Genomic DNA, 60,641 nt, shown 5'->3' on the forward strand with positions numbered 1-60,641 from the left:
CACACAGTTATTGTGCCAAAAATGAAGCACTTGGCACTTTGTCCTTGCTGAAACATCAGAGGTTTTCTAAAAAAGATCATAAAGAAAGGTTGGCGCTAAAAACAGTCAAGTAATATAACCATAGACTTGAAAGGATACTTTTCACTTTGATCTGTCCAATAAAGTCAGATCAGTTCTGCAACTCCAATTCCAAAAACATTGGGTTGCTGTGTAAATTGTAAGTAACAATTCAATCTTTTAAAGTCATTTTATTCACAGTAGAATATATAAAACATCACTTTTTTCACTTGGTGAAACATCTGGACACAGGCCATTTCAGCACCTACAAACACCTAGAAATATGTAAGGCTTTCTCTAAAAACCAGTGTCTGGATGGGAACGTATGTTGCTTTAAAACCCGTCTATACCTTTTACTCCGCTACCATCAAAACTGTATCCTTTTGGACTGAGCGCTGATAAAAAACTAGATGATCCTTCTCCTCAAGTATATGACGTTCTTTTCCAAAAACAATTCCAGATTTTGATTTATCTGACCACAGAGCAATTTTCCACTTTGTCTCAGTCTATTTTAAATTAGACTTCGTCCCAAAAAGATGGATGTTGTGGTGAACTGTGTTCACAGACAATGATTTCTGGACTTATTCCAGTGATTACAACACAGAATTTTGTCTGTTTTTATTGCAGTACTGCCTGAGGGCCTGAAGATCAGAGGGATCCAAAACTGAATCTGGTATGCAAATTTATCCAGATTCTTGCAATCTTATGAAGATATTAAAAGTATTCACAATTTCACATCCAGGGAAATTATTCTGAAATTGACAATTTCAAAAATTGTTTGACGCTCTTTTCTGCAGATTTGTACACCTCTTCCCGTCTTTGCTTCTGAGGCATTCTGCCTTTCTATGATGCTCTTTTCAAAGCTTACTTATCTGTTGCTAAATAACCTAATATATACCGGCGCCTCAAGACAGGCTGTGTAAAGATGCTCCTGAGACAGTCCAGCACATAAAAGCAGGGTGCAAGATGCTAGCAGGCGGGGCATACATGGAACCCCAAAACAATGTGGCTGTCATAGTATACAAAAATATCTGTGCCGAGTATGGCCTGGAAGTCCCAAAGTCGAAATGGGAGACGCCCCCGAGGGTGCATAAGCGAGTTATTTATATTTATATTTATATATATATATATATATATATATATATATATATATATATATATATATATATATATATATATATATATATATGTAGATAGATATGGAGACACACAGCAACGTGAGCAACACGACAACAAGCAGAGCAAGGCGGAGGACATAATTACGCAGAGGATAAGGAAAGAATGGAAAACAGGAGGGGACACAGCTGGAAGTAATCAGACACAATGAGCGAGGGAGGAAGCGAAACTGAACTCACTGAACACAGGATGAGAGACTGTCAAAATAAAACAGGAAACACACTGAATTACAGAGTAAGAGACAAGGGCTTGACACTGGGACCGAGGGAGAAACAGGCATGGGTACAAGACAGACTGAAGAGACAGAAAGGGCAAGAGACATGACGGGCTGGGGAGAACACAGACGGGACAACCAGAGCACAAAAGGGAACAGACTCAATGAGCAAGAACCTAAAAACTAGAAATGCAAATGACTAAACTAGGAAGAGCGAGGAAACAGAACCACGAATAACACTAAATCAAAGAATATGAATTAAACCAAAAAACACATAAACACTGGGTCACAGACCCATGACCATGACAGATTCAGAAATACTGATAGTTTAGTGTTTTGTAAAGGTTTGTTCTGTAATTAAACTTTAGGTTTTTTAATCATGAACTAAACTGCTTGTAATAAGTTTACTGGGGCACTTACAAAGACGTATATGCTGCATCAACTGGGTAAGCTATAAAAGCAATCTTGAAGGACTGAAGGAATGTGGAGTACACACAGATGTGTGTAATAAAAAAGCAGGCGTTAGTAACTGCTGACTTCCACTGAATTGTGTGTGTTTCACTGTACTACTATTGTGTGTATTGGTTGTAGGTCAGAGTTTTCTAACTTGGGATATTTCAAGAGAACAGAGTTCAATCTTATTATAATTACTAACAAATATGATTTCTCTCTACCTTGGTAAGCATATTTCTGCTGTGAAAATGAAAGAGACCCTTCATTATAGAATTGTGTATTGTTTTTAGTTTTCTTATTGCTGTACACACTCACTGGCCACCTTGTTATGTACACCTGTTCAGCTGCTCGTTAATGCAAGTATCTAATCAGCTCATCAGATGGTAGCAACTTAGTCTATTTAGGCAGATATACATGATCAAGATGACCTACTAAAGTTAAGTTAGTTAATCAAGCGTAAGATTGGGGAAGGAAGTAAATTTGAATGTTTCTTGGTTGCTGCTGCAGGAGATGCTGATGTGAGTATTTCAGAAACTGCTGATCTACTGGGATTTTTCACACACACTCATCTCGAGAGTTTAGACAGAGCGGTCTGAAAAAGAGAAAATATCCACTGAGCAGCAGTTCTGTGGGCAAAAATATCTTGTTGATACCAGACGTCACGGGAGAATACCCTCAATACATTGAGCTAATAGGAAGGCGATGGCAACTCAAGTGATCACCAAATCAAGCGATGCATAACACATAACACATCAAACTTGGAGGCAGATGGGCCACAACAGTAGAAGACTAGACTGAGTGCCACTCCTGCCCATGAAAAACAGGGAAGCATGGCTACAATTCGGGCAACAGAAGATTGGCCTGATGAGTCTTGTTTACTGCTGAAACTTTCACATGGTAGGGACAGACTCTGATATAAACATTATTTATCAATGGTTTAGATTAATGGTGTTCAACTCAACTCAAACAGTCACAAGCCAAAGTTGATGAGTCCAGCTACTACAGATAAAGAGAGAAAACTCACCCAACACAGTGGAAACGTGTAAAACATGTTTACGAGTCAATTTCAATGTCCAATAAGTTTGGCTTTAAAATTCCAGGAACTGCTTCAGGCCCACAAACAAGTGAGACGTCATTGCAGAAAATATACTCAAAGTGTACCAGTATTAAAGGAAAACCAAGAATAACATAGGAAACAAAGACAAACTCCAGATAAAAAAAGACAATAAATAAGTGTTTTAAATTTCCACGAAACAGCTGAACCCTCTTCTGATGAAGAAAAAAAACACAACGAAGTGCATTTGATGAACTCTTTTATTGAGTGTAAGTAGGTTAGTGTACATGAATAAATCCGAAACAACCATTAGGCTGTACAAAATATTTAAACTTATGTTTCTTTCCTTCTTTTAGATGTATTTATTTGCTTGGCACTATGAATAAATAAGACAAACTTAGGCAACCATTCTAAAAAGGGCTGAACATATTTTAATGAAACTGTGCCAAGGTAGGTTTTAACAGTTGTGACAAACAGCAACCTATTGTACATTTATACAGCCATAAAAAAAGACTTCTGTGAATTCATGAGAGATGAGCTGTTATTTTACTTCCCATTTTCAATATGAGAGTTTTTCACTCTGTCTTTGATGAACGATCTCTCGGCACATGATTGCTGGATTTCCCTGCCTGGAAACCCCACATTGTTTTGTTTGCATCTTCAAGTGTAACAATACCAATGTGAACAACAGCTCTGCCGCCGCCTGGATTCCCAAGGGCCCAATTGCAAATACATGACAACAGAGAGAGACGGCAAAACAAACAAAGGAAGGAGGTATATTCTAGATCACTAAGTCTCTGCCATGCTGTCACACTCGGTTACTTTCTGTCTTGTGTATATTTGGTTAGCCTTGAGGATAGGAAATGAACACAGGCTGGTTTGAGGAGATGAGGGGGTGTTACGATGTAGAGCTATTACCGACAGCAGCTGCTGACTCAGCTGTCTCAGGAAGCAACTGTCACCCTTCAATTCTGGACCGCAGCCAGTCAATCTGGAGAATCAATGAAGCTGTATGTGTGGTGGCTGCTGTGTGTGTCTGAGAGAGAGAGAGTGCTAAAAATGATGACACTCTGACAAGCAGGTGAAAAAATGAAGCCATTAATTTCTACAGCATCACAGGGGATTTCTCAGATTATATTCAGCTACAACTGAAAAGCAAACTCTGGAATTTTTCAAATTAAGTCATAGGTAAAGAATACATCTTTACAATTAATGTACTGGATTTAAAAAAAAAATCATGTTTAAGAAGGAAGTATTCATCAATGTATAGCTGATAGACTATCTGATAGTTCCTCCTTCTTCTTCTTTTATTTTTTTTGTTTGAATTAAAAACACGGAAAGAACTGAATTACTTAAATGTTAAAGGTTTTTCTACATTATTTTCACAGCATTTTCAGACCAGTAGTTGAAAGACAGTATTTCACATGCAGTAACCTATGAATATATGGATTTTGGTACTTCTTATTTATCTATGAGATAAATAAAGTAGCTATGATACAATTAAAATGAAGAAGTGTTTGTTCTTCAGTGATGAGCAACTGTTCACTTGATGTTACCGTATTCTTTATTTAGTGTCACACAATAATGTGTGGCTCTCTGTTAGATGGCTCCCCGAGGCCACACTGTCCTCTAATTATTTGTGGCAGGTTTATCTTTGGTCTCTGCCACCTCCTGTTTGTCTCAGCCTCTCAGACCACAGCCTGTTAAATTGATAATAAAGAAACATTTAGTCAAGTACGGGGCAGTTTAGTTTCAGAAAAGTACATTTAAATATTCATTTAAGCCCTTATACTAAAAATACAGACAGCTATGAATGATGCAAACAATATATACGGGTTTTTTTTTTTAAGTTTCTTTCGCTTTGTTGTTGCTGTTTTTAGAACGTTATGCTAAATTCTCACCAGCAGGTGTCGCCATTCTTCAATTTGTGGGAGACTTATTATCGTGTGGGAGATTAAGCAAAATCTAACCAACGGATCTGCACGTATAATGTGCAGCAGAGAAGAGCTCTGATTATTATTGTTATTTCCTTTTGTATTTTTGGTTCTTAGGCAGGCGATCTTTACATCCAATATGTACCGTGACCCAAAGCATTGTTCCAAAGTTGAAATTAAACGCCGTGTTGAGTACCCTAGCTATAAAATCGGACTCGATGAAACATGCACATAAAATAACAAATCTGAAGTTTCAACATGGAGAACACAGCTGTAACTGATTTATTTTATGTGTGTATTTACTAAATGTCAAAACGCTTTCAGAACCTCCCGAAATCCGTCATCAGGGCAGAAATCAGTAGAAACTGTTACTCTTGACAGACGTGCAAGAACCGCCGGAAGTGGGTGGTTTGTCAGCGAGCGAGAAATACGCACACACACACACACACACACACACACACACACAGAGGGAGAGATAGAAAGAGAGAGCGCGCAGTGAACTGTGAAGCGAACTGTTGGGAACTGACTGACGGAGAGGTCCATGTTGTAGGTTGCACACGTCTCTGCAGCCTCACCCCACATTTTATGAAAAAGGACAGCAACTTCAGTCGATCCACAGAGGTGAGTGTGACAGTTTAATTCGCTTGAATGTGCTTCTTTTTCTCCCCCCGAAGAGGTGAATGTCCTCGCCTTGTCCCACTGAAGGTGCCCGTTGCGAAAGAATATTGTGACAGCGCTTTGTAAACAAACTGCGAGTGCGGCAGCGCTTCTCCGTCTGCAGACGTTGTGAATCAATTTGGATGGCAGTGATATGAATTGTGCTGGAGTAGGCTACTTTTCCACATTTTATTTTATTTTTTAATTTTTGGGGCTTTATTAACGCGGATGAATCAACAGGCAGGTCCCCCTGCGCGCGCGAACATTCCCAGTAATATTTCTAAATTCGGGCTGACAGCGTCTCTGTCGAGCCAGTGAGTTTGCTGTCATCTTGACCTACTACTCAGCATATTATCTCTGCCCCCCCCCCCCCCTTTCTTTTTGATGCCTGTATATTGTTAAAGGTGTAAAGCTCTATTTATGGCAAGCAACCATTTCATCTTCGCTGCTGTAATGGCAGGCTTTGACGCGCGGTCATGGTTAGCTTTAAGTTTTGTCTATGGTCAACTATCCCTTCCAGCCTCGCATATATTACTGAGCAAAAAAAAAAAGTCTTGAGCTACCCCTCATTTCTTTAAGCTGTTGTTTTTTTTTTTGTTTTTTTTTTTAAGGAAATGGGTGAAGCAATTTCCTGAAACGTGCAAACATAAATGGAATCACAGTGCATAAGACATAAGGCAAAAAGAAAACAAAACCCCCCCAGCAAAAACAGTTCTGAGTTTGAAAGTCAATATTTGGTATGATCATCTTTATTCGTCAACACAGCCTGAACTCTCTTAAGCAGCTTTCTTTTTATTTCTTTACATAGTATTGAGGAGTAATTCTCCAAGCTTCTCGAAGACTATTCCAAAGCTTTTCTTTGAATGTTGGCTGCCTTTTTGTTCCATTCTCTTAGAAGATGATCCCACACTGCGTAAATAATGTTGATGTCCACGATCTCGGGATTCCAATCCATGACTGATAGTGTTCCACTGTGTGTGTGTGTGTGTGTGTGTGTGTTTTCTATTCAGGTATGCTTTTACTGCATTGGCAGTGTATTTGGGATCATTGTCATGTTCAAAAATGAAGCATTTTCCAGTCAGATGCAATCCAGATGGTATTGCATAGTGGATCAAAATCTGATGATGACATAATTCCCATTAATTTTGACAAGATCCCCAGCACCACTGGTTTAAATGCAGTGCCAAACCATGACTTATCCTCCACCGTGCTTTCCTGATGTCTGTGGACACTTCACACATCATCTGCTTTCAGTAATTTTTTTTACGCCTGTCATGCCTTTTATCTTGCACTTATCTGTTTTCCTCAAATTTTTTTAAGACACACTGCACACCACATAGAGATATACCAAGTTTATAGCTAATAGCTCTTTGGGAATCAACTTGTTGGTGTTGAAGAAAGAAAAAAGTGGGATTAAACTTTAGGCACTTTGCTAGTAACAAAGTACCCAAAGGTATAATTTAACTAAGTTGTTTGTTATGTGTAGATGCAACACTGGTTCATCCCTTGAGTTAGGTGCCTTTTTATGCTTGAATGATTAATAGGTCAGTGTTAAGTGGCTTAAAAAACAAAAAAAACAACAACACATTACTTTGAAAATGGTCAGATGCAAGGACTAGATTGAAAATAGGTGAAAGAGCTGCTCCGTAACATAAGTGCTCTATGCCAGCTTTGTACTAACTGCCATATTCACATAAAAATTGAGTTACAAATTTAAAAGGTGCAAGGACATTTTGAGCGTGCCTCCATAATTCATTTCAGCTCTCCCAATTGTTGCTGTCAAACAGAACATTTTGTCACTGTTTGCTTTTCCTGTTGATATTTAATTTCCCAAAAGCATGAAAGGATAGTGCTTAAAGGTCAAAACAAAGCTGCCAAAGGAATGCCTTCTGTACCAAGTCTACAGTTTGTGCGTCTTACAAACAACATTAAAATATCACTGTTTCTTTGTTGTATTTGTGTCATTTTCAAGAACTGCAGATGAGCTTAGCTGCAAAGATTATACCATCCCCTTATCTTTTGTCACTTTGTTGCTCCAGTAAGACCTCATAATATTTGCCTTCGATAAACCTGTAACATTTTTTTTCTTGACAACTGGGATGACATTGCCTTTGCTTCTTGTGGCTCGGAGTAATTGAGCCTTGTGATAATGCCACCATCCTTCTGTGATAATGTCTTCTGGAAGACGCTATGACTTCTCTTTGACTTCTCTCATCTCAATACAGCAGCAGGAGTTGGTAGCTTGTGCCTCATTTTAATTTAGAAATTGGCTCGAGGTGATTTTTTTAGAATCAGTTGGTGAAAGAGCAGCTGTTGTCATAATTGTTTAGCTCGTTTTAGCTCCTTTGCATTTGGGAAAGAACAATTTCAAAACATAACCCTAAAGGCAGGGAAGTGGAGATATGAATTGTTTATGTTTATAATTTGTGGGTGTTTTGGTATTTCATATGTTGTTGATGTTTACACCTCTCAGTGTATGACTCAAGACTATTTTCCTTGTCATTTTTAGTTTTATTATTATTATTATTATTATTATTTCTATTAATTGTAATATTTTTAGCCATTTTTCCATTTCTGCTCTTTCAGTCATGGAAAAAAATTCAATCAGTCTGCAGGAAATAGTGGTCAGTATTTTTAGCCTTTAACCCTGTTGGCAAGAACTGTGCTATGCTGCCTGCTCCCTACATTGCTCCTGTGCATTGTGCATAGGAATGGAAGTTTTTCCTAAGTTTCTTTGGACCCCTCTGTTGGTCTTCCTTGGTCTCTTGTGTTCTGGGGGCCTCTGGATGTCTGGAGTTTTGATCTCCTCCACACCTGCTTCACGCCCTGGAGGACGGGGCTGTGGCCCCCCCACACCCTCTAGCAGATTATTACATGAAGGAACCTTAAAAAAACAAAAAACAAGCGCGTCCATGCTCACAGGTGTACACACGGGTGATCACACCCACAAACTACACCCTTTTTGGCTCCTACCTCAAAGCACACTGTGTTCTGTTGATCTTATGTGCTGCACAATAATGTTTAACATTTAGTATTTACTGTCATATTCCCATATATCATTGTGATGTTGTTTATTCTATTACTCTTGTTCTCTTCTGCTTGCTTTCTTTTTTCTTTCTCAGCAGGTGATTGATATATGCATTTTTTTTTTCTCTGCCCGTTCTGTTGGTTTTTGTCTTTTGCCCTTCTCCCCCGTCCCTCTTCTCAGCTGTTTCTCTTTCCCTCTTTCTTTCTCCCCTTCTTTCCCCCAGTCAAGTCTGTCCCGTATTCAGTAAGTGAAAATAAAATAAACAATAAAAGGTGAATCAAATGGACCATTACGGCAAGGCTGGGATGGTCAGTTTGGTAAAGTAAATCCGTTGGGCATCTTTCTTTGCCTTTAGACAACAATTCTGATGGCAAAAGAGCCAAACGGGACAGGCCAAAAAAAAAAAAAAAGTTTCTTTGGAAAGGAAGACATTCAGTTGACATGGAAATATGGCATGTTGGCCAGGCATGAGTTGGCTGGTACACGCCGTCCCTGACAGGAACCCCTGATGCAAGAGGGATGGCAGCAGGGGAGACAGGAAAACTCAGTGTTTTGTCCTGTAAGCCAACTGTGCTGTGTGGTCAAAGCATCATTAAGCTTGTCTTTGCCTCTCCCTTTTTCCATCCCCACTTTCATACAAGTATAGAAAAAACATTAACGTAAGTAGTGAGGTTAGTTAGGAAGGATATCACAAAGGATTTGTTCTAAGCATTGACCTCATGAGTGGCTGGAAATGAGAATAATAGGGCAGTGGTTTTGATTTGAGTTGGTGAGTCAGAGCTGAGGTGTCAAAGATGTCAATTATACACTAATGATTGTGATAAGCGTGGAGCTTCTTGTCACTATGAACAGAGGAAGAAAGTGCGCCGAAGAATTACGTGAATGGAAAGAGGGTAAGAAGTTCATTTGCTTGTGATCCAACTGTGTGTCAATGAACGTGACCCCAGCCATTTAGTAATGTAGTAATAACAGTTACAGACAAACAGGGATGAGGGGAGATTTAGTGTGAAAGAGAAAGGGGAAACACATTCAAAGGGAAGTGATCAGGAAGCATGTGGTGACATGCTTGCTAACCACCTCCTCCTTCAGCTGGGCTAACACTAATCCATTAGTCACGTGACCATGAGCTTTTAGCCCAGTTTAGGTCAGGAGTGCTCTGATCCATCTGTCGAATGGCATTGCTGTTTGTTGGCATCCACAGCATGTACGCTATGATCCCTGCCTGCCTCACACAAGACTCATTTGATTTCCATCAGCTAATTACTTCTGCAGGATTTTATCAGCAGTTTCACAACAATTGCCCTCCCATTATCAGTTATTCTTTTGTCTTTCATTTTGCCTAACTTAAAATGACTTGTCTTTTCTTCAGTCCTTTGAATAGGTGGGGGGGGAAGAGATGATGGTCAAACCTTGTATGCACGAAGAAACACGATAAGGCTCTGGGTTATTATCTCAGTGACACATCAAGAATAGAATGACTACTCGTAAGTTTGCACTGTGCCAAAAAAGGCACTGACAAGTCGTAATAGCAAGGTACATGCATTGTTTGAATTCCAGTGAATGCAAGCATGCAGTGTAATCTGAGCATACTTCCAATTTTTTGTTTTTATTTTACATTACGTAAGACGATTTCGAACAGAATTCAATCCAGAATACACCTAACAGATTAATGGTCTGGATTAATCATTTTCTCATGTTTACACAATACTCATTTGGAGGCTAAACACACAGGAGCAAAAGGCACGTCTGGCACATAAGATTCTAAGTATCCAATTAGTTTTATGTCTCGTGATAGTATATGTTACAAGTGCTGACAAATATATTCCAACTCCCCCCAAAGTAAATTTATTAGAGTTAGCAAATGTTGCAAGTGTTCAGCAGACATATCCAGACTGTTACTTTTTCAGTAGGGAGACATACACAGCTGAGGGTTGGCAGCTTAGGAATCCGAGTGAGTAAAAAAGACTTTGACATCAGTGAGCTCTTGTAAATGGATTCTTAACTTGGAGAAAATTGTGTTTGTGGCAAAAACCGCAGGAATAACATATAGAAAAATGCAAACCCTTCTCATTGTGCTGCTGCCGTGTTAGTGTAGTTGTTTAAACATGTGAAAGCTTATTGCAATGTTGTCACTTGGTATTGATCTCCCACACTGCACAGCTTCTTTTTATGTTTTATGTATGCCTTAGGCTCTGAGTCATGCTTCATTTCTCATGCATGAATTATGTGGATGAATAACTTTAGTTGTGCCCTAAAGGACATTGTATCATATGAAGTCTTGAACGCGGAGAGAGGAATAGATGCTTTGTTTAATTATCAAAAATGTGCACTAAAAATTGTCAATATTTGTGATAAGTAGTGCAATCTTCTGTCGTTTGAATTGGTAAGAAGTGCAAAGGTATGAACATAACCAATATGAGCAAACGAGCAAATTAACAAGCGCACATAATAAAACTGATCAAGTTTTCAGTATACTTTGTCCTGACAAATGATGTACAACAGACACAGAATTATACACCAGACCTTTTCATATTCTAAAAAGTTTTTATTAAATCTCCGTTTGCAGTCTTAACTGTTTATTTTTGGCAGCAATGCTATTTCTGTTGTGGGTCGTGACCTGATACAGGTGACCTGCTGGCCTACTTCTAAGAGGAGTATAGATCATCACCCAGAGGACCACTGAAAACATATTTGTATGTATCAGCTGGTTGAATGTCTACATCAGTACTGGTGCAAAGGAAAAAGACGGTAACTGTATTGGAAATCTCTATTGGGACCAGATAATGCATTTTAATGCAGCAAAGTCTCAGGTAATGTAAAAAAAAAAAAAACCCAAACCAACAAAGAAAAGAAACTTCCTCTGTGTCAATATAAAGTCTTGCAGTAAGAATTCAATTGTTTATATCAGTATTACGTAGCATAACATTATTGTAGACTCCTTTCTCTGGTGTGATCTGTTATTAAAACTATTATTATTAGATCTGTTATTGTTCTAGTATTAAACTTGGCAAAGACACAATCCTCCTCAGCTCATGCTAGGGCTGCCCTTTTTAACATCCCAGCACATATCACTTTAATTAGGTGTCTACCCTGAAATGCATTGTAACCTGAGGCCAGGTGACCGCATCTCTTACCACAGAGGAAGCAGACAGCAGACAGGAAAGAAAGTGCCAGGTCTCGGCATGCTGTTAAACATCATTTTTCATGCCTTTTTTTGCCTCTTACAGTCACGTTTTTGTTGTTGTTGTTGTTGTGTTTTTTTTTGTTTTTTACAACGTTTACAACATCTTGAGAGCTGCTGTTAAGCATGTCATTGCCCGAATTCTGTAGCAGTTCAAGACCTAAAAGTAAACTCCACTCCACTCGCAGCTACAGTTAAGACAGATCACATAGATCAGCGTTGAAGTGACAATGGCAAGGATAATTAGGCAAACTAGGTACACTGCAGCAATCAATTATATTGAATGGCTTATATTGGCATACAGTTAGATAGCACTGGATGATACCTAACTGCTGCTGCCATCACTGCTGTGTTCAAGCCTATTACAGGCTTGCAGCAAACGAGACATATTGGAAACCCAACTGGTAGCTCACAGATAAAGTTTGTTGGGAAGGAAGAAAATGTTGGAGACAAACAGGACAATATACTCGAAGCAGAAAAAAAATTTCTGCTAGTAGATGAAATTATCTTAGCAATTGATTCTACAGTGGCAACACACAGATAGCTTGTGTATGCACATGGGAGACACAACATAAGCAATTAAATCAGTTATCATTATTCATGAGCCCCGTTTGAATGCTTTTCTGTGTCTAAGTGTGCATGTGTGTGTGCTTTGTCCAACTAGATTGAGGTCATGGATGCTTTCTAGTGTCTGGGGAAAGGGCTAACATCTGCACAAGATTACTGTAAGGAGCATTTGATTAAAAAGTGATTACAATGATAAAAAAAGAAAAAAAAATTCTCAATTATTGAGGCTTATGTTTCATTTATATTTGATTATATAGTGGATTAAAGTGCGTTGGATTAGAGTAAAACTAGGTTGAATGTTACATACCGATTTTTACAAAGACCAGATCTCTCTATTATTTAACAGTGTATATGAATTTCGCTGCCTTCTCTGATGTTTTAGCATGTTTAAACTATGTAATGTAACATGCATACACCAACAAGAGGGAGAAGTAAATGTTCTCTGTCTCTTTTCTTGCTTGTTGAGTCACTGGCACAGTATAATGCAAAGTCGGTCTAGATTTGTAGAGCTGTTATCCTGTATTGATCCTGTGGATTCATCCATGACCACAGCAGAATATCCCTAACAAGCCTTATGGATGAGCCCTGCATGACATCTCCAGCTAACTCCACCACTCCTACAGCAAAACAAATCATCATTACATAGGTACTTTCGGCGTTTTATTCAAAGAAAGGTTGTGATGTAGCACATTGCATTCTCGTAATTGCTGGATGTTAGCACAACAAAGATTCACTTCCTCTTTTCTTTTATTTTTGGGCGCTCGTGCCTGTAATATCTGTGACTTAAAGCAAATGTTTAGCGTGTTAGTTTAGTTTCCACAAAACAAACTGTTGGTATTTAGGTCAAAGAGTGTAACTACATCTATTTAAGATTACATTCATACCTTTTCCCAGGCTTGTGTAATGTTTCAATTGAATATTTGGCGAGTATTAACAGAAAAACATACGAGCTTGTAGTCTGTTCGATATAGTTGATAATTAATCAATGTTTCTGTCCGCTTTTGACCACCTGAGTTAGTCACATGGGTTAGGGGAAGATATTGCACTATGGCTAATGATGTGTGGCAATACCATCAAATCACATTTAACACTTTTTTTTTTCGTCATTCTCACATGATCTGTTATCCTTTTTCTTTGCTTTACACAAAGAAAAGCATGAGGCAGTATGTGTATAAACTTTAAAGCTATGAATTATATATTGACAAATATTCCCTTAGTTACAGGGAATGTAACTGCTGATATTCTCTTCAAAATTTGAAAGGCAACCTACCTATAGAAATGTCCTCTACATTCACTGAACGGGCATGCAGGACTATGCTGAATTTGTAATGCAGGACACCTTTGTCATTCTACATGTTTTTATTCGGTGTTTCATTTAGTGATCACAGATTGCAGATCACATTTTTCTATACTGTTCTTTTCAGTGTAGCTTATACTGAAAACTATCTTCATTCAACAAAGTTGACTAAAGTCTGATGGTCAAGTGCAATAATGGGGAATGAAGGAATTATTTTGCCCAGCGTAACAGGATTAATCATCTAGCATTTACTGCTGTGATGCTTCTGCAGGCTGGACACTACAGTTGTATTCTCGTTAGTATTAGGTGACCATGAATATAATCAGGAAGGATGCCATAGAAGGAACCAAAGACGTGCAATGAAACTTAATATGAGATTAGTTGTTGTATAGATGAGGTATGTCAAGGAGTATTTTAATTATGCATTATCAAACACAATGCAAATGTATAGAATTCACACTGAATTCAGAAAAGTGTGACCGAGTGGGAGGATATAGTTGTGGTACTCTGTATAACCTCTGTGTCCATGTTTAGCTTATCCAGATAATCCATCTGCCACTACCGTAATCACTCAGACAGCTACCATGTATACAGGATCGTAAGGTTGATGCCTTTGTTTTTCTTTTTTAATATGGGAGAGGTGAGAGCTCCATCCTGTTTTTCTGTTTCTAAAGGATGGTATTTCTATCAAGAGCAGCTCTGCCACATATAGCAGCAGGCCATTGTGATGGTAAATCCCCATATGTCCAAAAAATACTATCAAAATATAGTTATATATTCACAAGAAAAGGATGGATTTCCTCTGGGAAAACATTATGGCTCATACACTCTTTTCTCTTGCTGACAACAAACAAACACTCCCTCTATTGAGTGTGTCGTGCTTTTTGATAAGCTTAATCAAGAAGCAACATTTTATACTACTTATACAAAAATACTTATGTATTTGTGATTTTTGGTTATGTTTGAATTTAAGATTCAAGAACATTTAATTATCATTGTCCATCCATCCATCCTTCCTCTTATCCAGGAAGTACCTGGAGAGGACTCATGCAAATTCCAGGAGAACACACTAACTCCGCACAGAAAGGTCCTGGCAAGATAGTGGAGTTGAAATCAGGATCTTCTTGCTGTGCTAGCCACAGTGCCAACGTGCTGCCTAATTGCTTGCAGTGTCACTGGCGCAATATAATTTAGTAAATTGTGTAATGCATTGCACAACAAACCTGCAGGAGTTCCCAAACTAGAGATGGCACGATACCACTTTTTTATGTCCGATACCGATACCGATATCATAAATTTGGATACCGATATGAATCCGATATAGTGTTTTTTAATCAACAAAACTGTTTTTTTAAATATCTTGCTGCATTTTGTATAAGTTCATACTCAAGTTTAAAACAACAACTACACTAAAGCTATTCTGTTATACCTGTATGCAAAAAAAAAAAATTTCATAGTTCAGCAATACTGATCAATCTAATAAACTTAAACCTACACCATCCTCCCTATTCTGGTATTTTAAAGAGTACTTAGCATAAATATTAAGCAACCTAACTAATAGGGTTCCAACTCCCAGCAACAACAAAAATAAATAAATAAAAAATAGGGAACCACCCCTCACGCTCCACCTCATGATGCTTAATCGACGTAATCAACCTTAATTTGATGCAGTGTGAAAAAAAAATGCACAGAAATCAATTATTTTTCAAGAAATATTAAATAGATTCAACATCTTTCTTCAACAAAATTGCAGACTGCACAGATGGTACCTTCCCAAAGGAAAAAGTACTATAGCTTACTAGGGTATATATATTAGACTTAATAGTTACTATATACAGTAATGGACTTCTATTCATTTTGCATCAAATTAAAACTTTGGCTGTCAGATAATTATTTATTAAAAGCTAGACATTTTAAATGAGAATAAGAAAGAAAAGTATGTCTTTGTGCCCCCTTTTCCCTGTTAATGCCCTATCGGCCCCCCTGGCTAAACTTTGCTAGATCCGCCCCTGCACAGTTACCAGCGTCAACTACGTAGAAAAAGATCCTGATGTAGAAAGTAATAAATTCTAACAACAGCTGATCAAGCTTAAACGTGCTGCTGTTGTTCAGCCGCTGGTTTCCTCTTTCTGGTGCAAAGTGGGCCAAAAGCAAACTAGAGACACGGACTCGCGACAGAAAAGCCGATCAGCTGATCATTATAAGCAGTTTCATGATTGAAGTAGCAGCAGGAGAGGCAGTCGCTCCATATATCGCTTGTTAAGCTTAACGCAGGAATGCTTTACAAACATTCAGAGATGGACTTACACACTTGCTTTACTTCTCTCGGGGATAACTTTGTCGGAGATGAAATGCCGGGTTGCTAGCGAAGCTCCAAATGCTATCCAGACCACCGACAGGTCCCGCATGCCACAGCCGCTCTATCACGTGATGCATACTGCTCCCACGTGCTAACGTTCTGAGGTGAGTTACGGCGTGTTGCAAGTTTTGTGAGGTGCTTTCGTGATATTTAATGGATCGGATTACATTTTTTATTTTTCTCCGATATCCGATCCAGTAATTTAGGTCAGTATCAGACCGATACCGATACGTAATATCGGATCGGTCCATCTCTATCCCAAACACAAGGTTGCACTGGGACCAATACTTCTCATGCTATTCATACTTTCCTTAGGCAGTATTATTAAAACAAACTTCATGCACTACATTTGCTATACAGATGATCTCTGGCTATATCTACCTGAGACCAGATGTCACCAATCACTTTATTAAAGTACAGGTATGTCTCTAAGATATAAAAATCTGGATTAGCTGTAATTTTCTACGTCTAAATATGGGTAAACAGAGCTTAGTGTGCTTGACTGTCTAAATCTGAGAAATGTGGTTTCTAAACTGAATTTAAAGCCTTTCTTTAAGGGAAGGCAGTTTTCAAAAGTAGAATGGGAAGTGGAGTTTTTAAATCCCTCATGTGTAGAACTCTTACCAGTTTAAGAAAAACTAGTTCTTAAATTTCCATTTTACCTTACAGTTAGTACTAGAGCACGTGACCCTGAACCATTCCTTGTATAAGACCAGGCTGTTTGGTGACTTTCCAACCAGTCCTGGTGGATGGCTGCCTCTCCCTTATCTTAGTTCTGTCTTTTCACACTAAAAGTGTCTTTTTGTTTTTGTTTTTTTTACCCTTCCCACAGCTGTCAAGTGCTTGCTCTTAGGAAATCATTTGAATGTTGGGGTTTTCTCTGTAATACTGTAGGGTCTTGACCTCACGGCACAAAGTGCCTTGAGACCGCTATTTTTGCACCATATAAATTAAATGAAACTGAACTCAATAGAAATGATCTTCCCACTTTTTTGTTGTTTATTTTGTGGTTGGCTTACAGCCAGATTATCACCATCTTCTGGCAGCAGTATTGTAACAAGGATGGGTAAAAAGAATGCTATTTGAAGATAAAAATAGCTGCTGACCATTGTCTTCAATGAGTACTCCCTGACAAACCGTGGTCTCCCAGTAAGATAGTCCATTATCCAGGATATTAAGTCATCTCAGTCAGTTTACCTCTGAATGAAGGGTTGGATAGTTGGACAGTATAAGAGAAATCAGAGAATGTGATTCTGACAGTACCACTATCCTAAACCAGATGAGAGTAGTCCCTACAGCAGATAAAGAATAGCATCTTCTACACACACCTTCATTTGGTAAGCAAATTGATGTGGGTCTACTGAATGATGGACCTGAGGGTTTTGAAAATGTGGCTGTAGCCTTTACAGGGTTCATGATGTCAAATGTTAGTATAATCACCCAGGACCTGAAGTGGGAGCTCACCATCACCTCCGTCATAAAGAAAGCCCAGCAGAAGATGTACTTCCTGAGGCAGCTGAAGAAATTCAACCTGCCAACACGGACGATGATGCAATTCTACACTGCAATCATCGAGTCCATCCTCACCTCCTCCATCACCGTGTGGTACGCTGGAGCCACTATCAGGGACAAACAGAGACTGCAGCGTGTTGTGCGCTCTGCTGAGAAGGTGATTGGCTGCAGACTCCCATCTCTGGAGGACCTGTACACCTCCAGGACACTGGGGCGTGCAGCTCGGATCTCAGCTGACCCTTCTCACCCTGGACACAGTCTGTTTGACCTGCTCCCCTCAGGCAGGAGACTCCGGTCCACTCGCACCAGAACCTCTCGCCATAAGAACAGTTTCTTCCCCTCTGCTGTTGGACACATGAACAATAAACGTACGACTGTTCCCACCACTAACACATGACCCACGCTGTGTTCACTGCATCATTCCATGTTTGGCACTGATCACCACCTGCACTCATGTATATATCTATCTACTTAGCACTTTTAATTCTTATTCTTATTTTTTTTTTCTCATGTCTATTTAAGCGTTGTTTATGACAGTATGTTTGCACTAAGCACCGCAGCAATTTCCTAATGTTGTAAACCTGCTCAACATTTGGCAATAAAACCCTTTCTGATTCTGATTCTGAATCAGCCTGAAATCATTCATATCACTGGCATGTGACTTCTTCTGGGCTTGTATAAAGCATGGAGTCTTTGCATAGGTCAGGACTTTACCCGGTCTCAGGTTTGTGTTGAATGTATGTTGAAATCTCCCCCAGTTTGACTGCATGTGCCCTAAGCGTTCTTGAACACGCTCTGTCTGGGCTAGTAGACTTCTTGATGCAGTCTTCTCATTCCTCTTTTGTCCTGATCTGAGGTAATAATAGAAGAAAGAAGAATTTTGAGGTCCTGGGTGTGCTTCTATGTCTGGTGGGGGAGGTTAGTTGGTGAGAACTGGTGTTTCTCCAGATGGTTGGCGGAGTTGTGGGGGTGATAACAGGCCAGGTGGCATGGACAGGGCAAGCCTGTTTAAAAAACAAAACAAAACAAAAGTGGCTAAACTGGTTTGCAGCACCGTGGCTGTTCTGTGATGATTTTCATCTTTTCCAGACCTCCTTCACATTGTTCTCCTTCAAATTCTGTTTCATTTTTCTTCTGTATGATTCCTTTGTCTCTCTCAGCCTTAGGTCCACCTGTCCGTGTATCGGCTTTGTGTGGTCTCTTTTTACTAACGAGGAGCTCCTTGACACGGGAAACAAGCCTTGTTATTTAAAAAGCAGCAGTTTTATTGAAAACTAAAACATCCATACAGAAGTGGATGTAATCACTGGTATAATTTGAAACCTCCTTTGTCCTCAGTACTTTAGCATACGCTAATCAGTAGATTCAAAGCAGTTCCCTAGAGCCTTCTTTGCTCGGAAGACTGTTTTCTAAGGTGTGGTAGTGGGTTGCCTCTGCACTGGTGGCTTTAACCTGAGGTGTAGAAAGACCAGGTTTTGAACTGATTTTCCTAGTGGGGCCAGGGAGTGATTCTGTTTTCATTCATCACATTAGCATACAAGAGATGTCTTGTTCTGTTGTTCCTGGTGGGGCTATTCACAGGTGGGTAAAAGGCAAACCAGGCTGAGTATTGTCTCACACAGTCTCTGCAAACGCCCATGAAGGAATGTAAACGCCAACACCAATAACAATAGCGTGCAAGATCTCCATCAACATGACATATGGTCAGAGACTTACAAGCAACAGTTTGATATCGCAACGGCAGATCTTGTTTACAGTCACATACCCTGGGTTGCACCACCTGTTGTTGATAAAAAAACGTGCGAGAACCCTGCCTTTGCACTTTTCACTTAGCTTTGGGTTTCTGTTTTCTCTCCCAACAGATCAGCATTAGCTGAATTTTGGTGAAGCCCATTAAGCTACACTGTAGCTCTTTGGATTCCTCACTTGGGCTGCCAGCTTGTCAGGTTTATTAACTAATGAGTTTACATTCCTCATGACATCTGAATGAATGGAAGCTGCTATCTCCACTGCTCAGCAGTATCATAGCCTTGAGCTCTGCTGCCTTAAAAGAGTCTCTTAATTCCTGTGGTATGGATTAAAGAGCTTGTGGTATGTCCTATTTTCAGCGAGCAGCTCGTCTTTGGTATAAACAGTAATATTGCTACTGATTCAAAGTTGTTATATCGATAGCAAGAAATGTATATCAAAGTTGTAGCTAGAGAGTATCAAATAAAAGCTTTTTTTTAAAAAGTAAGAAAATATATGAAACATTCAGAGCTACTGGAAAAGCTGCTACTTGTGTGGGCACCACAGAGCAAAAGTTGCACCATTGAAATGTATTGACTGAAGCACTGAATCACAACTTCACTTTGATGGGAAATGTTCTCCGTTTCTGGTTTGCGTCACAATTTTGAAAGTTTCCATTTTTAAATTTTCACGACCATTCAGAGAGCAGTTTGCCAGTGTTTGCCAATCAGAGAGTTTAAACGTTTTAAATTCAAAATCCTGCACTGTAGATTGCACCTTTTTAGGTTTCAAAATCTGTTCTCTTTCATAAAATGGTGCTAGTGCTGTTGTTTCTGTGGGGGCAGAGCTCTCTGTGGGGTAAAGGTGGAGTTGACCTTTACTGAAAGCAATGAGCTTGCCATCAAGGGAGGGGAGACACGGTAAGGGAAGCAACTGTGTGTGGGGGTGTGTGTGGGGTCAGGGCCGGGCAGAGGTCTGGTGAGTGAGTTAAGATACTGTGTGTGAGAAAGTGCAGCTATCTGACCTCTGACACATGAGGAGCTGGAAAGATCAAAGGTAGAGCTCTTTAAAGTTACGTGCATTGGTGTTTACAGATGCACTGATATAGAGGAAAACGAGAGTGAAAGAGAGGAGGATTTACCTTCGAGCACCAGTAAAGCTGTTCTGGATATAGAGCAACAGTGAAATCTAAATAAGGAATTCAGTAAAAACCCTATTCTGAGAAATGAATTCTCAAGGATGTTTTCATAGATGCTGGCTGGATTGTCGTTGGACTAGTTCGAAGATGTTGCAACAATACATAACCCATATTTGCCTACCACCCTCCCCCTGCCACACACAAATACAGCGTGTATGCACACAAACCCTCTGCTTGAGTCTTGCAACATGATGTGCCTCTGAGATTGCGTAGAGGTCACAAAGTCCCTTATCATACCTGTTTTTTCCTAGTGTATCTTGAGTGATTCTTGAGTGATTTGATTTCATTTGAATTACTTCATAAACGTGGATGAAGCAGGAAATGAACAAGAACAGAAACTCTTGTGTTTAAAAATAAAAGACAAATGCTGTAGCGTTAGGATGTTTAAATACAGATGAATTTGGTGTGATTTGAATTTCTCAGGTAATTTTGTTATAGTTATAGAGGCTAACTAATGTGATTACTTCCCCGTGATAGACTGTATTAAACCAATTTAGCTGCCTATTTTTTATTTGTTTTTTTCTTGCTGATGAAAAGCATTGATTGAACAACCTTAATCTGATCATTTTCCTCATGGATGCAAACTCATGCAGTGCATAGTCGACTCCTAACAGCTCCCCACACAACAGGAAGCCTATGTTCATGCCAATGAGGGTTATGAAGCAAGGCCCCCCACCATACGTCTTTCTACAGGGAAATTACTTGGTTACTCATAGTCAGTCAGGTTGGGCTAGAGAGAAGTGTTATTTATTCAATTAGACGGAACAGAAATAGCCTGCATGATAAACTGCATGAATGAAATTAGGAAGGAGCTGCCTTATCAACATAGGAAAGAATGGACAGGCAAACAATGGAAACATCAGTGTCATTGGAAATGCAGTGTTGTGTTTGGTCAAATGTCAGATCAATAAGGTTCTATATTTCATCTTTACAGATAGCAATGGCAGAGTGCATAGCTTATGTTTGCAGTTTCTTTTGAGCTGTGATGTGTTTTGTTTTGTTTTTTTAATTTTCTTTTTTTTTTTTTGGTTGTGTTTTATCCTGTTAATTCACTTAGAAAACTGTCACCACAAGGATGCGAATGAGAGCATCGTTCTTAACTCAAACTGAGAAACGGGAATGTCAGTTTCACAACAAACAAGCTAAGAAGTAAACAAGATGAATGTATGTATGTTCATGTATGTATGCATATGTAAGTATATAAGTGGGTATTTACATTAGAAATCCTCAGTTCAGCCATTTGAGATGAATACTGTCAGTTTATCCAATAACGATAAAATAGAGTTTTCTATTTTGTGAGATTTAACTCACTAGGTTTCATTTCCTTTGCTCTCTTACAATCAAATAGCTTCTGAACATCTATTCTCATCCTCTGGTAAGTCTGGGGGGTTTACAGATACAGTCATCTGAGGTCTTATTGCAGCTATTCAGGGGCCAAACAGCCCTTTTTGTGGGGAATCTGCACCACCCGGTCCCATTTAGAGACATAGTAGGCCTTTACGATGTTTGTCCACTTGTCAGTTTTATTTAACATGCTATGTGGGAAGACAATAAGAATGGTGCCAGAGGGGGTCAGTTGGCTGATGGGTGCACAGGGGAAGCCTGATAAGCAGGATCAAAGTGTGGGAGATATTTGTACCCTGTTATGTAGGAAAGCAAAAGAAGCACCAGAAGTTTTTCTGCATTTTTTTTAAGCATGTTTTCTATATGGCATCTATATCTGTGCTGCTGATGACAAACATGATTTTAAATGATGAGTATATTACCGTTTTACGACAAATGGAAGCTTTTTGTAAAAAACTCATTTGGACTACCCTGCGTGACTAACCAGTGTAACTATAATGTTATCCTTTGTCAATGACATTTTTTTAACCTATCATTATTTTTTATTGATATATTCTTTATTTGCCTTTCAAATTCATTTATTTTTACTGTATTTTTGTAGACGTCAGCTGAACTGAATTTTAAGCATTTCTCTATGTATGGCCAGGTACCAATTTGGCTTAGGTTTCTCTCCAGTGTCCCTGTTAGCAGATCTGGAAAATGAGTCGTGACAAGGCCTCCCCTGACAGGTCCTCCATACGAAGAATAGTTTCAGTGCCAATGTGCCGCTCTGCTACACTAGCTGAAATAAATAATTGGAGTCTAATTAGAGATTTACAGTTGAACAGTATTAATTTTCAGGAATTCTGTTTTGTCTTGGGCAAATAACTATCTGGAACAACTGTCAGAAGTAAAAAACAAAGATAAAATCTTTAATAAAAGTGTTATCTTGGAAAATGTATAGACCGCAAGATTAATTGCGACATGTCTATGAGACAGAATGCACTTTATTGTCAATTCATGCAATGGCAATGACACAGCAGCTGAGATTTAAAAACCACCATGTTGCCAAAAGCAGATTAAAGTTCCCACTGAATGTGCTTGATAAAGAACTCGAAGGGATGGGACATTATGACAAATACCCTAAATGCCCTCAGCTAACATACGGACCAGTAGGGCTGCACGATTTTGCATAAAATGAGAATCACGATTTTTTTTTTGCTTAGAATTGAGATCACGATTCTCTCACGATTTTCTTTTCCAGTATAAATATTTATTGCACTTATTAACTGCACATCAACTTCGTAACAGTTGAGACTGAACATAAAAACAATAAATAAACATAAAAATAACAAATGTCTCACATTTTGCACAGTGTTGATGGGAGCCATATCTTTGGTCAGGTGATAAGTAATAGCCTCCGTAATTTCTTTGTGCCTGCGGGAGTTCGACGGGTATAGGGAAGCGCTGTATAAGGTTGCCGTTATTGATGTTTGGGTGGTTGACCGCGACGGATTTTATCCAGTCACTTTCTCGTCATCCTCGACGTGCTCTCCGTTGTTTTTTACCTGCCAATTTTAGCAGCCAGCTTCTGTATCACGTGGTATAAGGCTCCGCCCTTGTCATTTGTTGAGCAGGAAGAGTGAGCGCTTGTTTTCATGCAGATTACGTCCCGGATCAAAATGCGGTACAATCGTCGTCGTCTTTTTTTAAAAAAATTTTTTTAAATCGTTGTCATTTGGAAATGAGATCGCACATAAGTATGAATTGAGATCGTGATTTTCTAACGATTAATCGTGCAGCTCTACGGACCAGTGATCTTATTTATCTGGATCTGTTGCATGTCTGGCCCATTGCTACGGGCCATTCAATCCCTATACAACCGTTGCAAGAGCTTGGTTCGCATTGCCGGCAATAAGTCGGACTCGTTCCCGGTGGGTGATGGGCTCCGCCAAGGCTGCCCTTTGTCTCCGGTTCTGTTCATAATTTTTATGGACAGGATTTCTAGGCGCAGCCAAGTGGCGGAGGGCTTTCGCTTTGGTGGCCTCAGAATCTCATCTCTGATTTTTGCGGATGATGTGGTTCTGTTGGCTTCATCGGGTGAGGGCCTCCAGCTCGCACTGGAGCGGTTCGCAGCCGAGTGTAACGCAGCGGGAATGAGGATCAGCACCTCCAAATCTGAGGCCATGGTTCTTAGCCGGAAAAGGGTGGAGTGCCCACTCCGGGTCGGGGATGAGTTCCTGCCCCAAGTGGAGGAGTTCAAGTATCTCGGGGTCTTGTTCGCGAGTGATGGGAGAAGGGAGCTGGAGATCGACAGACGGATTGGGGCTGCGGCTGCAGTAATGCGGACGCTGCACCGGTCAGTCATGGTGAAGAGGGAGCTGAGTGTAAAAGCGAAGCTCTCAATTTACCGGTCGATCTACGTCCCTACCCTCACCTATGGCCACGAGCTGTGGGTAGTGACCGAAAGAACGAGATCGCGGATACAAGCGGCGGAAATGAGCTTCCTCCGAAGGGTGGCTGGCCTCTCCCTTAGAGATAGGGTGAGAAGTTCGGCCATCCGGGAGGGGCTTAGAGTAGAGCAGCTGCTGCTCCACATCGAAAGGAGCCAGCTGAGGTGGTTCGGGCATCTGGCAAGGATGCCCCCTGGGCGCCTCCTGGGCGAGGTGTTCCAGGCATGTCCCACCGGGAGGAGGCCCCGGGGCAGACCCAGGACACGCTGGAGAGATTATATCTCTCGGCTGGCCTGGGAACGCCTTGGTATTCCCCCGGACAAGCTGGAGGAGGTGGCTGGGGAGAGGGAGGTCTGGACCTCTTTGCTTAGGCTGCTACCCCCGCGACCCGACCTCGGATAAGCGGATGAAGATGGATGGATGGATGGATGTTGCATGTTCATTGTGTCCAATTCATGCTGTATGTAGGTTAAGCTTCGTGCTAGGTGATTATTTGGGAAAGGGGTTTTCTCCAGTTGGCAGAAAACCTCTTGTTCTCTGCATGCTGTCAACCGTAGCTTGCTATTTGTATTGAAGTGCTTTTCTGTTGGTAACAATGGCTAACAAAAGAGTGTTAGTCAATAGCCCACTCTTTAATCAACAGTGGTGAGCTCACAGGAAATGAATTTGAAGCAAACATGTTAAGGTTATAGTCTTCAGGGTTACTGTGTCCAACAGCAGGATGTTAAATCAATCAGTGATACATGGACAATATTTGGATGATCTGATGTTTGAATTCAAATTAAATTTACTATGACAACTTGGAAGAACGGCTTATGTTTTTCTTTATCTGGTTTCCAAATGTTGCACATTATCCAATGGCAGCCTAGTGTGTTCCATTAAAAGTTTTAAAAAATGTTTCCATGAAGCACAACATCCTTCAAGGAACCCATATTAGTTCACAAATCTTGCCAGACCAGAGTGAGCAAAATACAATTTGTGGGCTGGCTTAGCAAAGCTAATGCATCCTGCTGATAAGTGTTGCTTATCGGAAGAGAATCATGGTAGTTTGTATGTTTGCGAACCCAAGACGTAGCCTGTCATAGTCTAGATCGTAATCATGTTTTGTTTTCTGTCTCTTTTGTGATTTAAAAACTCTGGAGAGAGATTTTAAAATACTTTAGTTAGACCTTGGTCTCAGGTCTCATACTTGAGAATTTGCTGCTTTGTGATCTACTTAATTGTAAACAGATGTTTCTTTTTTCTTTTTTTAGAAAAACATGATGTTTTCATCTTGGACACTTGGACACTTATCATTTTTGTCATTTTTATTCTAAACATGTGATTCTTTCATTCCTTTCCATTTTATTTAATTCATTTACTTATTTGGTATGTGGTTGGGAGAAGAGAGTAATAACAATACCTAAGTAGGTTATTATTGTATAGTTAGTCTTAAACCTAGAAGAAAATTCCTCAGTGAGTTTATTAAAATGGACCCATTTTGCTACTGTTACTATTATAAACACTCATTACACTGAAAAATGTGACATTACCAATTATTTCTGTAATGCAATGGATGCTAGAAATGCACTCTTTTATTCCTACTACAATGATTATCTTAATGATTAATATTAGATATTTTATTTTTCCATTTTGGACTTCTTATTTCTCAAACCTTTTTTAGATAATATGGCTAAAATCACAGGCTTGCATAAAGTTGTGTGGTGTTTCTGTAATCAGGTCTCATTCAGTCACTATAGTTCATCCCAACACCCCCTACATCTAGGCATGGGTTGTGGCTGCTGATTGGCTCTGAATGTAAAGGGCGACAGTTTGAGTCTATGACCGGTGTCTGTTTTTCTAAGTCAACTGCCACTACCCTGCTCTGATGTCTCGTTACAGCAGGCTGCTGGACAGTGACAACTGACTAGCTGGTTGCCCCTGCTGTGTGGCTCTGCTCAGTGATTTTCTGCTGCTTGGTACTGCACCAAAAGTGGCTCCACTCCAACAAACTGGCATTCCTACTTCCCCTTGCAAAAGTGTGAGGCTGTGTCCACATTTAACTCTCCCTCTGGGCTTGATATTATATAATGTAATCCACTGGTGCTTTGTAGCTGAGACCCAAATGCATCAGTGCACCCATATGTGCTGACATAAACACCCACATTCACTCTGTGTGAATATTGACATGTAGCATAGGCCACATTCATCATTCAGAAGAGGAAAAATTGGATCGTCACTGTAGTGGGCAAAGTAGTGACAGATAAGACAAATACAGAAGTAACAGCTTTTAATAAACTAAAGAAGTCACTTCTCTATTTTATTCTATGCATTGCATTGTTCTGTTATTTGCTTTTCACACTTTGAAATACTTGGATAACAACAAGATTTGTAACTTGTTGTTTTCTCACTAGATGCATAGATATATTACTGTCAATTTATCTTATGTTCACATAGAATATGAATTATGTCTTATCTCTAAGCTCCCACTTTGTCACTGCCCATAAGGAAACATTGGCCTCAGCTCAGCAGCGGGTGGGGATCAGTGACAGTGTCTGCAAGGATGGAGGTGGGGCTTTTAAAACGCTCACAGCATATGCAAGCAACAACATAACTGTCAAGTTATGTGAGCAGAGCACTGACAGCTGATGTTCAAAACCGCCACTGAAAGGGAAGAATTAGTGTGTCTGTAGTCATTTTTAGCAAGTGTGGAAGTTGCCTAAACTCTTACAGTTCTTTGAAGAACATACAACTGTTGTTTTCAGTACAAGACATTTGTATTTACTAATGAAAATATGTAAATGTAACATTGTTATCTACTGTCTTGACAGGGTTTTGTGTTGGCTGTGCTGAATTCTGTGCAGAAAGGATTGGAAGCTACCCCATCTGTTTAAATATTTCCTGTATCTTTTCCTACATCGTAAAATAAAATGCACACAAACAAGCACATACCGTTGTTTCACATGTGCATGCTGAGCGGTTATATACACAAAGGAAAAAAGCAAATGCTCCAACAAATCCTATACTGAGTTGATGTAGAGAGACCGGAACTGCATTCATTCTTGTTATGAAAGGGAGTATTCCACGTGACCAGCTTTCATTGTGAATATTTTTGTGCTTTGTGACACTTTATTCTGTCAGAGCTCAGCTTTGCACCCAATTGACAAGATGAAGCTTATCTTGCACTCGAACAAAAGAGAGATTCAGTCTCTCACTTGAAGCTATTACAAAGCTATTTCCTTTTCACACAGGTTTCAACCTTGTCACCTCAGATACCTGGACTTGATCTTAGATGCCTTTTCACATGGTTGGAAAGTGTGAGGCTGCAGAACAAAGTAGAACGTTAGCTGGTCAAACTCTGGAAGGATTATAGGGCAAAGGCTTTTGAGCCGGTTGAGCACGGTGAGGTCGCGCTGCTAGGGAATCAGCACTTACAGCTGCAAATTTTTTGCAAGGAGCATTCATCGTCTCCCACTGAAGTGCTGGATGACGCTGTGTATGTTTTGTTGCAATTTTGTTTTTCAGATTAATTCTAAAATTACTCAGCCGCTAATAAGTGTCAACATATTTCCTTGATGATTTCTTTATATATACCTTTGTAAATTATAAACATATTTTGAGGTAAAGTGTACTTGCTGTGTGCTCGAAAAGCTGCTTTGTTTGAACTAATGATCAAAATAACTTGAAAAGATATTGCAGCTTCTGTAGCAGGTCATTTACATTAAATAGTCTCTTGCTTTTGCAAGGTAGCAAAAGGCCTCAAAGGCTGCATGTAAAGTAAGCCTTCTCTGCTGTCGAAACACGGCTCACAAGAGACGCGTCTGCGAAAAGCTCCATAAAGAAAGTATCTTTGACTTGCTAAATCTAGTAGAGTCTGTTCCCAAACCCTAAGTACCATTTGCTTGTTAGTTTGGGGCAGGTCAATGACACACAGCGTTATTTTAGAGGCATGACAGCGCAGTCCAGCAGGATCGGTTGGCTGTGGTGTACTATGTCTCCCCGATTCATTTCACTTCACACTGACTATTGCTTCATCAATCAGACTGCAGGCTGCACAGCTTATGTCAGTAATGCAGAAGTAACAGATTGCTAAGGTCTGGATTTTAATCAGAAAAGAAAGGTAGGTACCAAGCACAGACGCTGCAGTGGGTCTCCTGTAACTGAGACCATTGGAAATATATATACTGTGCCATTTTCCAGTTTAAGCTGAGCGAGCACCTTCACTCCCATGCCAGTTATTTTCCGATCCCCTTATGTAGACCAGATTTTTCCCTATGTTTGTTTGGTGATAAATATTGTCCCTATAAGGATCATTTTTTGCTGATAAAGAAATAAACATGCTAAAATGGGGGACAGGAAATAGCTGTACCACAGCGTTCACATATATTAAGATAATTCATGTAATACATCACCAAAAAATAATATTTTCACAGTTAAATTTTATTTTAGTGGCTCTATATTGTAGTGGTTTACAGATTGCCCTGGTTCGATCCTCCCTGGTTCATCTGGTATAAAAATCGACAAAACCAAATCAAACATGTGGAGCTCTGTGCTGCAGTGACCCCTTGTGAATAAGGCAGCGGTTGAAAGTAGTTGTCACTAATCATTATTTGGTTATAGCACTGAGGCGTCTTTTTATTACGTATACTCTTTATTTATACATGCTCATGCTACAGTATTGTTTGGTCTGGGATTTTGGTCCATTGTTAGGTGGTTGCTAAGCAACGTGATAAAGTCATAATTTATCGTGGCTAAAAAAAGGTTTGGATTTAAATGACATGTTATTGCAGCAAAATTAAAGTGTTACACTGCTTTTCTAAGCTGCTATAGGTTAATAAATGCTACAAATAGGTCATGTTAATGCTTTGGTTGGCAGTTGTTAGGCAACATGCTGATGTCATAATATCTGATATTGACAAGATCTTTCAGACCTTTAGATGTACCTATGTGGCTGTTTTGGTGCTCAACTTGACCGTGGTTACAGGCAAACAAGCAGAAATTTCATGTGTTTTAGCAAGATTTCCTACTGGAAAGTTGACTTCTGCCATTAATCACGTTTCAGTAAATGCACTATGATTTTCTCAGCACCTTTAGCGTCACACCATTATCCTTTACTAATGGCTGTTTTATTTTAGATTTCTTTTCTTTCAAATGCACATTCATGCACTGAACAAGAACAGAGAATTCTCTGAGGGAATTTCTGTGTCGCTACAGAATGAGAAAATTCCTAGACAAAAACAGGAAGGTGATCGATGCAGACATCAAACTTGTCTGTACCTTATCTCTACCTTTCTGAATCCCACAATGCCAGCTGTCTGCAGACAAGCAAACCATTGTACTCCTCTTTCTAACAAGCAGTCTTTCTAAAAACATGTCTGTAGCACTTTTCATAAGAGCAAACCTCTACTGCAAGCCTCTTCATCATACCAAGACATGCGGTCTTATATCTAGTTGTAAAGCATTATTGCTTTGCTTTTGAGCAAGATATATACTATGCAACAGAAAATCCCATTATAGCTTTAGGATTGGATTAAAAATCTTTTTCTTACTGGAGAGGATTTCTGAAAATCTATGTCATTATTTCCATGTATCATGTCTGTCCCAAGGCAGCCCATCCTTAACAAAGGTCAACTATTGAAAGTTTATCTTCAAACAAGATAACATCTTCAAAGTTCTGGGGCACGTTGTTATCTCAGACCACCAGCATGTTTTCTTTGATCTGACTCCCTGTGGGTCTCCCCATATGGGGGTGGGGGGAATGACAGTTTTCACTTTTCATTTCTGCCTCAGCAGATGACCTTCTAGTTACTTAAAATAGTGAGCCCTTGTCTGCTTTAAGGACGAGCATCATTGGGGGGATTTTCCTAAAGCTTTGAAAATTGTAGTCATGTGCAGTCATGTATGTGGAGAAATGTGTTTCATCCCTTATTACTTAGAACTGAGATGTTTGAACTGTAAGCCATGAAAAAAAAATCGCATTGTAAGTAGTCAATAGGAGTAAATACAAGTATAATCTAGTGATTTTCAGCATAGTTTTAATGTTTTTTTTCCCAGTTTGCCAAAATGTCAAAGAACAAAGGCCTCATAAAGCAGGGCTGAGGTGGGCTCAAACTGCCAGACTTTGAAGAAGCAAATGATTTCTGGTTGCTTGATCCTGTTTGCAGAGTGTTGACAACATCTACACAATACACCCTGCAGGGCATTGATCACCTGTGTGAAATGGCTATATGATGCCTGTCAGAGATTATCTTCTCTTTTTCGTTGTAGCGGCTCATCATCACAGCGGCATCCCGAGGCCTCCAGTTCAGCACCACGGGCAACTTGCTACCTGGGGGCTTTTGCAAGCTTCTCTTTTATCTCTACGCAATTACGTTTGATCTCATAGATTAAAATATGTCTGGGCGTGTCTGTGTTCTTTAGATTGTAATAGAAAAGAAAATATTTCCGCTCAGTACGAAAGTGTGTATTTTAAGATTTGCGTCATGAGACTGACGCTTCACAGTCAACAAATGCGTAAAAATTGTTGATGATCGGGTTTTGTGTAGAGCTTCAGTGCAAATTTTAGTTTGTGTTTTGGCATTTGCAATGTTACTAATGGGATTTTTTTATGTTTCAAATTCTGAGCATTATAATTAGGGTATGCTGCATGTAGCCTGAATTCCTTCTTTATCAATATTTTAATATAGTCCAAAGATTATGCTGCAGCTGCAGACAGCTGTTGTGGCTCTTTAAATGCACATTTTTTATTTTCTATATTATCATTTTTCCAAACCACAGCATCCTTTATTTCTCTTGGTTTTTCTGTCCATCTGCTGTGCAGACTTGTACACATCATCTTCTAACTTGCCCCGAGTAGTTGATGTTTGTGCTAATCTTCAATATACATGCTTTCAGATTATCTTTTCTACATGACTGTGAAACGGTCAGTGGACCACAGTTTTCTTTGTCTGATTAGTCAATTCTGTGCCATTAAAATGTTTTACTTAAATTCTAAAATTCTCTCAATTAACCTCTTATAATTCTTAAATTTGAGACCATTCAGTGTCTGTGTGAATTCCGAGGTAGTGCTGTGTGTTCCAAAGCAGTTCCTGACAACTTTGTTTTTGTGTTGCTTCTGCGAAGGAGTGACAACAGATTATTGGCTAAGAGTGGAGAAAATCAAGACCATGATAACTTAATTAGCTTAGAGACTTTACAAGCTTACAAATACACACAGATGAACTCTTATGAGCTTATTCTGCTGGACGTTTTGAATAGTTGCTAGTAGGGCGTTAGGTTATTTTGGCCTTCATGCCAGTGAGGGTGGCAGACACGCTCAGCTCTGGTCTTGTCGCACGAAGAAGTAACAACAAGATCTTCTGACGTAGTGGTTGATGGAAAGGCCTGCAGGGCAGAAATGTTCAGTTTCTAATGTGATTTAGCCATCAAATGTGATCCTTTTTTTAGGGTTAATTGAGTCATGTGAGGTGCATTTAATTAGAGTTATCCGCATTCAAACGTGAGTCCTGTCATCAGCTGACAAAAGTATCCAAGCGCTTGCAAACTAAAACACGTGACTGAGCTAATAAATGATCTCCCTTATGCTGACAGCGTGATGAGATGTGGGTTGGAGCATAGCAACAGTACCTCAGGGCAGGTTGGACGGCACAAGGATCCTCTTGTAGTCGCCATTCCCTCTCTGTGAGCCGCTGGCACATTTGTTTGTCATGCGCTTCTCTGTGACAATAAGTTTCCCATGTCTTCTTTTCTATTCTTTGACTTTGTGTCTTCATTGTGAATTAGTAGAAAGATTTGTTTTACTCTCAGCAAAGTCCCTTTTATGTGTTTGATAAATGTTTTACACATCCACAAATTGGTCCCAGACCCAACCCCCAAACCAATTTTTAAGGCAATCGTTACACTATATGGCTATGTCTGTTTGTGTGTGTGTCTACACACGTGTGTGTTGTCCTCTTTTCAAAACAGAAACTTTCATTGCTTGCATTTGATGTAAATTCTAGCTATCAAAATAAATAATAACATGGGTCACACTTTCTGGTCACTGCATTAATATTTGCAGTTTTTAAAAAACTACCTATGAATTAATTCAAGTGGTCACATGTTTGAGACTCGTAAGTGCTTCACAGCTTTGACTGCATTCGTGTTGTGTGTCAGCTGAAAATGCCGATGAGCTGTACTTTGGCTGGCTTAAAGGGTTTGCGTGGAGGAGAACAACTGGCAAGATCCATGATAATAATGTAATAAGGATGTTTGGTCTGGCTGAGATAATGGATTTCATCTTGACTCCTGCTCTACACTCTGCCACATTTCAAGTTTTTGCTGCTTTATAGATCCATGTTTCTGCCCTGCTTCTTGCCCTGCCCCGCTTCACAAAAGCATTGCTCTGATGACATGAAGGATCTTTTTTGTTGTTGTCTTTTTTATTGCAGGTGACGTGTTTGGTTAAGGTGATTTAGTTCTTATATTGGGCCACAGTAGTTGTGGAAATGTATACCGCCGTGTGTTTCTGGATGTAATACTGGATCGCAGTTATGGGCAATGCGGTTTTACTGTGACGTGTTATTTATAACCGCTGGCTAAGAGTGGGTGTTATAACGCAGAGTCTCTATGATGGAGCAGCTGGACTGTGGGGGAGAAGGAGGGAGAAGGATGGAGGATGGGAAGCATAGCCGAGAGACGGTGGAGAGAGCAAACATTAAAGCTGGTTGTTTATTTGGGGCCTCTATTATTTACCCTGACAAATAAAGTTATGTGTATGCAGTGCTGTTGTATAGCTCTCCTCCTTGGGCAGCCTCTAGAATCAAGTGTGTCTTTATTCTGTTTCGTGTTTCTTTGAAAACTGCATTTAAAAAAGAATTTCTAAGTAAAAGAATAAAAGTACTCCTCTATGAACAGGTATTTAACAGGTATGCTTCAGACTTTGACTTTTGACAGTTTCAGCAGCACAATTGACAACTTAAAAACTACAAAACAGTTCCAGCGAGGATAGAAATGATTTTTAACCCTCGGAGGCTTTAAGTCAAAAAAGGGACCCTTTTTTGACTTAAAGCCTCCGAGGGTTAAATCATTATTTTTAAACTGAGCTGTAAACTATTTTTTTCTTCTTCACAACTGTGACTGCATTTGTGCTATGTATTAATTTTAGACATCACAAATTTGTACATCTACAGTTCTGTGCAAGAGTCTTAACCCACCTCTTCTTTCTTTATCGTTATGATATTGCAGGAAAATGGGGAATATGTGCAGGTATTTACACCTATTTTCCTGCATTGCATCGACACTGTCAATCAAATGTTCTCCAGATAATAATGCATGATTGATCACATCCTGACAGTAATTTTTTGTGGTCATATTTCCATCAGTTTTGAAAAGATCCCCAGCGCCACTGACTGAAACGCAGTACTAAACCATGACAGAGCCTCCACCATGTTTTACATTTGGCTCTAGGAACTCAGCTTTTCCTCTCTCCACCATTCTCTGTACACACTGACAATAATTTGACCCAAAAATTTCAAATCTCCGTAAGACTTGTTGCCAGTGATTTCCAATGCAGTTTCTGTGTAATTTGGCTTAACTCAGCCTTTTCTACTGTTTCCCTTCCTTAAGGATGACGTCCAGCCTTCCACTGATACCATTTTTGATGAGACTTAGTAAACAGTAGACAGATTAACTGAAGGGCCAGATGAATCTCTCAGGTCTTGTGTCAGCTCTTTCTTTTTCCGTTTCTTAAGGATATGACTTTTAGATATTTCTCATCTGCTGCAGATAGTGTTTTTATAGGCATGCCAGGCCTTTTTTTTTAGCCTCCACTTGTTTCCTTAAATTTTTAAGGACACATTCATACCATGCCAAGATATGCCAGGTTTGTAGCTAATAACCCTTTGGCTACCACATTGTTTGTCCAAAAATACTATTTTATGCCTGTCAAACTGTGTTGTCTTTGATGCTTTTTTTTATAGATTCAACTAAAACATTTAAACTATGTTAATAGCCTAAAGATCCAATTTTAAAAAAAAATCAAAGTTGGTTCTTTGCCCAGTTGTCTGTCATGTGTGGACACAACACTGATTCATCCCTTGAATCAGGTGCTTTTTTGTATGCTTGATTCACAGGCTACTGGCTTAACAAACAACAACAAGAAAAAAAAATTCCTCTGAAAATGGTCAAGTACAAGGGCAAGTATGAAAAATGAAAATAAAGCAGCCAGTGTCTTAAGGAAACCTTTGAAAGACCTTCAAAAATGCTGGATAACTTTTTTGTTCAGCACCACTTTAAATAATTACAAGAAAGTAATAATTACTTTTGCTCCTTGAAAGTAAAATATTAAGAAATGAGGGATGGTTCAAGACTTAAAATATATATATACCTTTTGTGCCAATAGATGTTTTAAAGGAGAGTGCCATGTTACTGCCATACTAAATACTTTCCAGAACTCTTTCTAGTAGAACACAGCATTTAAAGCCTGAAGGGTAGAATATACGTCAAACTAACAGTTTGCATGAGAATAAGGGAAAAATCTATATATTTAATCTACTGACTGTCAACAGCAGCTGGTTCAGACTCATGAACTCAGTTGAAACTAATAAATATGATCTGGTTTAAGTATTAAACAACTGGTAAGCGGCCCAGCAGTCATGCTTTAGTACAAACAGATATTCAGTTCAGATCATGGTTTGTTTGTTGAATAATCGCTAATTCTTTCTGAAAGTTCATCCAGACCTTAGCGACCAGTTTTACCGCTAAACTTAAGATCTGAATACCAGCTTTCAAGAAGCATTGATCTCATAACTCACTTTATGAAATTAGCATGTGTAAAATGAAAAATAAGTAAATAAACATCATGTGAGTATTGTTGATAATCGCATTAGAAAGGTTATCACGAGGCAGCTGGTCGGTTGAACCAGTCAGTGATAGTGCTTCACACATGTCTGTAAAGTCTGTACTGTGAACTACAAAAGCTTTTAATTTAGCATAAAGTTAAAAAAAATAAAGGAGATGCAGTGAAACGATAGATAAATAAATAAATAAATAAATAAGACGTGCAGAAGGAATGCTGGGTAAACACGCAGAAAGTGCGAGCAAATGCTTTTGACAGATTTCTTTGTTCCTTAATCCTTAAAGAGTATTTTATTCTGAGCATTCACGACCTTCACAAACAGTGTTTACACTTTTAAAGCCATATTTAAAGGCAGCTTGGATATTTTTCTTTAGTGATGAGACAAATCAGCCTTTCCTCGTGTTCTAACAGCTATTTATTATCATTTAAATAATATATAAACTATGTGGAATATTTTGGTAATGCAAAAAGTGCTGGATTTGAATCTATAACTTGTCTTCAAACAGGTTGTTTTCATCATTTTACACTGCGTTAAGTGAATAGGAGCTGCTTCTGCTTATAAGAAGAAATGCATCTATCAATGAGAAAAGCCTCTGCATATTTTGTCAAATAGCGGTTAGCAGTATTCATGCCGGATTAACACTCGTGTCCCCCAAAAGACATTCAAAGTACTCGCAGTGTTACATGACATGTTGTTGCCGTGTTTCCTTTCTGTTTTGTATTCTCAAGGTAAGACTGCTCTGAATGGTGGGTGGCACTTCGGTTTCCTTACAGGAAGTGCTGACGTTAATGAATGGTAATTTTTCCTCAGAGGAAAGAGTGGGTGACACGAGTTCATTGAATTAACGTGCCAGTTTATTTCGAGACCCCAAAACCTCTGAGCAGAGCTTTAAACCCACCCGTTTGTAACTCTGTAAAACCCTGGTGTGACTGTGACGGGCTGAAAGAGGACATCAAACACACAGATGATGTTTCAGGGCCAGTGCAAGCGGGAGTTGTAGTGTTGTTTATGTTCCCTGAAAGCTGGAATCTAGTGCACCTTGGCTCACAAGCGAAATTAATCGGACCGTGTCAGCAGAGAAGGATGTCTGTTATTTGGATTGTTTGGTCTCTTTTCACACATACGCAGAGAGTACACGCAGAGCTTTTCTCTATTTTGAAGCTCAGAGCTTTCTGGGCGCTGCATATCCCTGGGAGAACACTCTGTGAGGGTTTAGCTGTATTTCTTTTTTGTTGATTTGTCCTATAATCGAGACTTTTTTAAGAGCTCGTTGAGTGGTAGGGATACTTTGAAGCTTCCCCCTGCTTAGAAGTCAGTCTCCTCCAAGGATTTAGCAGTCCACTTTAGCACTTTGTGTGACTGGCATTAATATCTGTGACATATATTGGTTGGACAGAGCCTGCTAATTTGCTTTTAAGACAACAAATGTTCAGTGGCTGTTTCAATTCACCTGTAATCAGAAGAAGTGGGAATAAAGCAGTCCTCCTCATTATGTTGTTTTTGCCCTTTGTGGGGCATTATCGAGAACCTTGTGCAGCTGGTTTAAGAAAGGGATTTGATTTATTTGTTTTTAGCCGTTGTGCAATGCTAGCTGGAACCTCTTCGCTTGGATTTGTATCCAGGCGTTCTGAGCTCATAAATTTGCATTGAATCTGCACAGCGGGTGAAGTTGTTCATTGTGTGTTTGCCAGTAATGTGTGAATATAGTTGGGGGGGTTTTCACTTAACTTGCCGTCCAGTTGCATTTTGTTTGGTATCTTAGAGAGCAGAAGCAAACCGTGGATGTCGGAAATAACTAATGTATTTAATTTCCAATTAATCAGTGAAATGAGAGGCTGGTGTTGGTGTGGCGTTGGATTGAATTAGTCGAACTGCTTTTCTTTTTTTTCCGTTTTGCGTGTGCGTCAGAGAGCGAATATGAGAGAAGCACAGGAAAAAATTTACTGGCAGTACAGTTTGCAGTAAATTTATATTGGACAACAAAAAGCTTGAGTGACTGTGAGAATGGCTTTGAAGATGGAGCAAAGGTTATCCTTCTTTTCCAAAAGAATGACAGTACAAATAAAAGAGACTGGCAACTGATAATCTTTGATGGATGAGCGAAGGCAAAAGTCAAGTGCATTTGTGCGTTTGCTTCTTTATTCTCATAAACAAAGACTACAGATAAGCAGCAGGAACATTTTTGCAGTTCAAATAAAAACTGCAAATTAAGTTTTAGACCAGCCAACAGGCACAAGGAACTAAAACATTTTATTTTGCAAATGCTGTGTTTGTCAGAACTTTTTTCCTATTTATCTGGATTATATTTTGCCCTTCCTTGTTTTCTGAAACGATATAAAAACGTGTGAGTCATCCAACTGAGATATTATCCTTTTGTATCAATTCCAAGGGCTTTTTCTCTCAATTAGTACTACTGTTTCCAGAAAACCAAGCCAAAAGTGCTTCATAGTTTCTGTTATGGGAAAAGAAACACATTAGAGGACATTAAGTATAAGGATCATTTTGAGCTACGATAATAATCTGCAGTAACTGCTTCAGTAAACCTCTCTGGTGGTATAAACAGCACTTTAGTCTCTCTTGCTGCATAGTGATTTTTGTCCGTTATGGCTGTGGGTAATTTATGACGTCAAGCCACTGCTGGTATTAACATGTGATTCTTTAATAACAAATCACGGAAGGATTTCTAAGTGACATTTTTCTCCACTCTAACTTTCAGCTGGCCTTACAGTCTTGCAGAGGTTTCAGTAAGTTTACTTTAATTTGAGTCACAACACCATCAGTGTGCGCTGTATGTGAAAAGATGCACATTACAAGCAGAGCTGCAGAGGTGATGAGTCAAGTGACAAGTTTCCTATATGCAGTGACGAGTTGAAATATTCTAGACAAAGCCTTGAGATGAAACGGTTTGATTGAAGCTTCTGCTTTGAGAGAGACAGCGTTTTGCCTACACGCCTCAAGTGGAAGCAACTTTTTAAGGCATTAATGGCAGTGAGCTTGAAGAAAGAAAGGCAGGAGTGCAGAGGAGCTAAGAAGAAGACTTATCCAGACTGTAAAATAAAGATGTCACATTTTTGTCTAGAGCCAACATGTGGCGTCCTGATGTTTTGCTTCTTCAGGGTACAACCAGTGGTAGTTGTCTCAGTCGTCATGATTTGATGTGTTTTTACATATTAATGGATGAAAGGCATGGCCTTTAGGTGGTAGTTTAGATAAAGCAACTGACATTTTTCAGCCATTTAAATGAAACCTGAGTGAACATTTATAGAGCCTCCCATTGGTTCAGGTTTGAAGCATGACTACTCAAAATCTTACTTTAAAAGAGCTGTTTCGACTGTGGTTTTACTCTGTGGTAACTATTATTGTTAATTATTGTTATCAATAACTTGCAGACTGGATGTTTTAGTAAATTATACTGTATATAATTTTTCAAATTCATTAAGGATGTGGTTCATATTCTGACAATTTGTTTTAGAATGTGAGCCAAATGTGTTTTGCTCACCAAAATCTTTCAGATATTCAAGTAGACTGGATTCAGCCGTATCCCTGTAGTGACAACCGTGCCAAACAAGCTGTGTTGTTGTTTACACGCAGCACCCGTTGAATGACGCTCTTCTGTTAGCAGGTGATGCTAATTTATGCTCTGCATTTTGTCGTGTTTTACAAACGTAGTATTTTTTAGCGCCTTTATGTACTGCTGTGGTTATAAAGTTGCAATGAACTCTAGTTTTCTTCTTCTTCTTCTTCTTCTTCTTTTTTTGTAGTAATCATTTAGGGAATTGAACCTCTCTTAATTCTCTCTAAATCTGATTTCTGGCAACACTGTTGTTTTTTGTCTTTTTAAATGCATCAGCTTCAAAATCCCCACATAGTGAAAGAACCTTTCAGGCTTGGGAAGAATGTTCAAAAATTATGCTATTATGTTGACATGTCCAGTTCATCTGGAATAAAGTCAAATCTGTTCAGTGGACTTTCCCTTTTTCATGCTTTTTGTTAAAGCTCTTGTCCTTGTGAAAAAAAGAGAGCTTCCTCAGAAGCGCCCAAGTTTGACTCACTTCCTCCTTTTGGTCTCTGTCTCTTTCTTTCTTTCATTCTCTGTCTCTCTCTCTCTTTCTGTCTGTCTCAGGTTTGTGGTGCTCCTTTTTAGAGTTTCCTGCTCTTACATGGTAACACAGAGCTGAAGGTAAGGTGGATTTTATTTATTTAATTACTTGAAGCCAAAGTGAGGTTGGTGATGAAATAGCAGTGACATGTTACAGTGAGCTTCCTGTACATGGAAGAAAATGGCAAAGGCAGAACGGCTGGCTTGCTTTTACAGTATATTTAAGGTTCACGCCAGGATGTTTGTATATTGAGGTCAAAGTAAAGCTGTTGCTTGGGAGCATTTCACTTTTTCTTGGAGATGAGAACTGAGGTGCTACTGGTTGTCAAACCCTGTTTGCAGCCATGTCTTTAAAGATCTGTTGAACACACTAAAACACCAGTTTGTCCCACTGTCTTCTGACAGCACAGCAAACACTCTTTTAAGCTGCAGCTCCCATTATGTTCAGCATTGGTCTATTTATATGTTTGTGAAATACAGGTTGGTGTAGAAAGAAAGTCCTACACCCACGATGGGTGTCACAGAAAGAGGTGGTAGAAAAGTTTTGTGCTCTTCCTGTCGGCTCCTCCTCCAATCAGCTGATTTGCAGTTTTGGGCTGATGCTCTCTGCTGATTCCTTTACAGATAACATGTGTAGGTTATTCATTTAAAAAGCACTTGACTGTCTTTTCAAAAATCAGTCTTTATGCCTTTTGTGTGCTTGTAGTTTTCTTTCACACAGGCAATCGGAGAATAGTTTCTTGACATTTAACATGCAAAAAATGCTTATAATGCTTTTATTTTATTTTTTTTATAAATTTTGCTTATTTTGAAAATATAGCTGTAAAGGTCAGCAGGTGAACTCTAGGACACAATGAGAACCATAAGAGCACAGGAACAGTAGAATAGGCTTTGTGTCGCCAGATTGTGTCGACAGATTGAGTGGAATTACCTTTTTGACCCTATTTCACCTTGGTCTACAAAGACATATAGTCAGTTAGCAAGCATGCATGTGAGCCCAGCTATTAGGCATTTATGACATCCACATGCACAGGAAAAGGCTTTTGAGTCGGGTTTTTGTTTTGTTTTTTAATCAAGTTAATTCATTGTCTAATTGACACATGTTTTCTTGTACAGATGACAAGAGGTCACTTGTGGAAGTCATGGGATATTTTTGTGCAGGGAAATGGCTACCGTTATTATGCTTTATCTGTAGCAAAACGCATGTTTTCACATGTTCTTTATGAGGGAGTGCAGACTAACAAGGTAAAAAAAAAGCTCTTCAATCGGTATAACGTGGACAAGATATGTGACAGAGACATAAGCTACAATGGAACAAAAAAGAGCAATGACAAAGAAGAGGATGAACATTTTTTCCTTTTGTTTTTGTTTTTTTGTTTTTTGATGCAATGTGTAGTATCAATTACATGTACGTGGATATAAAAACTATACATGTACTGTCAAGCAGAACCACTGACACCACAGGCACCTACAAATACACACATGCACACGCAAACACTCACACACATACACCACAAACTTCCCGCGTACTCATATCTCTCAGTCTTTTACTGACAGTGACTGTGCCAGTTTTGAGAAGGGTGAGTGGGTGTGTTGACTGGAAACAAGCAGCAGTGACCCAATACAAAGCCCTCTCAACCAAGCCATAACCCTCAGTGTGGAGTTGTTGGCTCCACAGAGGAGCATGTTTAAGTCCTCAACATGTTCAGTGAAGGAGAAAGCGACCCAAGCGGGCCGGGCAAGTGACCTGGATCTTCAGTCGTAGAAGGAAAACAGAGACATGTGTATTAGTCACTTCGTAAAGCGGACTTAATCAAGGTATAAGAAGATAGAAGTGTTTTAGTCATTTATTTACCATTAAAACTATTTTTATCTGTATGACTGACTCTTTTGGGAAAATGTTAAATACTTCACTTAAGTGATGTTCTTTCCCCAGTACATTTAAAACCTTTGTAAAGCTGCTAAACCCACATTGTATCCCAGCTTACGTCCGACAAACGCAGCTTGTATCCCCGATATTAAAAAATATCTTTCTCAAGGATTAAAATGATCAGAACAACACTTCTGGAGGCATTCTTCTCGTGCACAATTTTACAGCAGGTTACAAGTGTTTGTGGCGTGTTTTCATGTGTGTGGCAGAAGATGGGAAAAGATGTGCAGAGTAAAATCCATGTAAAATAGCCTGGACTAATTACTACTGCAGCTGAATCCAATTACCACTCGGTGGAAAAAATTATAAATATTAAGTTATAACAAGTTATTTTACATGTGGTGTCTGGGATGTCTTCTGTGCTTTTGCAGAACATTACCAGCTGGGATTAAACACCTGAATTGAAAGATGAATTTTTGCCATAAATGTTTGTAACTTTCTATCTGTGTAATATTACACTATACTTTAAATGGCTTCATAAAGTGGCTTTTATTCCTTTTAATTGTGTCATGCTAGTTAATGAAAGGTTTTTAGGTTTATGCCAAATAAACATGTTGTTTGTATCATTCCTCATACTTTAGCTGGTTTTTTTTCTTCCTTTTTTAAAAACAAAACAAAAACAAAAAAACCCCCAAAACTCACCACCCTTCATATTCTTGACAAGCTATGGTTGTTGTGCTGATTTCTGCAGTCTTTGTAAAGGTGAGACACTTGGCAAATAGTAAAATGAAAGCGAAAGTTTCATAAGTTGATCCGAAGTGACCTGAAATGATCTTTTTCTCACCACTTTACATCCCTTTAGTTACTGTTTTCAGTTTATGTGTAACATATGTTCCCTGCACTCTAATTAAGAATTCTCCCCTTTTTCAGCTTAAGGGTGTTGAAGATGGCGGTGTGGATCCAGGCCCAACAACTGCAAGGAGATGCCCTCCACCAGATGCAATCTCTGTACGGTCAGCACTTTCCAATTGAGGTGCGACATTATCTGTCCCAGTGGATAGAGAGCCAGCTCTGGTGAGTTTATTTGATGCACGTGTGACCAGAGAATGTAAAGGATGTTAAAAAAAAAATCCTAATCCTATTTTTGTAACATTTTGATTTGTTCTGTTCAACATCTTACAATTTATCGTGTGTGTTTGTGTGTGTGTGCATGTGTGTGCGTGTGTGTTAGGGATGCCATAGACCTGGAGAACCCACAGGAGGAGTTTAAGGCCAAACGCTTACTGGACAGTCTTATACAAGAGTTGCAGAACAAGGCTGAGCACCAGGTTGGGGAGGATGGTTTCCTTCTTAAAATCAAACTGGGACACTATGCCAACCAGCTCAAGGTGAGGCTTTTATTCGAACGCCGCTGCATTCTTAATATAGTTCCCATTTAGTGCTTGGTTACCTGGCAATAGCTATTAAGCAATAGCTGTTGTGTTTTATTTAGAGTTGCTTGGCTTTGATTTGTGTATCATGTGTATCAGCTGTGGCTTGTTTGTCAGACCCTGATTTGATCATCTGTGGCTACAGAAATAAGGAATGGAAAGTACTGGTACTCCAAGTACTGGGAATGTCAAAAACAAGGCATTCAAAAGCAACTCTGAATGAATAATAAAAACAAAACGTACTAAATCTCAGTATTACACCTACCCAGACTGTAGCACTGTTTTAAGAAAAGCATAAAATTGTTTACAATGTCACAAAATGATGTGATTGATGTGATTAGAAGTCACAGCTGTTCAGCTTAACTGCCTCCCTTACTGTAGTTCTCAGAAAGAGCACATGTTGCACAAAATGTTTTAAGAACAGGTTGTATCCACTGAGAGGAAAACAACAGGACGGCTCGAGCGAGGGCCTCAGTAGCTAGCCAGCTCTGCTATTTATGATCGAACTCCCTCTTCACAGATCTGTTCTTCTGTTTGTTTTCTCCCCTCCCTGAGACCACGAGGAAAAACAGGGAGAATGGGGCAGGCTGCGCACATCACACTGCAGTCCTGAATTCCTACCACACTGTTTCCCAGTTTATGGCGCTGAGCACACGTGTATTCGTGTAGTTGAGAGTGACATGTTAAATGTGTCACTTGGGTTCCTCTCTTTCCTGCAAAAGTCAAAAAAATGCAGATATATAGCTACTGTGAATGATTTCTCTCTTTCTGTGCGGTATGAAGTGAAAGCAATTCAACTTGAAACTTAATTCCTTCACTTAAAACAGGAAACAACAAGAGTATCACCCGCAGTTTTAAACTGAAACAAGATTTTGTTACACTGTAACAGACAAACCACTTAACTAGGCGTATACTAATGAGTCATGGACCTATATGAAGTGTGCTCATTAACTTAATAGGTTTTGGTGTGTCTGCAGTGTTCGCTCCAGAACCTTTGATTCTACTAAATTGGCGAGCCCTGTGTGCAGAAGCCGCTCTACTCGTCAAAAGCTAACAGGCCTTAACACAGCTCATGTGCTCCTTGTCTTTCAGAGCACGTATGACCGCTGTCCTCTGGAGCTGGTCCGATGTATCAAACACATCCTTTACACAGAGCAGAGGCTCGTCCGAGAGGCTACAAACGTAAGTGGGATTCGTGTTTGTGCATCGAACATGTATAAAAATAAATAATTTCTGAGTGTATATGTGAAAAAGTATTTGCCACATTCCAGTTTGTTACACTTATATTTTCAGATCGTCAAGCCTATTTTAATATTAGACAAAGAAAAATACAAAATCCAGTTTTTTAAATGAAGATTTTATTTATCAAGGGAGTTAACCAAACTCTTCGTGACCCTATGGCAAAATAACCCCACCCCCAGCTTGTAAAATCACGATTTAACTGTGATTAACTGCTTTTTTTTCTTTGGAAAGCTGACACATCTTGCCACAATCTCAAGAAACATGAGAACAGCTGAGAAGCAAAGTCATTGAAATCTATCAGCCTGGAAAGGGTCGCAAAGCCATTTCTGAGGCTTTGGGATTCCAGTGAACCACAGTGAGACCCATTATCCACAAATGGAGAAAAATTGGAACAGTGGTGAACCTTCATGGGAAAGGCCGACCTAACAAAGTTACTCGAAGAGCGCTTTGGGACTCATCTATAGGGTTCATATAGGGCCAGGAGCTCACAAAAGAACCAAGTACAACAACTAAAGAGCTGCAGGCCTCGCTTGCCTCAGGGTCAGCGTTCATGATTCAACAATAAGAAAGAGACTGTGCAAAAGTGGCATCCATGGGAGAGTTAGAAAGAGAAAAATTACTGTTGACCAGAAAGAACACAAAGGCTCATCTCACATTTGCCAAAACACACTTTGATGATCCTCAAGACTTTTGGGACTGACGAGACAAAAGTTGAACCGTCATACCGACAGTAAAACATGGTGGTGGTAGTGTGATGGTCTAGGGAAGCTTTGCTGACTTAAATCCATTTAGATTTATGCTTAAAGGCTTCAGTTCAAAGCGAGCAAACCATTCATGCTTTAAAACCCTCTAATGTGGCTGAATTAAAACAATTCTGCAAAGATGAGTGGTCCAGAATTCTTTCAAAGGGATGTGTTTTTTAATTTACTCAGGTTGTCTTTGACTAATATTAAAATTTGTTTAATGATCTGAAATATGTAAGTGTGAAAAGTATGGAAAAACCAAAGAAATCAGAACAGCAGACACACAAACACACCTGTGGCTTCATAGCCCGCAAAACACAAACTACATAATGGTGGCTGATTCGGAAAGTGGATAACTATTCTGTTTCCTGTATTTGTTTATCCTAGAGGATCTCCTGAGTTCATTGTATTCGAACATTATAAATGTGATATCGTACCACAGCCAATACAGTCATGCTTTAAAATGGCCTTGTAAAACCAAACCATTTCTATTTCCCTACTTTAACAATGCAATATACAGGAAAGTCAGATATTTCTCACTTTTATAACTTGCAGTGAGTTATAAAACCATAAAGCCAGCCGTGCGTAAGACATCTTCCTTGAACTCCTGTGGTGAATTGATTTTCAGTCACAACATGCTTTTTCTGTTAGTGGAGTTAATTTTGGCCCGTTCAGTCTGAACCTTTAGGTACAGTAATGTACTTTTTCAAATTGTGGTGACCTTGCACTCTTCCTGAGGATGCAAATACATTTTTTCCTTATCAACCTGCACCGTTGACACTATCCTTGTGTTCCCAGAGAATTTTTACAGTTAAATAGTGCAGGTGCTGGGGTCTAGCCATCAGTCAGTGCATCATGTTAGTTTTGGTTCAGTAGCTGTCTGTCTCTGTTTGCTGGTCTCTCAATCTCATATTTTGTAATTGACAGTCAAACTCTCCAGTGGGTGGAATGATGGACAGCATGTCTCAGAAATACCAACAGATCAACCAGGCTTTTGAGGAGCTTCGCCTGCTGACCCAAGACACTGAGAACGATCTCCGCAAGCTCCAGCACAACCAGGAGTACTTCATCATCCAGTACCAAGAAAGCATGCGCATTCAGGGTGAGACCAGAGGGCTTGCATCTCCTTAGCGCTGCACGACCATAATGACAGAATCAGTGTTTGTACTAATGCAGTTTTCACAAACTTAACTTATACCTACTGCAAATACCAAAAAACATATAATTAATGTTTCTAACTGTTGTTAGTCATTTAGATTTGCTGCTGTACCATTTTAATTCCTTGTTGAATCAAGAAACAAACTCTAGTTTATCTACTCTGTTTGTTTGGTGAGCAACTTGCTTAAAATAGATCTTTTTTTTTTCCAATTATGCTGCTCCCTTTTTGGTTAATCAGTCTCACTTAGTCTGTTGTGTGCCACATGTCACTGTTCAAATTAAATATAAAAGATAATTCTTCATACAGCTATCTGAATTTTGTGTTGAGACATGTAGATTAACAGCGGGAAACTGACAGCTTCTGTAACACTACAGATTTTTCACGAGTGCTCCATGTGTCAGACAGAAAGCATCGATCTTTTTTAATATCTGAGCTATGCAGGAGGGGGAGGAGGGGGTTTTCCTGAGTAAATCATTATTCCTCGGATGGGACATGAATATTGCATGTGCACAGGTTAGAAATTGTTACTGCTTCTCTTCTACTCCCTCTGTCTTTAACTTGTCTCCCATCTTCAGCTCAACTGGCCAGCCTGGCCACACTGCCCCCTGCTGACCGCCAGCTACGAGAGCCTGCCCTTCTGAGCAAGAAAAACACTGTGGAGGCATGGCTGACGAGAGAGGCCAACACACTACAGAAATACAGACTGGTGAGACATACTTGCACTTACTTATTTCGTTCATGTGTGTGTGTGTGTATCAATGTGTAAATTACACTCCATAAAGATAAAATTAACTAGACCACATTGTGGAATGAGATCATATCACTGCAGTACCAGTGCAGTTGCCAGATTACACCCATCCTTGAACTGGGCCTTGGTTTTGATTTTAAACTGTACAGAAAATCTTGGACAGCTGATAAAATCTCTCCACAGACAGACATATAAACACCTGGCAAAGAGGTTGAAGCCAACTTTGTGGTAGTTGCTGCTACAGCTGTTGTCTCCCAGACATTTTATCATGATGACTGTCACACACATACACACACAAAGCTGGTCCCGCGTTTGCTTTTTGACTTTAAGTAAATAAAGTATGGTATATGTAGGTAACACTACACCCGCAGTGAAATCGGCCATCACTTTGATTTTAGTTACAACCCTGTAAAGTTTTGTGACCGCACCTTGTTTCGAGGCAGTCACATCCAGACGGACATGCAGAATGAGCAACTGTTCTCTGCAGCTTTTGTGGTAGTTGCAAACATTACACTCCCTAAGTTAAGTCTTTACCCCTTTTAAAAGCGTAATAGGAGTAACCCTTGATGCTTTTTTCTGAACTGAGCCATTTCTCTCATATTTCGGGCCTGTTTATAGCATAAAATGACTCAGTTTGCATCAGAATTAAGTGAGCATGGTCTCTGCATATGCAGGTATACTTGGAAAAACTTAGAAACTCTTTTAATAGTCGTCAAACCACATTTTTATTGACATATATACTGAGGTGGCAAAAGTAAGAGTGAGGTAGAGGTCACCAAATGAGGAAAAGAGTCTCTCCATAACCACGGTTTACTTCAATGACGCACAAATTTGTAGCCCACACACAGATTCACAGAAACATTTGACCAAAACTTGGTTCTGGTGAAGTACATGTGTCTTGCTTGCTTGTGTGCAGGACCTGGCAGAGAAGCACCAGAAAACACTGCAGCTGTTGAGGAAGCAGCAGACCATCATTCTGGATGACGAGCTGATCCAGTGGAAGAGACGGCAACAACTGGCAGGCAATGGGGGACCGCCGGAGGGAGGCCTGGACATCCTTCAGTCCTGGTGAGTTGCTTTTTTTTCGCTCTACCTCCCACCAAGATCACAGTAACTAGACTCTCTCACAAGGCAAAAGGTCACAGGTTTAAAAGCTTGCTTTGGAGTGGTCCTGTGTGGGGGGTTTTCAAAGGTTATTGGCAGGCATAGGCTGTCTTACATATTTTCTATTTTTTGCTTTAACCCACCGTCAGGGATCCCTGGCTGTGAGCCCTTTACATTTTTAAAGGCCTCACTTATTCAGCCAGATCTGAAAGTTTTAGTAGTGTCAGCTACTTAAATTCTGTCTAATATAGCTGAGCTCAGCTTTCAGGAGCTCAAATTAAAATAAGTAATGGTGAAATATAATATTTCTGGCACTGGTCGTGTTGATCTTCAAGTGTTATTCTTACTTGTGTGTCTTTCTTGTGGATGCGTGGCTGGATTGGTGCCAGGTGTGAGAAGCTCGCGGAAACGATTTGGCAAAACAGGCAACAGATTCGGAGGGCCGAGCATCTCAGACAGCAGCTGCCTATCCCTGGACCTATTGAAGAGCTCCTCAACGAACTCAACAGTACTATCACAGATATCATTTCAACACTGGTCACCAGGTGTGTTTGTGTGTTTCAAGTTTTTCTACACATCAAAGGCTGCAGCACCTGGCATGCTTATGTGTTGTCTGCAGGTTTTATGTAGAGCTGTGCAGCTCACTAGGAGTCGGGGGGTTGGGGGGGAATATGTTAGAAATATGTGGAACCACTAATGTGCGCAGCTCTTGTTCGTGTTTGTCTTGCTGTTGGTCCTTAACTCCAGCCGTGAAGAAGACAGTAGCCATTACAGAGCTCTGAAGTGTTAAAAACCATACATATGATCTCTGTCTGCTCAAGTCGGATTTTTAACCAGGCAGCATTAAACGACTACACGCCATGTTTACACTCAGGCTATGTGATATTTTTTGGACTTTATGCAATCACGTCTGCATTTGTTGAATACCCATAAATCTCCACTCTGCATACTCAAATACGAACACTGAGGGAACATCAATGAGGGGTCATAAATGGCACATTAATCTTATCTACAACTTTAATTTATTTTGTGAGTGTAGGCCAGTGTAGGCCAGTGTAGGCGGTGGGTGGATCTTTTTTGCACATTGAGGAATTGCCTTTTATGCACTCAGGTTACTGAGTGCAAAAAGGGCAATGAAAGGGCAGGTCTACTTGTGCAACTGGTATTGTGGTCAATGGAGTGAGAGATGTCATCTATTTGTAAAATGAAATTACTCCTACATTCAAAATTATCCATCAAATAATGTAATTCAATCCACATGCAAAAATTTTGTTAAAGTTTGGGTTTTCTTGTCTCTCTCTTACACTTATTGTGTGAGTGTTAAAGGAAACATGAGAGCTCTTTACCTTGTACTTAAGCTATAATCCTGATGCTGCCGCGGCCTGTTGTGGTAAAGCGAGCTGAGCAGAAGGCAAAGCTTTGCTGGACAGTCTGCTTTCCTTCCCTGACCTATGGCCACAAGCTATTGGTAGTGACACACATAACCTTCCTTCAAGGGGTGTTTGGGCTGCCCTTAGATATGTCAGACATGTCTTCTAGATACCCTCTTTTTGAGGTATTTTGGGCATGCCCCACTAGGAGGGGATCCCAGGGCAAACACAAAACATGCTGTAGAGAGCTGGAACATAAATGTCTCTGAAGAGGAGGAGGCGGTGGCTGAAGGGAGGGGTGTCTCAGCATCTCTGCTTAGATTAGATTACTGCAACCAGTTAAATAGTGAAAAGTGAATAGGTGGATGGACTGTTCTATGGTATCCGATAATGCGATAGTGTGGAGGTACATTAATACACATAGCACTGGTAACTGTAGACATCAATAATCCACCATCAATACCTCTTTTCTCAGGGTAGCCCTTGCACAATTTAAGCTGCATAGCTGTTACCAATATCAGATATTACAATAACCTCGATCCATAGTGCTAGAGTCTGGGTGGTAAAGGGAATTTTCCATTATGGACTTTGGCTAACTGCCCCCAATAATGACTCCCACACTCCCACATAGACAAGTACACTGTACACTGTATTAAACTGCATAAACAAAAGTCAAAAAGTGGGGTTTCAGTTACTGTAACCTATGGGGATTATACCTTAAAAGTTAGATTAAATTTAGGATTTGACTTTATGTAATACAGAATAATGAGTGTGAAAGCAATGCACTGAGCATTTGCGTTTTAGATTTCATGAAATACGTACGAACCCAGAGACAAAGAATGCAACTATACAGATATGCAGAAACAAAAAGCATACAGTGTTCGAGAGCTTAAAGGGAAGGAAGTGCACAGGGAACTTGTTTTAGTCCATTATTTTAAGCCCCAAATGCACATATGCCAGTATCTTTTAGTCATCCAGCATCTCTGAACAAGAAGTATTCTGAAGTTTGTGACAGTGTCCTCTCTCGCTTTCCTAGTAGATTCCCTGCAGGGACCCATAACCCACTAAGAAGTCATGTCATTGTCACAACGATTTTTGACTGGCCACAGACAAGTCTGAAACAAGACAGTAATGCACAGCTATCAAGCACAATATAAATGCAGATTATGTTTCCTCCTATCTTTACTCCCTAGGAGCCCCGGGAGGTTTCACACTGGCAATTGCAAAGTGCGGTCTTCTCATAACCACTTAGTTCAGCAGTATTTGTTTGCTTTCAAGCTTCCTCTGAGCCTGCAGGATTAATCATTACGCTGATTCTGCTGTTATCTCACTTCTTGGTCTCTTTAATGTTAATGTGGAAATCAGAAAACGGCTACACCGCCATACAAAAGAAGCACCAACTCTTTAAGAAGAAAGTAATTGTTAACCCTGTCGGTTAACTTGAAAGCGATTACTTACATGACCTTCAAATAGTGCGCAAGGCAGCAATAAAGGTCATTTTGAAAGGTTAATGTTCTCAAGCCTGCAGGTCATTAGAGCATAAAGAGTTTGGAGTTTTTATTAACAAAACAAAACAGTTCGCTGAACATTACCCCATCATTACCCTATCATAAAACATGCTCCATGCTTTATATGCTTAAAACTTTTTCCTTAAACAATTAATGCCGTAGAGTGCACATACATAACAGGTTCTGCTGCAGTGAGGTTACTGATCTCCTAATATTTGTTCAACTCTGCCTTTCACTAAAGTTCACTAAACTACAGCGATACCAGTCTTTCTAGCTTTAGATCATTGACTCGTTTGCATAGTTCGCATGTTCTTCGTCCCTTCTTTTCTCTGCATGCTTAAGTGTTTCTCACAGTTTCCCACAGTCTAAAGATATGCTTGTATAGGGCTGTGCGATATGACCAAAATCTCATATCCCGATATAAGAATTCTATCGTCCGATATAAACGATAATAACGATATAAATCACAAAAAAATAATATTTAACATTTTCTGTAAATTCTGTGAATCTCGGGCAGCTCGACTTGCGTGAAGTGTTTCCAGCTGCACGTCCTTTACCCGGAGTCAAGTGTTTTAACCGATGCACGAAACTATACATTTTTAGACATAAGTTGTAATGCTGTTTTCTTTGTATTTATTACACGGCGTGCTGCGGGTTGCCTGTTCTAACGTTTGAGTCTAAGGTTTATTTTTTAGCACCTGGCGGCTCTTCTTTACTTCTCATCCATAAATAATCTGCTCTTTCACGTGATTCAGTTTATTTTGAAAAGTCTCAACAGGATCTTGAGCTTTATTGTGAAAGGTTTACGTGGAACATAAACAAGCGGACACGCGAAGGTGTTCCCGTCGTTGTTGCTAACGACAACGCATAAAACAGGCGCTTGTCCGTCAGTAGTGTGGTTATTTACATATAAGAGAAAGAGAGAACTTTAAGAAATTAATATAACCACTGCAGTGACCATCAGAACGATGAAAAAATATTGCCGTAAACAGTTTATTTTGCGACACCACGAAACAAACGATAGCGTAAAATGAAACGATAGATGTTTTTATATCATCATCCGATATATATCGTTATATCGAACAGCCCTATGCTTGTAGGTTAACTGGCAGCAGGTGTGGATGTGACTCTTAATGCTTACCGGTCTCTCTGTTAACCCTGTGATGGACTGGCAACCTTTCCAAGGCCTACACTACTTCCTCGCATGTGTCAAAATACGCTGTCTTGGCTATTAAAAACATATTACAAGTTCATGGTCATGCAGCTTAAGTAGGGTGCGTTTGCTTTTAAGTTGCTTCTCAGCTCAAAGTAATCATTAGGTTGTGTTATTGGGCCAATCACACAACAGACAGTAAAAGCAAAAGAATAATTTCATAAGAGACCTGTTGTTGACCTCTATTAGTGGGAACAGTTACAAATAAGGTCATTTTCACCTTGTGAAGTTTCATTTTTAGGACAGCGTTTGCAACATTCAACACCAAATACTTTTAACATGTTTTACATCATAAATCATTCATGCTGTCTTTTTTTATGCTTTAAGCCTGTTTTATCTTTTATTGAAACAGTTTCAGTGAGTAGACTATAAGCTTAGTTATAGGACAAGTGACTTTTTAGTGCACATTCTCAAAGTTGTCAGTCTTCTTTCTACAGAACGAAAGCAAAAAGCTTAAAAAATCCACAGTTGAAAATTGTGTACATAACCTGCACAACTGGAATGGAAAGTTAACTGTTTCCTAAACAATTGTTTCAGTTGAAGCTGCAAATACTCAGCAACAATTTAAGACCGAAGTAGAGCTTATAATCTGCAATAACCTGTGCAGCTGTACTAAAGTTCACTAAACAACAATGATACTGATCTATTTTGCTTTTGCTTGGAACAGATGGAATTTGACACTGACATATTTGCAAACCCCAAGATTTCCTCACGTACACTGTTGGTTGTTCATGTGACACTGATACATACTACCAGAGCTGTTATTTGACAACCCGTTAATTAAATGGACGGGTGGTTGGATGTCGCTTTAAGATGTGCATATAGTGGCAGTAGGTATCTGATGATAAAGACATTTGTCACACTCTAACTGTCACTCTTCTATCCACAGCACATTCATCATTGAGAAACAACCTCCACAGGTCCTTAAAACCCAAACTAAGTTTGCCGCTACAGTGCGCCTTCTAGTGGGAGGCAAGCTGAACGTACACATGAATCCCCCACAAGTCAAAGCTACCATCATCAGTGAACAGCAAGCCAAGGCCCTCTTGAAAAATGAAAACACAAGAAAGTAAGTTTGGTGCATTGGTGCAAATGGACTAGTGCTTTTCTGCTGGTCACTCAAAGAGCTTTATACAACATGCTTCATTCACCCATTCATACAGCATATACATACATCCCCTTTTTTTTAAACGCTCAACTTTTCACATTCCATCTTCCTTGACAGAGAGAGAGATAACACTGCAATAAGTTACCATAGCGCAATTAAGATAAGCGGTTTGGTTTTCTTCCGAGATTACGAGATCCCATGGTGAACTCTGGCCTAGTGTGTTCCGAGACCTCACCACAGAAACATGGCTGGAACTTGAACAATGTCTAAGAGGAATCTATGGTGTGGACACAGAATCCGCATTTAGCCTGTTCCACAGCCTCGTTCCACATTCCTCCTAACTAATAGAAACCTTACAAGACTGTAGGTCTGCCAGGCAGCTAGTGGGAAAGTGGCTGAGCGGCTACATCTTAGCAAAATCTACAGAGCAAATCTACATACATCTGCTGCGTCTCATCTAAACCACTTGTCGAGAGACTTCTGCCACAACGTCTCGCTCAAAAGCATGTGACTAAAGAGGGACGCCACATGAAGTGTAGTCTAGTAATGCTAAGCGTTTTGTACCGTAACTGCATTTAACAAACCAATTCAACAAACCAGCAGTGTGCGCATGTCAGTAATTTAGTATGTAGGCAGTGTCTGAGGAAGTGAGTAGTGAATGAATGTAAAACCAAAAAGCACGACATAGCTCCGCCGGTTAGTGAGGAAATCGAAGAGATAGAAAGTGAGCAAGATGGTCTTGCTAGGCAGCTTAATAGTCTCCTGAGCCCAACTTGCTCAGGTGTGGTTTCTATCCAGGTTGTCTCCACCCACTAATTTCCAGGAAGAAATAAAAACATGCAGGCTACAAGGAAAGACAACAAGAAAACAGCCCTGAACCTGCCATACTTGTGTTTAGTGTTTAGAGAAGACTAATGGTGGTAGTTAAACCTGCCAATTATGCACGCAATACCCCCCCTACACACACACACCTACCAACCACTCCCTCCATACAAAACAAAAAGCTCCTGCTGTGTAAACATGCATTTGTAGATAACATCTAACTTTATTGTCTCTGTGTTTCAGTGATAGCAGTGGTGAAATTCTTAACAATAACTGTGTGATGGAGTACCACCAGACTACGGGCACTCTGAGCGCCCACTTCAGGAACATGGTAAGTATGAGCTATTAGTGAAGATTATTATTTCCATGTAAAAAATAAAAATAAAAAAAAACCCATAAAGCTGAAGTAGTATTGCCATTGTTCCTTCTATACAAAAAGTCTCTTAACATTTAATCTAAAATAATAGCGCCTTGCTATTTGCCTTCTTTTGCTGCACTATACCCGAAACAGGTAAATATGTGATTGTCTTGGGTCTATACAGGAGAGTTGCTCAGCCGCTTATATAAGGGAAGTAATTGCCAATCATTATGTCCCATATAGCATTTTTTCCCTTGGATTAAAATTGTGAACAGTAGTCCTTTGGAGGATCGGCCTGCAGCTTCAGTGAAGTTCTCTTCGTCACTAATGTTGTTAGCAACAATCTCCAGAGCCCTCCAAGGATTATTCACATATGATCCCGATAATCTGCATGCATGTACTGACTGTGTGTGACGCTTATAAGCCTAACTGCGTAGTTAATACATACCATTTGTTCTTGCACATCATTTATCATGCAGTCTTTAAAGAGGATCAAGCGATCGGACAGACGAGGAGCAGAATCTGTCACAGAAGAGAAATTCACCATTCTGTTTGAGTCCCAGTTTAGTGTTGGAAGCAATGAGCTTGTCTTTCAAGTGAAGGTAAGAGGATGTAGGCAAATTAATGAATAAAAAACACTATACTTTAAATCACACTTAAAAAAAAGAACTATATATATATGCATGTGTGTGCGTGCATGCACATGCTGCAAGTAAGAATCTGGCTCGAGTACTCCCACTTGTTCCTTCTGTCTTTTTCCCTGTTGTTTTTATCATGTTTAAAAAAAAAATGTATGAAATGCAAGAAATGTTTTATTGTGCTGTAAGTGCATTATTTACTTTTGCAATTTCCTCCTTTCTTTCTCTGAACAGACATTATCACTTCCTGTAGTGGTGATTGTTCATGGTAGCCAAGACAATAATGCCACTGCAACTGTATTGTGGGACAACGCTTTTGCAGAGCCGGTACGTAAATGTTTCAGAGATATTGCATGCAATGCAAACCTTCCTGGAACAAGCATTAAATAATTATTCAGCTTAGTGATATTTTTGTATCCTAATGCAGAAGTACTGCGTTAACTGAGAAAGGCCTTGAATCAAATATTTCTGAAGTGTGCACATGTTTAAATAGTTTAGCTCTTACAAAATAATTGCTAGTTCTTTAGATGTAATGTAACACGTGCAGCCCGGAACTGAAACACAAATGCATGTTTAAATCTGTTTTAAATTTAGGTTTTTAATGCAATTATTAAATATTAAATTTTTTTTTCTTTAAAAAAAAATGTTTATGCAAAGGCATAACGTGTGTGTCACTTATGTTTTGTGTCTGTGTGATGTGAGTGAAAATTCTTTGCCGTTTTCTTCGTGTGTTGCAGGGCCGGGTGCCTTTCCTCGTGCCAGATAAGGTGCTTTGGCCTCAGCTGTGTGAGGTCATCAACATGAAGTACAAGGCAGAGGTGCAAAGTAATCGAGGTCTGTCGGAGGAGAACTTGGTATTTCTGGCTCAAAAAGCCTTCAGCAGCTCCAGCAACAACCCTGATGACTACCGGAGCATGACTATGACCTGGTCACAGTTTAACAGGGTTAGAAACGGCCTCTTTCTTACTCATGATCCTGTTTGTCTCTATACATGCACACAGCTGAAGAGTATTCCATATATCTGTTTTAGCTTGAAAGTATAGATTTCTGTCGTGCTGCACTTCATGCATTTTTAAAACGCCTGCAGGCAAAGTTCAGTTAGTCATTTGAACCACATACTTGTTCTTCATGAAAGGATTTACTATTGCGCTGTTATTCATACATAGAAATATTTCTTGCTCCATTTGCAGCAGTTCAAGGGGTTTAATAAATTTATCTCTGATATAACTGAACCTCTGAAAATGAGCAACTATATATCAAAATTGCTGTACTTCCTAATTAGTTAATGCAATATGTTTTGTTAAACTCCTTTAATTCAACATGAAAGACTTCAGTCAAATCTTGATTGTTTTATCTAAAACCTACTGTGCTGGTGCACAGTGGTAATATGACAAAAATTGTGTCATTGTCCAAATACTTACCCACCTAAGTGTAGGTCGGTTTAATGGGCTTGTTTATCCGCACAGGGAAAAAAAAATGCTGAAAGCCTCATTTTCTGCTTCTAAGTAGCTTGTGATTCAGAAAATGCACTCAGATTCACCACAGGCCACGGGTCTTATTAGATTACAGGAACATTAAGTTTTAATCACTCCAGAGATGTAAGTATAGGTTATAGAAATATGCAGAACTTTACCCAGAGACGTGTACAGCTGCACAAATTTTAAAATCATAAAGAGAACTGTGATTACTGTCAGCGGTTGAGGAGATTTTCATTATTATAGACTGAATTGGGTCATCTAAAAACATTTTAACAGTTGTCAGTTCAGTCTGGGGTTTTTTTTTTTGTTTGTTTGTTTTTCATGTGTTTTTAAAAAAAAATTTCCCCAAACTATGCCCCTTTACAGGAAAGCTTGCCAGGGAGGAACTTCACATTTTGGCAGTGGTTTGATGGTGTGATGGAACTCACAAAAAAGCATCTGAAACCACACTGGAATGATGGGTAAGGAAACTGCTGAGGGTTTTTGTTCAGTTTCAAAAGATTCAAAATGAGGAGGGACAAGAACGAGGCACAATTTTTATTTTATTTTTTTAATTTTTTTTTTATTAATGTCTCTCTTCCTCTATTTTTAGAGCCATCCTGGGCTTTGTGAACAAGCAGCAAGCTCAGGATATGCTCATGTCTAAACCCAACGGTACCTTCCTCCTGCGCTTTAGTGATTCTGAAATTGGAGGAATTACAATTGCCTGGGTGGCAGAAAATCCTAACAAAGCAGGTAAAGCATGCAAAACACAAAATTTCTCCATTTTTGTTTTTTAAACCACACCGTTCATCAGACGGGCCTCTTTCTAACAAGCACAGAAGCCACAGAGAAATAAAGGAATCCCATTCAGTTTTTCTTTTGTTGCTGTTTTTTTTCGCAGGTGAAAGAATGGTTTGGAACCTTATGCCCTACACAACCAAAGACTTTACCATTCGCTCTCTGGCTGACCGCATTAGTGATCTCAACCACCTTCTATTCCTCTACCCTGACAGACCCAAGGATGAGGTTTTCTCCAAATACTACACTCCGCCTCTCTGTAAGCGTCCTTCTGAGCACACTGTTACTTTCAAATTTGAATCTCACAGCTGCGAAGCCTTCATTACTGAATGATGATCACATCGAGCCATTACTTATTCTGTCTGCCTGTGCTTGTCTGTTTCAAAGCTAAAGCAGTTGACGGTTACGTGAAACCACAGATCAAACAAGTTGTGCCTGAGTAAGTGTCCGGCTTCCTGTTCTCTCTTTTTCTCGTGTCCTTCCATCACCGTTTCCTCTCCATTCTTTTCTCGTTGTCATCCACCCAGCATTTTATTCTGTAAAGCACAATTTAGAGTTAATCACAAAATACTGGGCCATGAATTCAGATCAGCTATTAGCTAGCTGTTACAGTTGGAGGAGGCCAATTAAGCGCGGCCTGGGTTCCTGCGCGAGCTCGTCTTCCGCTGATCATAAGAGTTAGGCTTGTTAGTTAGCAAGGCACGCTCCCTGCCTTTCTCTACAGTTGGTTCACCTGCAGATATGGAAAACGGCCATAATGATACAAGAAGGCCTGAAAATCATGCTGAGGATCGTTGCTTAGGCAACTACTGAACACAGGCTCATGGGGGGTTGTTGTTTTCTTTTCTTTTTTTTTTCCTTGTGTCTATGTGTAGATACATTCAGAGATGTATATGTACTTTGTTCATTACCAAAATGTGGTGTTTTGGTTGTTTTCAGGTTTGCCACAGCCAATCCAGACCCAGCAAGTGGGAATCCAACTTACATGGATCAAGGTGCCTCTCCAGCACCTGTCAGTCACCCTCACGCCTATGGCATATATCCAGCTATGTGAGTTTACAACATTTTTCCGTGTCCCAATTTTGTGCGTGCAAGGAGTTTCTTGTATCTCCTGCTGTTTGATTGCCGTTATGCCGAAAGCTTGTGTGAGTGGCCTCTATCTATTTCCTGTGGCAGGGCTGACTCTATGTTGGATGCAGATGGAGACTTTGACCTAGATGACACCATGGACGTAGCGAGGCATGTAGAAGAGCTTCTCCGGCGGCCTGTAGAGAGCCAGTGGAGTGGCCAGCAGTCGTGACCTTTGACCGTTTAACTCGCAACAAAACCAAATGAGCCCTGCCCAGCAACTTGCCCTACTCACATCGACATGGTTTAATTCCATTGGTCTCTCTCATTTTTTTTCAGATTGCTATAATGTGAAATGTTCATAATGGTTGTGATTTTTTTTTTTTTTTTTTTTGCTTTCCAGCATGAAAACATGCATGCCAGTGACTTCATATTGTTTTTATTTGTGTAATCAGTGTTTGTAAAAGAAAGTATAATGCAAAACCTCTAATGTTACAATGTTATGAAAAAGAAGTAATGGTCACTCACATAGTGCATGCATTTTCAATTGATTTTAAACTGATTTTTTTTTTAAATATGCTACTGTATGAAGTTATTTTAGAAGTTGAATGTTTTTATTTTATATTTTCTTCTTTGTAAATGGGTTATTAGTATTTTATTAGTGACATTGAACTTGCCCTTTGACAAAAAAAAGAAAGAAAAAAGAGAAACTTTGATGAAAAGTTTTGATTTTGCTCCCAACAACATAATCCGAGTCACTGCTCTGGAGAGTTTTTTTTTCAAACCCATATACACTAACCTAAAGGCAGAGTGACTCTTTGCTCACTGACAGCACACACGCTTCAAAGATACACATGCACAAATTTAAGGTGTATTTGTTTCTGATTTGTTCACCAGCTGAAAGGAGGGGAGAATTATGTACCTCCCTTGCTCTCACAGGGCTACTTTTTCTTCTGTTTGTACCTGAAATGCAAATCTGAGCATCTACCCAGTGCTGCCTGCTTGTCCTCTCAGGTCCCTCTGTGCCCCTCATCAGTGCTACCTCGCATTATTCCACTGACAGTCTCTGTTAATGATTCTCTTGTTGTTTTCTGCACCACATTCTCACCAGTAGGTACGGTCAGAAGTTTTTCTTCTTTTAATCTGCATTATTTTTTGTGAAGACGATCCCTTGCTGCACAGGCTAACTCTGTTGGCTGTTTTTATGCTTGAAACTGCTCACCTGGAAAACACCGGAATCATGAAGTGTCGCGTCTGATTGTTAATGCCTGAATATTTGAGGCTGTTCTGCTCCCTTGTGACTTTTCTGCCTTTCAGTGCATATATATATATAATTTTTTTTCTTTGCATCTATGAACGAGTGCAGACTTCGAATGCTTGCACATACTCACAAGCTGCTGGGTCATGTTTAGGATTCTAGGATGTTGAACTGTGTCAGTCTGTTTCTTTACCTGACTTTTGATTTCCCCCACCCGTCCACACACACATAAAAAATAATTGTCTTGCATCTCAGGAATGAATCACTTTGCTTAACTGATGTATAAGCCAAAAAGAAGAGATCTATGTATACGAAATATATGAATTTATTTTCTCTATCTTAATTGTATTTTATTATTATTATTATTGTTTCACTGGCACTCCCAAATTGAATGTAACCTTTTGCATGACCGTACAATACTCTCTCCGTCAGATAAGAAGTCCCCCGTTGACCATAAGTAGCAACTGAAAAAGGATGCACGGCAACTGGAAATTAAAGGTGTAGTTCTGTGTTTGTCCAGTAAACACAACAGTATTTGAAATATTTCTTTTCCTTTTTTTTAAAAAAACTTTTTCTTTTGCCTCACTTTCTTTCCTGTTTTAGAAATCTCAAGCTACATGGACAGTCTTGTGCTATGTCTCTCATTATCATCACTTCTGAGCTTTGTTTCACTGTAGTCTGTGTATTTTTTAACGATATAGATGGCGCTGTGTGCTGTTTTATGTACGTACCCTGTTTGTGGTTTGGGTTTATGACTTGGAAGTTTTCCAAGCGAAAAAGCTGTTGGGTTGAAAAGAAGGAAATAAAGTTTTATAAATAATTTGAATTCAATCTGTAGGAATACTTTGAATTTTAAATGTCTTGTGCTAAATATGTTTTGTATGTGCAAATATACAGAGTAAAACAAGTAATATGTAATAATATGCAGTACAACATGATATCAAAGTGATGGACTAATCGATATTCGATGAGGCCTTCCATATGGAGAAAACAAATCAAAGTAATTTATGCCAGATTAAGAATGTGAGCTGAAGTCATCACCAAAGAATCTTGATTCTTGACATTGAATTAAACGACTAAAAAACAGTACTTTAAAAGTACATGCCTAGCTATTTGCATGAATATATTGACTATTGCACGAAGCATACCACTGTGATTTAAAGTTTTACACGTTTCTCCGCCAGGCAGTTGTTTCCTACCATAAATTATAATTCACCCACACTGCCTGTGAAGCTTTTGAATGATGTTAAGCTGTTTTCCAACGGTGTTAACAGGCTTGCAAACTGGAGCATGGAGAATTCAAAATGCTTTTCATATTGCACAATGAAAAAATACGTGGCATTGGGCCAACGATAAATACAATTAAAAACATGAGATTCACATTCAGTTATTTTGAATGATCAACTCTAAATAGTATAGAAACGGAAAGCTTATTGGAAAATAATAGACCATTTGTCAAAAGTCAGATCACCCCTGATCTGGGGCAGGCCTAGAATGTCCCATCCCCAGTGCCACCATAGTTTTGCATATGACAATACTGGTTATGAAAATAAGCTAGAATTAATACTTTGAGCCTAGCTGCAATTAACGTTGACTTATAGATACTAAAACTGAATATGTTGCATAATATAATTTGC

The 60,641-nt window shown here is 39.5% G+C and overlaps 1 protein-coding gene across 4 annotated transcripts; it reads left to right on the forward strand.

Moving 5' to 3' along the window:
* Positions 1-5,356: 5,356 nt before the first annotated feature.
* stat5a (signal transducer and activator of transcription 5a) lies at positions 5,357-59,835 on the forward strand. 4 transcript variants are annotated; one of them, XM_014408089.4, is made up of 20 exons: positions 5,357-5,509; positions 39,132-39,188; positions 41,908-42,051; positions 42,209-42,365; positions 43,500-43,589; positions 45,320-45,494; positions 46,127-46,257; positions 47,216-47,367; positions 47,793-47,948; positions 52,384-52,563; positions 53,668-53,755; positions 54,262-54,384; positions 54,655-54,747; positions 55,158-55,364; positions 56,265-56,359; positions 56,491-56,633; positions 56,782-56,937; positions 57,066-57,117; positions 57,618-57,728; positions 57,855-59,835. In XM_014408089.4, the coding sequence occupies exons 3-20, from the start codon at positions 41,924-41,926 to the stop codon at positions 57,976-57,978; spliced, it is 2,361 nt and encodes a 786-aa protein (XP_014263575.1). In that variant the 5' UTR covers positions 5,357-5,509; positions 39,132-39,188; positions 41,908-41,923; the 3' UTR covers positions 57,979-59,835. The 4 variants fall into 4 exon arrangements, with proteins under 4 accessions (XP_014263575.1, XP_014263576.1, XP_076739468.1 ...); XM_014408090.4 differs by lacking the exon at positions 39,132-39,188; XM_076883353.1 differs by lacking the exons at positions 57,618-57,728; positions 57,855-59,835 and having other exon boundaries at positions 57,066-57,121.
* The last annotated feature ends 806 nt before the right edge of the window (positions 59,836-60,641 follow it).

Source organism: Maylandia zebra, linkage group LG4 (genome assembly GCF_041146795.1).
Source record: "Maylandia zebra isolate NMK-2024a linkage group LG4, Mzebra_GT3a, whole genome shotgun sequence".
Classification (NCBI taxonomy): domain Eukaryota; kingdom Metazoa; phylum Chordata; class Actinopteri; order Cichliformes; family Cichlidae; genus Maylandia; species Maylandia zebra.

Excerpts from the sequence above, each read along its gene's own strand:
- stat5a (XM_014408089.4), top strand. The coding sequence starts at position 41,924 with ATGGCGGTGTGGATCCAGGCCCAACAACTGCAAGGAGATGCCCTCCAC. Across the intron at positions 52,564-53,667 it reads AAAAATGAAAACACAAGAAA|TGATAGCAGTGGTGAAATTC; the intron begins GTAAGTTTGGTG and ends TCTGTGTTTCAG. Across the intron at positions 53,756-54,261 it reads GCGCCCACTTCAGGAACATG|TCTTTAAAGAGGATCAAGCG; the intron begins GTAAGTATGAGC and ends TTTATCATGCAG.